Below are 72,089 nucleotides of genomic sequence, written 5' to 3'. Positions count from 1 at the left end.
TTTATAATCACATTCGTTTCCCGAATTTGACAAGCTCGAGACGAATAGAAATTTTGTCAAATAACAGCTGTTGGTAGATCACCCTCTATCGAACGATAATTAGTATAAAATTGATATTATGGAGATTAACGCTATCATCTGATTGTGTTTCATGGAAGTGAAATTACAAGGTGGTCCGTCGTCATTTGATGTATCATCATATAAAAGCAGCGTGAAGGTAAGGAACCATTCGAGCCAGGTTGTAACTTTCATCCACTCGCTTGTAAAAGTCAAACATTTCTCGGAAGCGAGGGCTTTTTTAAAGATGTCAAGCTTGAGAGAAAGGTGATCACAAAGTGAAAAATATTTACCGAGAAAGTTTACATTACGCTCCACCTGACAGTGCAATCAATGCACGAAACAAGCAAGGGAAGAGGGAAATAATTAAATTTAATATACCTTATTTTTATCTTTAATATATCTTATTGTTTTAATCTTCCTCGGTGATAATGAACAGAATTTTTCTGAAAATTATACATAAAAAATATTTCTAACACATTACTTACAATATGTAATAGTAAAACAGTAAATCCAAATTCGAATAATTAAACAAGATATAAGTGAATATTCTGAAAATTTTTTTTTTAATGAAACAATGACAGCAAGGATACCACAATTAATTGTTTATCTTCTCTTATCCTTCTCATGATTGAATATATTTATTTATTGTTTATTTGCACAAAATTTTTTTGTAGATTATTAAGAAGATTGTTGCAAATAGGGACATAAACGTAAAAATAATTGATTCGTTCAAGTCTTGATTAACATTTCAAACGAAACAGTAATGCAAGGATTGCGCGGAATGCAACCAGATCCTCCTACCAATTGTGGCACCTTCAATTTGTCATGTCGCAATGTTTCGAAGCCTCTTCATCTAAGACAGTGTTCCTTAACCTTTTTAACCTTCTGGCATACCTTGAACAAAGATTCTTAATCTTTATTTGTCCATAAAACAATTTAGAGTGACGTAAACTTGCAATAATTTATTTTTATTCGATAACTTACATTATAATATAAAAGTATATAAAAGAAAACACATAACGTATGTGATATGTTGCCTATGAACCGATCAATGGACAAGATTCAAGATTCATCTTTGCACAATCTAAACTTGTATTTTTATCTCTGAATAATTACAATGATATGTGAATAAAACTATTATATGGGTTTTCGTTGTTTTGTGTCAAGATTGATATGATAAATATAGAAGATTTAAAATATTGAAAATCTGATTGATAGTAACCTTCAGTTTAAATGTAAATATATTTTAAACGTTTTAAATCTGAGTAAGTAATAAAATCATTTTTGGAAAAAAATACAACCGACTTCGAAAAAATATTAAAATTGCACTAAAAAGTATGAAATAATTTCTAGTTAATTGATTATGAATACTCACCAATTCTAGATATAATTACTTATTTTTTTAAAGTGTAAACCTTTGAAAACATACCTGTCAAAGGATTTTGTTGAATTCGAAAAGTTAACGACGTTAAGGACGTCTAAAGAAAATGGTAACCGCAACGAACGACCCATCGTTATATCGGTATCATAATACCAGGTATATTTTTGTAAAAGTTATGGTTTTATGGTTTTAGTTAAAAACAGGAAACCTTTCAGTCACTTTAGGTTATTCTAGGTATTATTTTCAAGTTTCAAGTTCAGTTTAGCTACATACGATCGCCAAGCAAATCAGATACGAGTTCCGAGTTGAAATATTCATTCGTTTTATACGATTTCTATATAAACATGGACAAAAAAGGAGCCAAAGGAAAGAATGTTCACGCTGTACGATCTAAAAAAAGAAAATTTCAAGGAAACCAGTACAGCGTTGAAACAGATTTTATCCCAGCACATCGTCTAGAAAATTTCAGAATAAAGAAAATCTTGACGATATTATCATCTCCAATTCATTTGGATACTGCATTTTAAAATTCTTCGCAGGTTTTACTACAATTTTTTCGTTGGTAATGTTTAAAAGTGACATTCATTTTCAACGAGTTAGTAAACGAGGATTGGATTTTAATCATAATCTTAAGTATACGTATGTAAACTTTAAACGCGATTTCCTTGTAAGCATATTTTTTGGAACGGCTGGCATGATATCTCGAGTTCCAGGTGACTGAATGACGTTGGAGTGAATCTTTGGCACATGTGTGTTATCACTCGGTTTTCAAAATCTGATTATTCTAAATATTTATTTTTAACATACTAAGGATAAAAGAAAATACAAAATATCGATAAATCAAACTTTAATGTGCTGCCATTTTTTGAATTCTCAATATTTAATAATTATTCTGATTCGGGTCATAGCGATGCTAATATTGATAAAAATGTTTCTCGATTTTTTCATTTCAGGTAAGCAGAACGGCCGGCATCGTGTCCACCACAAACATAGTTTTTTCAAGAGGGACTGTACCAGTTCACTTGTGATACGTTTAATTTTGATTATTTTTACCTGCACAAAGTTGTGTATGTTCTTAAAACGTGAATAAATATGTGGGCAAAACCCTTTATAAAAACTCCTTATAGATTAAAAAAAATCCTTAAAAAAAACTAAAAATTGACGCTTTAGGCCAGAACACACCTTTAAAGCCAGTATTCTACTTTTTTTACAATATCTTTTTAAATAGTAGGCTAACCGGAAACGTTTGCGCTCCTCTCGTAAGATAAAAGCAAAACGAACGAGAGGAGTATTGACGATTAAACATTGAATACTCTCCAATTACCGTTTTAACATTCGTTCTGTGCTTGATATTTGACTTAGCCGCCATATTTGGCGCCAGGACGCCGTTCGTTTTTAACGCGACAAAGCAATCGACTCGAGCACGATTGTAAATTAATTACAATTAAGAGCTCGTAGCACTGTCTGGCCTAACGCCCATGTCGCCAAATTTCTCCCGTAAATACGATAACCTCGTCTCAGCGGTGCAACGCAGCTGCACAAAAGTGCAACATCTTGGCACTTTTGTCGCGGAGAAAGGGAACATCCTGGAAAGATTGGTTAGGGAGAGAATGCGGTGAGAGGGAAAGAGGATTCGGCGTGCTACGAAATCACATTTTTAATGGCTTGCTTTCTTTAAATTGTTTTTACATAATTAAGGACGACATGGCACCGCTCTGAACACGAGTGACGTCAGTTACTAGTGATAGTAACGGTAATGTAATGTGTCTATTGTTTCCATTTTGATGAAAGAGTCGAGTAAACAAAATTGTACCTTTATCCGTTATTTTAATAACGAATAACTATATTTATTCAAACTAAATTTATTGGACGCCATAATGAGTATAAACATTTATTTGCAGATCTATTCAATGAATAATGAATAACGATTTTTATCCAATATAAATTTATTGGACGTATGATGGATGAAAAATATTTATTTACTGAGTATCGGATAAATGTATTCATTCGAAGGAAATTTGTTCAACAATTATTGCAACAAGTGTGAAATTTCAACTGAAAAAGATTTAAACGCTGTTTAAGATTTAGACGAAAAAGCTGTGTTTAGAATAAAGTGACTAGAAAATATGAGATAAAATTCGTTGAGTTAATGTTTTGTTCCGAATATGCATACTAAATAAAATTTGACTAACATGTCAAAATGAAATCGTAGGTTATGTCTTTCATTCTCATGCCTAATAATGAATATTCATAAATACATTAAAACTATTCGACGTGTCAAGTTTGGCACGTGCGCAATGAAATTGTGATGGCTGATGTATACTATTTGTTATCCGGTTATTTCACCATTAAATTATGTTTATATTAACAGTCAACGAATGGAACTTGTATGTCTATATATTTTTATCTCAACTTCCTAAAACAGGCAATGTGATTTGCGTTTTTGTACATTTTTAACGCGCACGATTGTATTTTATCGTTTTTATGCGCATATTAAAGTTGAGCTACCATGACTCTACGTGGAATATCTATGTGTCACATCGAGTGAATCAAATTATGTTTAAGGTTATGTTTTTTAGTAATTTTATAATCATGAAAATGGCGTAAAAAATATTCGGCTGGAAATTATGAAATTCGTGAGGAGAAATACATAGAAGTATTTGACGTAGATACTGATGCTGATGGTGTAACCAACGTAAAGATTGGCATTGGTAATGAAACTAATATTTTAAATGATAAGCGTGAAGTTGTTGCGTTACAAAAAAGAATTGGACACAGATTAGAATCAGAAATTGAAGATTCAAATTAAGATCTGTGGAGTCGCCAAAATAAATAAATGACCTTAGAAAATTTTATTAGTACTCTAGATACACATGTATAATACTTGTTAATAATGTTAAGAGTGTTACCGAGCGTGTAGCATAAATTACACCATACATGCCAAACCTCCTAGAAATCTATAAAAAACGACGGATATTTCAAACGATGAACTGAAACAGTATCTGAGTATATGAGTGGTATTAAGAAATCTGATCAGTATTTCACATATTGTGGTAGTATGAGACAAAAAACGACGGAAAGGATGATACTGTATTTAATTAATTGCGTTTTTTTGATTTATTAGAAATCTATTAAAAGTTAAATTCAAAAGATAAATTGGTGTATTTCTTGGTACACAATGTTCCTCGTCTGAAACATTATTCTGTAAAATTTCAGAGCGCTACCCCTTCGTTTAAGGGTAATATGGGGGTAAACACCCTTAAGTTTATCATTTTATTTCTCGGTTACTACTTAAGATATTTAAATTTCATAACCGTGAAAAAATAGCTACTTATAACCTTTATTTCATATATTTTTCTCAAAAATATAAATCAACTCCAGAGCACTCCAGAAAAAGATTCATCGAATAGCTTGTCTGGAAATACGAAGGCGCAAATTCTTTCGCAAATTGTTGGAGAAGAGACGAAAAAATATCCTTAAAAACCTTATAAAGTATATAGCTCAATGAAAAAGAGAAATGAATCTAAAAATAGCTGCAAATTGTTTCAGATTCTGTTGTCTCAATATTGGATACGAAAGTGAACAGTCTTTAAAAAACCGCTGATATACCTTTCATCATTCCCTCAAAAATACCCAGAACTTGAAAAAAGGTACAGTATGAACAACCCGTCCGTTGAGTGTTAATCAATTAAGGAGAAATTGAGGAGATACGATTGTGGCAATTGCCTCGAGAGTGGTCTGACACGCTCGCAGCGCGTTTCATGATGCAAATCCGCGACGACTCCAGGAAGTCTGAACTCGATTTCGCATGCCACGCGTGTTACGATATTCTCGCAGAAAGCCTCGGTAAACAAGAACGTCGATCTGCTTCGTAGTAGCGTTCGATTCCATTGAAAGAAATTCTCGCGTCGGTTTTTTCGTACGAGGTACATCGTTTATTTTTTTTTTCCGGACCGCGGCAGTTCTACTTTCCTGCGACGTTGCTGCATTTCTCGCGCGTTATCAGAAAAACGAGCAAATCAGCAACTGGGAGACTGGCCGCGAAGTGTTCAGTTATTATCACGGGACATTCGTTCTGGACGAGAGGCCCTGACTCTCTTTTTCTCGTTCCCCTTCAACCGGAACAGAGCGACAGATAGCGGCCGTCCGAGTGCGCGGGGCACTCGACCGCTGCTGATACGACACTGGGCCCGTCCGGTGCTCTACGTTTCATCCTGGTTAATCTTGAATTGTGACGTGTTCACCGGCTCTCGCGAAATTTACCGTCCCGATGCGTTTTCTTGCGCGAGAGCGACGACGGGCTGATATGCTGAATCTTAAAGAGACGGCGCGTACGAGCATATACAGGGTGTATCTTAACACGTGGGATCCGCTTTAGTGCATCAGGGACACGAAGCCAATGAAAACTGTTGACGTTAACATGTGTTTTCTGTGCTCTATTTAATCATACTCCTGAAATGTGGCCACTTTTCTACCTACTCGTTTAACGTGTAGATTCATTTTATAGTCCAACGGTAATGCATAGTAGTAATGATGTATGTATAGCACATCAGAATCATTTGAAAGCCGCATTCTATATCAGAACGGTATTATTAAGAGTGAAGTATAGTATTATGGTAGATTTCACTCTTAGATTAGGAACGCGTATGTACTAATGAAAGAAATATTATCTAAAAAAATATACTCTTGAGAAAATAGATTTATTGTAAATTAATTTCTTTTCATTTTATTATATATAAATATGTGTCAATTAATGAAAAGTTCGTAGGTTTATAATTGGAAACTATTTAAAATTGGTTTCACATTTGGTAAACGCTATCCAATATTAGTTCCTTTTTAGGTACGAATTGAAATACATATGTAAAAGGGCAAAGAATGCTCGTGTCAAATTGAACATTTGTTGTTCTTTGGTAAAGAAATGGTTTATGATTATATTTAAATATTGGGTTGTCCAGAAAGTTCGTGCCGATTTTTAAAAAAATTCAGGGGCACGTTTGAATTTTGATATATATTTATTGAATTATATAGGCACCATTTTGTCCCATAACCCTTCCACTTTTCAAGGGGTGTGTACACGTTATTTATTGTCAACCATTTCGATATATTCAGACCTGTACCATAGTTTACTACTATAGTTTAATACATATATAACGATTATTTTATGAAGTAGAAGAAAAACTGAACACACAAATGGAAGTGTTCTTGCTATAACGCGTATAGAAAATTTTTCCTTGAAATTGAAAAAAAAGCTGTATTTGCATTGTAGTTAAAAGTGTAGATAAAATTAGTGAAGATAGAGTTATGAATATAAAAATATATAACATTTAAAATAGGTATATCTAGTAAGTACATCTAATATTTATTATGTGATTCCGGTATTTGTGTGATTGTGCATACCTAGAACTTAGAAAACATTCATGACGGAATTCTAAGCATTTTCTTTAGGTCTTGTTTATTTGTTTGTATGCGACATTTCAATTTAATAACTGAAAGGAATTTGCTCCACATTTGAATGGCGCACGCGATGTGCAAATAGGGATTGGTTGATGATCATTATTACATGGATGTTGTATATGTATGGTTGTATGTGCGATGTTCTTTTTATGCAAGGAAAAGTATGTGGAGCAGAAAGCTTATATCTTTATTTTGAAATATGAAATTGTACGGTTTCATTGACAGATCAAAACTTAATATAATCCGTATGTACATCACGCTACATAATGAAATCAACAAATTCACATGAATATTACGTATGTGTATATAATATGTGTCAAATTTCCAAATGTAATAATATGTACAGAACTGCACAAGTATGCTGGAACAATAGTAAGAGACTAAATGAGCCTCGTGCAGCTCATCAGTCACAGTTCAATCACCATTGTTATAAGATGAGCGTTGAGTAACTACTTGAGTAGAGCGTTAACTACCTTTTAACTAAATACAAGTCTGTGGATATTCATCTAATCCGAAATGGTGAACTTTTGTTAATAAATGCATAGATCTCCTTGTTCCGTTTGAAAGTTCCAAAAATCCAAGTTAAAGCCTGGTTCCTGTTGGTTTCGGTCTACATATAACTTATTGACCTTCAGAAGTATGGATTAAATTGAGATTATAAATGAAATATACAAAAATCAGATAATACGGATAATTAAAGTTACATAATTATAGGAATCAGATGAAACAACAAATATAGAAAATTTATAATACTTATAAGGTGTTCATAGTATTATATAATATTAAAAGAAATATACTTACAAATTGGAACTACGTATTATTTAACACTTTCGCTGCTGACGAAAATAAGTAGCCGTTCGCTAGAAGCTACAATTATGATATTTTTTTTAATGAAAAATTTCTTACAAATGTTCTAATATGATTATTTTGGAAAACATATATTTGTGGTAACTTATTTTATATATAATATAATTGCCGAACAAAAAAAATGAAAACTGAAAAATAATAAAAACAACTATATATTTTCAGTTGGACGCACATGTGCGTTATCCGCAGCGAAAGTGTTAAACAAAAATAGAGAACAACTATAAACAAGAATGTAGATAATGGTACTTCCGACGAACCAAATAGTTTCAATTGGTGCTCTTTCTGTAACATGTGTCTCAAATGGGTTACATTTGTTCAGCGGAAATATTTTCCGTACAACTTTATAAATGCGCATGTTGATTGGCCAGAAATAATTGGTGATATGGGTACGCAGCTGCTCATTACTGGATTACAAAAATGGTTCTAATCCGAGGACAAGGCCAAATGGAGCATAGAAATGTTTATGTGAACTTTTTTTAATTGTTCTCGTGTCTTCGATCTACCATCGAAGTGGGTATCACTTGTTAGAATACACCCTGTATATGTATGTACATCTAACCGTTCCTTTTTACCTCTCTTTCTTCTTTTCTGGCGCTCCTCCCTTCGTCTCGCGGCCAAAAAGAACGAAAACGACATGGCGTTGAAAAATGTACACGGTAATGCGCCCCAGGTAGATTTATCGCCGGTCACTGCCACGAGAAAATTTATCGTGCGATTACAAGTACTTGTTATTCCGTGAATCGGGACCGAGATTATTGAATTCCTTTTAATACGCCGAAAAACCAAAGACACGCGCGAGTTAAAGGAATAAATACGTACATATGAGCAGAATGGTGTAATGTAGGTAGATCGAAGGGAATCTATACATCAGAATGGAACGGTGTTCTCTTTATTCAAATCGAACAACTTTCCACTATATTTATGCAAAATATGAAGAAAAATTGATATTTTAAACATTTCTTTAGGTGTTTGCTATTTAATTGTAGGCGATAATTAAATTTAGTAAATGAAAGAGATTTGTTCCACATTTGCATAATGTGCACGATACGCAAACAGTAATTGATGATCGTTCTATGTTTTTATTGTTAAACCTTTCTGTACTTTCATTACTATCATTAATAATTAAGAATAGGATACAGAAATAATAGTTCAAGTAATAGATCAAACAATAAAATGTATAATTGAATCATATCGATTTTAAATATAGGTACGAATAAATGTCTAGTCTCGAAAATTGAGATATAATGTCGTAGGTGAAAAACGGCTTCTTTCATGAAGTATCTACCCCTACGTCAATTTAGCACCACGACTGAGAGTTATTATTATTAGTATTATTAAACATTTCTATTACGCATATATAAAAATGTATAAATAAATAATACCGTAGTTGTTAAAAATGCATTATAACTCAGAGTTCCTGAAGATGGCCACGAAGAAGATTTATCTAAAGTAGATACATACTGCATATGTAGTACTCGCTACTTCAATTGAAAAAACTTTTCTGTTCCAAAACATCAAACGAATTTACGCAAATATACTTAAGTAATCTTTGCATTGCTGAATATCAGGTGTATACAGAGTAATAAATACTCATTTATACTTTCGAGGCAATCTTGAAGTTTTTAACTCCACTAAGGATCGCGTTCATCATCGTTAATGTTTTGAATGTAAACCTTTACGGTGATAATTATAGTGTGAAAAGAAGTTATCTGTAGTTGATACAAATATATAAATTGGCAAAAATATAAAACACGCTAATCCGTTGTTTCTCGATTAAAAATACGTTAATTTTCAATCACTCTATACTATGCTCTATTAGATCCCTTTTGTATCTTGTATTTATATCTTGTATTTAGTATAAATTATATCTTATTCTATGAAAAATCTGTACTTATAGTAAACTAAAACATCATGTTATTTTGTATATACACTGACAATTTTTTTATATTAACCTGCAATAAGTATGAACTTAATTTTCAAAAATTATTGATACTCTAATATTCATTATATTAATTATTCTATAAAATTCTTGCGTTAAATTAGCCAAAACGTAGACACACATTCCTTTTCTCATCCTCCTTAACTCTTCGTTCATACAATACTTTCAACTCAACTAATTATTTCTTAAATATTCTCAACGTTAGTATTGAGGTTTAACTATGCATATATCAAAGAAATCTCAAATACGTTTAACGATTGCATGCACTCTTACTGATATTCTATTCGTTATCCGACATTTCTATCCGACAGATCTACGATCAGACGTTCCGTAAGATTTGCAATTAAAATCCCACTTGGGACAATTGAAGTCCGACGCTGGTCCATTCCAGTTTAACTTGAATTTTGATCAACTTTGCAATGACTATGGTCTTAATTGATCAATTATGGAAATGTGAGCGAGAGTACCTTTAACTGTGCAATCTTTCGTCTGATTCCATCGATCGACGATTCTGCCAATACTCCACTAATCAACAAAAATAATAATAAATCAAGGAATCAATTCGTGCTTGTTTGTTAGATAAAAAGAACGTATGGAGAGTCTCACCAAACATCGATATATTCTATAGATTTTATATGAACATCTAGCACTGCTTTTGTTTGTTTTTTAATCAAGTTTGGTATTTAGATAGTTTTCTTTTTTTCAGAAGTAATGACATGAATGTTCTCTTAATATCAATGAATTTGATATTTCAACTTGTACATATATTTCCTGTATATTTACATCTCGACTCTTGTAGTGGTTCCTATTCAAAGAACAAGATTTTAAGCTTCTGCAGTCAATAAGAATAAATTGGCGATTAGACGAAACATGTTGGTATGTAACAAAATTGATATAAGAATATATAATATATTGATGAATAATAATTTATAGAGTTTCGTCATTATGTAAGTCAAAAAAGAAGTAATGTAATATTTGTAGAATCTATTATTTTACCTTTTTATCAAGTAATAAAATAGTTTTCGCAGTCGATAGTATAACAAATAATACCAAAATATAAATAATAATCAAGAACTATTTCCTTCAGCTGGTTCAGTGCCACAAAACTTGAAAATCATAAAACCATTTCTTCTTTTAGAAGATTAATATTTTTTCCATGTTAGTATTTTTTTTTAACTCAACGAAGAATGACTTATTAATATACTTATAGATTAGAATAAGAAACAATTCATCAAACTCAAAGATAAATTACATACATGACATACAGTGGGTGTAAAATATATTCGTACACTGATCAATTTCCCAAAAATTTTTTTGTGTGAAATTGTAGCTTCTTAAATTCTTTTTTTATAATCAATGGTATTCTACATATTCTTAGAAATCTTTAGAATACGTATAGTATATCCAAATAACAATTACTGCTTTATATAATTTGCGAAATTAACAAGAATATACGAAAAATTGGTAGAAATATAGAAACAATAAGTATTTGTACGATTCTTCCGAGGAACCATTTGCAATAGAGTTTGTAACATAAACACCTCAGGTTATTGCTTCGTACGAATTAGAAAGTGTCCAATTTCCAGTAAAGTAGTTTTAAAAATGACTCTAACAGAGAAGTGCAAGAAGACATCAACATTTAGGTAATGTAATGCCTAAAGAGTAGCAGTAATTATAAAATCAAAAGGAAATCCCACGAAGTATGAATTATTCACAAATTAATGTAAATTTTTTATTTTGTGAAGTTTTAAAAATTAATGTTTGTAATGAAGTCGCACAAATACGTGTTGCTTCTATATTTCTACCCGCTTTTCACATTTTTTTGTTAATTTCATTAAAGGAAGGATCATTAAAAAACACATTTTTGCATACATTTCCACGCCCCCCCCCCCCCTCTCTCTCTCGATCATCCATCTTTGAATCCATTAGAGAAGCAGCCCGTCGCACGGTATCGGTCGCATCAGAAAGTTCTTACACGTGTGTATCAGTACCTTGGCGTCTCAGCCTTCCTTCATGTCGTAGACCGATCGTTTTGTACCACTAGGATCCTCGCGTTCAGATCGAGCGTGACAGTTACCTTGACTTTGATTCGCGAGTCATTGCATTGAAAATTCTTGTTTTGCTTGTTGCATTAGGTCTACAAGTACATTTTCTATCTATTTTGAAAACTTCAACGTTTCTATTTATTTTACTGTTTCAAACCATACATGGCTTATACGGCATATAATAGTTGTGATACATACAATTTAGTTACATCAAATTCTTATATTACAGTCTTTGAGAAAACTATAAATAATTTTTAACCCTTTAATATCCGGTTCACTCAAAAATGTGCTGATACAATACGGAGGACGACATTCGTTACTGAGGAGCATATGGAACAAAACTTCACGCTGATCATTTTTTTTGGGCACTGCCAAACAGTATGGTTCGAATCTTGAAACTCTGCTCCGCAATCACATTCGCCGTTTGAGATAAACTTAACTCTAGCTACAGAACTTCAACGTTTATTTACATTTAAACAAATTATAATTTAATCATCATAGTAATTACCATTAGAATCTGTGTACTTTTGACCTTTTTCAAATAGTTGCCTAATCCCTTGTTTGAAAAACGATGATGGTTATGTGTTAAAGTCGATAATTTTAACGACTGCTTTGGTAGTTCGGAAGTGTGAATCCGCCAGGTGGTATTTTTACGATTGGAACAGATAAAAATCTGAAGAGGCAAAGTACGGGGAGTAAATCCGATGAATGATTTCTTAAGGCAACAAACAAATACCGTCTTTTATGATTTTGCTGTGTAAATAGTAGTTTATATGTTGTACAGTAATAGTATAAAAATAATCATAACTGTGTTTACAGAGAACCAATTCTTGTTAATATAACCAATCTCCATCCTGATACGAAGATTCACATTACATATATATCGCTTATTATTTATGATAGAAAATAATGTCAGGAGGAGAAAATATTCTGTTCGAAGGCGCCAATACTGTGATGGGCCGAATTTTGTTCTCAAGGTCATTTTTTTCGAGATTTCAAGGTCAAGGTATTTTTAAAATGGGACTGCATATTTTCACTACAACAGTCTTATAGATTATAAAAAAAAACGAAACCAACGAGGTCTAACATGTTGACCTTCACGTAACCTTTAGCGAGGAAATTATGAAATGTTCATGAGTAACTTCAGTACGCGTTCGGGGACGGTAAACGAAGAAATTTCAATTTCATTGAAACAGTCTTAAATAAAATCTTTATTTTAGGAGGTTTTCAAAATGTGAACCATGAACAACTCTATTTAAACGGAGATGTCGTTTTAACAAAGTGACTGGCAGCATTGTTAGGTACGTGTCTATTTTTCGATATAACTCCATGTTGCATCGAGGCAAGAGAAACCAAGATCTCTAACAAAGATATCACATACAATGTTACGCATTGATTTTAATAAAATTTTGTAGATGCATAAAGAGTCGAAAGACTCTTGTCGGAAAAATTTATGATATGTATTATATCAATAAATATCTTGTTCCACTGGGTGATCCGACAAGAATCTATGGCAACATTATTATTTGTGTATCGTCACATTTGAACCTCCATTTCTTTATAATTAGCTAGGATATCGAAACTGGAAGTAACGATGCATTGATTAACAAAAAAGCAGCGTCTGAATTTAAAAATGAATTGAAGTAGACTTAAGTGCTGAAAAAACTCAATGACTGTTAAGGATTTAGAAAGTTTAGAAGATTCAATGCCTGTGTGAATTGTCTTGGTCACAACAGAGCAGACAGCTTTCAACAAGCTGTTAAAACACTTTATCGTGAACAGAGGTATCGTGATAGACTACTCTACGACTGTGAGACTAAGTGTGTGTGCAGATCGTAGACTCTCCGTAGCTAATAGCAGAATCGGGTGTACCACATTGCATCCCTGCTACTTCCCTACTACTGCTGTTGTTCTCCATTCGCCGTGTCTCGCTGTGATGTCACATGCTTGTGGTGTTTGCTCTCGACTGTATACGAGCAACAGTGAATGCTCTTGCCCATCCCCGATCAATTAGACATGCCTGCTTTATGACTCTTGGATACCAGCAACTCAACACAACAGCTCTGTTAGATCAAGATTTCTCGTCAACGCTAAGAAGTTCAGTCCCAGAACGATGGGTCAAGTATATTTGCTAACATACAGGTGTCTTTGCAAGTTATGAAGGAAATTTAATCGATAATTATTCCAACAATTGTGAAATTTCAACTGAAAAAGATTTAAACACTGCAATCATTACCATTCAAAACCTTAAAGCATCTTTTGGAAAAAGCTGTGTCTGGAATAAAGTGAATAGAAAATATGAGATAAAATGTGTTGAGTTAATGTTTTGTCTCAAATATGCATACTAAATAGAATTTGACTAACATAGACTGGACTATCAGCCTTGAATATGTATCTGTACATACTTCATACTAAAATTTTTGTTATATGTATATTAGTTCGATAACAGAGCATTATTCTTGATTTGTTTGGTGGTGGTAACTTTTGAATATTTTCTAAAGAAAGAAATGAGACAAACACATCGGCAAACTTCACATTTTATTCGAACGCTAGGGTTTTGCCCATCTCTGTTGGTATGTTAGAGAGGCACACTACGAGTAGAACGCTAATCTTTTCAATGCCTGCGACATGTACCTCGAGTGTAAAGGGTTAAAATCGATATACGGCGCTATGTATGCTCTCTTTATAAAATACTGGGGAAGAATACAGTATTCTCTCGAAATAAGCAACTCGGTCGGGACCGGCGAGTTGCTTATTCCGAGGAAGGTATGCTATTCGGCTTGACTTTGTTCTCGAGCGAGACGAGGGGGACCCGGTAGAAAAAAACAGGGGGTTCGGTGTATCGGCAAACTACATACAACTAAGGCCGATCACACACTGCGCAACCGATCAGTTTCAAACCACTCTAAAACTAGTTGCATGCGACCGTGGATCTAGGTAAAACAAAGAGCGCAAACGGTTTGCAACACTAATTTCAAATCGGTTGCGCCGTGTGCGATCGGCCTAACAGTATTGTTTCGGGGGATACACACGTCAGAGAAAGAGACAACATTAAACACGTTCTGTGCTTTTTCCACTAATCTGTTCGATTTCTCGCTTTCACGGACCTCTCACTTCATTTCGGATCTCTCTCACTCGACGGGCGACTTCAAACAAAAATGTGAAGGTAGCGACTTGCTTATTTCAAGGCGGAAAACAGTTGCTTATTTCGAGACATGTTGCATGCCAACATAATCTTTGTATTAGCTTTAGTTAAGATAACTCTGTCTTCTTCTCATCCTCCGTCAAACTCCAGCAGCAAACATTCCAAATTTCTTCCTTCGATAACTGATGATTTCATCCTGACTAGTCATCCCGGACCTCGATCTCGCTACCACTCCTTTGCCGACCACTAAACTTAAGATAATTCCTATCCTTCCATTTTCTATCTTTCCTGAACCTATAAAGCCCACTACTTTTCCCTTTGAACCAGAGAATTGTCCGAACCGTCTCGATACGAGGATCTATAGCCAGTACCACGCGTATACCTTTGTTAACTTCGTTCAATTTCGCTCGACGTTGTACTTGTTAAATAATAATAAAGTAACGAATCAAGCGGAATACAACAGACAATACTGTAGTGGCGGAATCGATACGCATGGGAGTTTAACTCCGTCGAAACGAACAAAATACGGAGTGGAATTAAAGTGAACCGTGGAAGCAACACGATTCCCGTGCACGTAGAGGTTTTAGCGATAGGTCTGATCGGACGGCCGCGAGATTGAGTTATCTATCTGCCGGCTAATCTTAACAACGTTGACACTCCAGCGTGGCGACCGAATGCCACACACCTCGTGACGGTTCACGTTAACAACCCAGCGATTGTCCGCCGCGATACCGTGCGATCCAGAAAAGGGCAATTATCGAACGAAAGAAAGAGGGAGGGAGGGTGTGTGTGTGTGAGAGAGAGAGAGAGAGAGAGAGAGAGAGAGAGAGAGAGAGAGAGAGAAGTAGAGTCGGGAAGGGCGAGGCGAGGCGCCAAGTCGTGAGCTAGTTGTTAAGTGATTCCGATAACCTCTCAATCGTCCGGCAAACGGGGTAGAGGAGCGACTCTTTCGTAGGAAAGAAGAAAAATCCTTGTAGGCAACAGCCCCATCGCCGCCTTCGTCGCGGTGCCGTGGAATAATTAACGGTGAACCCGGAGAGCGACCTGGATCGCGAGAACGTATCGCTTCCTCGTCCACGGTCCCAGGTTCCTCTTCCCGGGCTCTTCGTCCAGTAACACCACGAACACGACGCTAACGGTCGTCGACACGGTAGGCATCGGCCAGAAACCTTCAATACAAAATCAGCACGAGCAGCTAAACGTGGCGATTGTATTACCATTCGGCGGGAACAGAAGTCGTCTAATTAATTCGCGACCTTGACTTCACCCGCAACTAGCAACCGACCTCAACACTACAATATCAAGCCGGTTCATTTGAGTTTTAAATTTACTGTTGGTATATGGCAACACGCACACTGTTTCAAACATTACACAAGGAATACAGAAAAGGTGTTATAATCTTACCTCGCTTCGTGTGCAAGGAATACAAACAAACTAAACATAGAGAATCCTTGTTTTTACTGTTTATTAAGGGAAAAAAAAGAAAGAATAGTGCAGTTTATAAAAGAAAATTGAACAGAACAGAATAATACAGACCACACAATATACAATACAGAACAAAGAGGAAGAACAAAAAAAAATGCACATGGCACACACCAAACTCGCGCATCCATCTCCGCATAAGCGCGATTTTTAATACATTCAAAAACAAAACACAATAAAATAATTACATCTCAACAAAAGGTTTGGGCCTGTTTAACCTACATTTTTATGACACTTTCCCAAACTACTCGAAGGTCTTGTATGACCAACTGATAACCAACGGATAACCAACGCAGACATCACGTTAGAATCATACTCACAAAAACAGCTTTCGAACTCTAGCCGTTCTAGCCGTTCTAGCCTCCTGTACCGTTTACAAAATAATTAAAAAATGTACATTCAATGCCACAATTTATTTCTTATGTATTTTGGCCTACTAAACTCGAAAATCGCAAGCAAAATTTTTTCTATGGATAGGTTTTTTTTATATGAACTTTTGATTTTTTTTCGATTTTTTTCTGACATACCTTCACATTTTAGGCCATATTTCGAGTTAGTAACGTCCGATTGGGTCGCACAAGACGCCATTTTAAAGATAATCGAATTTCCAACCATTACATTTTACATTATTTTCCAATCGGTTCAATAGTTTAAGTGTTACGAGCCAATATATATGAGAACCTTTGATTTTTTCGGCTAAAATAGAACACGAATATTGTGTCAGATTATGTCTAATTTCGATTAGAAATAATTTCATGCGATCTATACGTAGACAATAAGAAATTGGACATAATTTGACAATATCTATTTTTAATATCGTTACTAGACCTGTTATTTGATATTAGTGTTTGTACATATGAATGCGAGGAGATGTATGGATCAAGCAGAGATGGCTAAACTCTTATTTGAATGAAAACAATAAACAATGAATAAAAGATAACTAATTAACCATAAGTTTCCGAACTAGGCTTGTTGGTTATTTGACATTAGTGTTTGTACATTTTTTAGAAAGTATATTGATGTTATTCATTTAATACACTAAATGTAGTGGTGGATCACACGTGTGCAATGATACTAGATAGATAAAAATATTATATAAAGTAAGCATTGGTGTGTAGCAGTCTTCATATCGACGAAGAAAACTTTTAATTGGTTTGGTGAAAGGGCAACTTCGTGAGAGGCGTGTGGGCTTTTCGTAGATGCGCGTTTCAGACTAGCTCGGTGAGATCCTTCTTTCTGCTTCCTACTGGATGCCTTTTAAGTACGTTGGAAAGTGTCATAAAAATGTAGGATCAAATATTTTTCGCTTTTCTTACATACTGTTTGAATCAGTGTGTATGTTGCCATATGTGTAGCCAGTGTGTATGTTGTCAAAAAGTTCCAGGACTTTTCGAATTGCGCGCCTACACGTTAACGTACAAGGTTGAATTCGCGCTCATTTTTTAGCGGGAACCTTCCTGAGTAACCTCCTTTTTTTTATTGCTCTAGCCTTTTCCAAACCGATGTTACAGCTGTTTTAGTAAAACCTCTTATTCGTGTACAAATTGGAATAATTTTAATAAAAAATTAATAAAGAGTTATTGAGAAAGTCCTGGAATTTTTTGATCAAACCTCGTATGCAAACAAATACATATTAACAGGCTTTTTCTACTAATTTGAAATATAATTACTAGACTGCGGATCTTTATGCATGTATAGGAAATTTGAATGTGCAAGAACCTACAAAGTGCAAACAATATGCAAGAATATAAGAAAGATTGAAAGTAACGTTCATGTTACAATATTTGCAGTATAAAATAAATTCCTATTTAGGTTCAATTTTTTTAGACACGTTCGCGAAGATTTTATTTTGCATAAAGATCCACAGTCTAATAATTACATTTAAAATGTGTCTATGTAACAGTGACTTTTTCCAACTGCGATTCGCTGTCCCAGTTATTTTATCTTATGCAAAACACCTTCAGCCTGCTTCCATTTCGTTTCTCGATTCAAGACTATTCGAATTTCGTAACTACTCGTAACTATTATCCAACCTTCAACTCTCTCGATGTGTATATGGAAAATCGTGATCGTTCAAGGAAGATCAAAAAATGTTGGTTTGTCCCGAGCAAAGAGTATCCAAAAACACACCTAACGACTAGGTATTATCGCGGATATAGGCACCTAGCGCTAGATTTTACGAGGTAATATATTTTTCGTTTTGAGATTCATCGTGTACGGAACTGGGAAAGGGGAAATAGAAGAAGATATCGGCGCGATGTGTCATCGTGTCGGTTCGTTTTCGTGGCGTGCGTGAGAAGCTCTGCGCGGCGGTAGTCGGCTCCCTGCAGATTTGTGGCCGTCTGATTGAAACGAACAGCCCTCCTCGATGCCTTTCGCTTGCGATCATCTGCCTTGGATCGGTCGATGGCTGTGGAGACTTCCTTATGGCTGAATACAAGCTATTCTGTCCTTGGGGAATGCGAGGAGATGTATGGACCAAGCAGAGATGGCTAAACTCTTGTTTGAATGAAAACAATAAATAATGAATAAAAGATAACTAATTATTAGCCAACAATGCTATTCCAAGCATTCCATCATTAGACTTTCGAAATTTTCTAGTCTTCCTCAGCATTGTGGAAATTTTATGATACTTCGAACCGTGAAATATTTTGAGTAATATAATATGTCTTGTATTTTTTTTTTTTTTTGCTAAGATGTAAGCATTCTATTATACAGGGTGTCCCAGCGACGGTGGTACAACCGAAGTGGGGGTGATTCTATATAAAAAAACAAATCGAAAATAAAGAATAAAATTTGTTCATTTGAAGTTTCGTTCTTGAGAAAATCGGTTTTGAATATTCAGCGAGTACGCGTACACGTGACTATGGTTTAGATGGATGGATCCCGATACAAGTCATATGCATGTTTATACATATGATACTTATAAGAAGTACTCATATACATGACACTTATAAGTAGTACTCGTATCATTAGTATCGAGATGATGTGCTGTATTACTCATTTCTGTCTATGGATTTAAAGTGAATTAAAGTGTGTATCGAAACCACCTATCTAAGCCATAATTAAGTGTACCCGTACTCGCTTAATATTCAAAATCGATTTTCTCGAGAACTAAATCTCAAATGAAAGAATTTTTATTCCTTATTTTCGATTTGATTTTTCATGTAGAATCATCTCGGTTGTATCACCGATACTGGGACATCCTGTATAATACGACTCGGCGATTCTCGCTCGAAGCATTTTCACAGTTTATGTATAATAAGATCACACATCCCTGATGTACATACGTATATCCGTGAAGACAGCCGTATATACAGTTGGTGTAGAAAATATTCGTGCACCGATCATTTTCCAAAAAAACTACGTGAAATTGTAATTTATCAACTTACTTTTTATTATCAATGACATTCTACATACTCTTGGAAATCTCTAGAATAAACAGTACAAAAAAATTAGTTCTTTATTTAAAGTAACGAAATTTAAATTAACTAAATGTTGACGTTATTCGGGATGGGATTTTCTTCCATTTCCCTATTTACTGTAAATTTGATGCTTTCTAATTTGTACGAAACAATAGACTGATGGGTTTATGTTACAAACTCAACTGTAAACAGTTCGTCATAAGAACAGTACGAATACTTATTGCTTCTATATTTCTACCAATTTTTCGTATTTTCTTGTTAATTTCGCAAACTACATAAATTAATAATTCTTGTTTGAACTATATCTATTCTAGATTTCCGAGAATATGTAGAAAATCATTGATTATAAAAAAAGAAATTAAGAAACTACAATTTCACACAAAACTTGTTGAGAAATTGATCGGTGTACGAATACAATCTACACCCACTGTAGTTAGTTGAGACCTCGAGAAGTAAAGATATACATTTTTCCGTATTGCTTTTTCATCAACAATTACATCTTTTATTATTTATCATCTTGAGCACAAAAATTACACTATCTTTGATAAAAGTTACAAGTGGTAGGCAGGTCTAAGATTAACGGAAGATTAAAACGTCGTATAATAAAATGTATTGGATACTCAATCGGTGGTAACTGAAAGCGGATACATCGATTCGTTGGACACTGGGGGACAATACACTCGCGTGCGCATAGAAACGACTCCACCTACGATTTGTACGCCTACGCAAGCGCGGTGCGGTTAGCGTGAACGGAAAGACTTTTTTCGACAGGGGGTGTCAGCCATTGACACCGAAAGACAAGCTAAGATCTACGAACGGTTTGACGAATTTAAATAATTGTTACGTTAAACTTTAGAACTGAATCAGTCATGCAAAGTTGCCTGTAAAGTTTTACTATTATTACGATTCATAACAAATGAAAATAAACATTGATAATTTCGTTTCATCAAAGAATATAAAAGAAATCTTTATTTTTTTTGACCCAAATAAAAATAGTACCTCCTTGACACTTTGGGTTCGAGTGTCATGATTTCATTTTAATCGTGATATGTTAAAAAAGACTTATACATTTTTCAATAATTAATATTTTTCAACGAGGTCTCCACATCACAGATTAAATTTTTAAAACAAAGGTTCTCAACGTTGTTATTAGAAAGTACAAATTTGGTATTTTTTTTATAGTAACATATTATCATAGTTATAATTTTTCCTTGTATATTATGAAAACAATTGTCAAGGTGTAAAGACACTTTATAATATTCTTCGACTACACTCCGAAAAATAACTAAAGAATCGAAACTATACTTTATCGCTCTAATATAGATAAAGATATTAACAATAGATTAAGTGTCGATAATGACGAAATAAAAGACGATTTACAATGTATTATCAATTTAGTTTTAAACACGTGTATATGAATATCTCAATGACGTATATTTGTCTCATCTGGAGTCGAAATCTTATATCAAAATTTTTGCTGTCCTCCTCTTGAAGTTATTACATTTTTACAATATTTTTTACTTAATCATATAATTTTAAAGTGGCTTACAGTAGACATTTTAGCTATTTTAAGCGTTTTTCTGATATAATGTATGAAACCAGCTTCATTTTAAATAATATTTCATGTAATGTTTTACAGATAAAATAATACTTTTTCATTGTTATGAGTTTCTTTAATAAAAGAAGTGTTTGAGTGATTGGTTCAGTATTACCCCTTGCTGTAGCATAGGTTAGTATATTTCAAAAGAAATATTGCGTTACGGTACAACGTTGTTTCTAAACATTTTTCATACGAAATGAAAAAGGTTTTAAAAGATCACTTCTAAATTATTTATTCTTCATCAGAAATTTGTACTATTTTACCACTTTATGAGTTCATGCTTAAAATATGCATTGTGGATTTATAAATATCGTGAAGTACAAAAATAGCATAAAATCCATTATTATCCCAACTGAGACTTACAAAACAAACTCATACATTATTTATTTTATTAATAGGTATGTACTGAATGTTTCATGGTACCATTAACATGAATACATGATATTCAATCGTTATTTATTTATCATTTAGTTTTCAAAAAAATAAGTATTGATAAAATAGTAACATTCTTTTAAATATATTTTAGATTGTTATTGTTTTTGTAGGTTTAATTTACACTAGTATTTCTCAAACTTCTTTAGCTCGTGATCAGCGAAAAATTGTAATTTGTACATCTTTCTGTAACAATGCAACTCTTAGACAATTACATTCTTTTTTTAAATCCGTAAGCGCAATAATATCTTCAAATATGTTACATTCCGATCATTAAAACCAGAGAAATCAATCTCATCTCTTATATTTTCTATACTGATTAACATTCCCTTATGCAAATAGGCATAATCATTGTTTAAAGTGTGTACCTTTAATATATGTTAATAAATATTCATATTAGCCATTCAGTATCATCAAAATAAATGTGCAAACATAAGCAGTTTCTTCGACCCGAAAACTGGTGTTCCCCCTTAAAGGTTAAAAGTCGTGAACGACATTAAATGTCCACATTTAATAAACAGTGCTTCCAAATATGTCGAAGCTTTTCTAGCTTATCAGTTTTAAAGTCTGAGTACACAGTTTAAAGTACACTCACCGTATGCCACTGTCAACATTTCAAGTATTTTGAAGTACTTAATTCCATTTATTACACACAATTTGATGCAAATTCTTTAATGTATTTTTTTTTCGATAGCAGAAAATCCCCGAACACGCAAAACACTTCTAACATTTATGATTCACAAAAACAAACGACAAATGATTTATAACTGCAACTGTGAACATATTTGTTCGGGACGAATGCAGCAACATAAGAAAAAAAGGAAAACGAAAATCGATTGTAGGTATCTCGCAAAATTCAAAAAGTCACCTTACTTTTTGATCACACCTCGTATGTTCCTGAACACAATCAGTCAAGGGCCCGACGATTGTAATAACTAGCCTTCTCTCCGTTATATAGTTCATCAAGGATGGGTACTTGACGCCCCGTTGACTCTAGTCTCCAGCAGTGTAAAGGATGTTTTCTCTTAGGTTATTTCTTACTGCTAGAGTTTAATGCAATACCATCAGGGTTATATAACCCTCGGTCATGAGCGACATGAATCCTTTTATTTATACCGAAGGTTAGTACCTGTGTTTGAGAGCCGCAACCTGACCCCACCCGAAGGTGCTTTTTTCGTAAAACGACGAACGGGCCCCGAATAACTTGATTATTTGTACCAGCACCACTGGTGGGGACTCTTATTCTAACGAATCCACCAAAAGTCGAGCAAGAAAGAAACTGGAAGACGAGCCCTCTCCATTTTTATATTTCATCGAGGCAGGTACTTGAAGTCACCGTAAAACTCTAGTCACGAACAATTCCAAGGAAGGTTACTCTTGGGTTCTATATTACTGGCGAAGTCTACGCCAACAACACCAGGGGACGAATCCCAGATCGTGAGCGACAATGCGGAATTCGACGACGAAATGAGGAAGAAAACGGTGGTGAAGGGAAGATGATACGACACTCGAGTAGGTCCACCGAAATCCTCGCAGCAAGGCTATTCTCTCGGGAAGCGTATCAGTTACCTGGGGCATGGAATTTCGCGATGCTTCTTCACCGAGCATCCCCGCGAGGAAGTTTGACTGTCAACGGCTGCTGGCTGGAAAGAAAACGAGAAGAACGAAAGAGAAAAAAAGGCAGAGACGGGAAGCGAGGATGCTGTTGCGGATGCTGCGTGCCATAAAAAATCACCCGCAGCTCATAAAGTAACGCTAGATTTTATCTGGCGCATGCCGAACGTTTCGCGTCCGCTTCGCAGATTCCAAGCGTATTTCTTCGGCGTCCAAGCTCGAATCTACATATGCATGACGCTCGGCTTTATCTGATTTAATGTTAATCAAATCGTGGACTCGAGGTAACGAAGCATCGTCTTAGCGCCGCGTTTCTAAAAACGGAATACCTCGATGCCACGCATAATGTCCCGGAAGACAGGAAAATCAATGCTCGGGTTCAATCCATCCAAGAAGATTGTTCTTACATTGATAAAAATAGTGAAACTTTAAATGAATAGTAATTGATTGAAGTTGTTACAAGCTACTACGCGACGGAGAGAAACAAAGTTTATTGCTCTAGTAATTCTTCTTGGCTGGACACTTTTTGCATCGAAGATGACATGCGGTAGACAGAATCGGTGGAACAATAATAAATACTGAGAGGAAGGCATAGATAATCATTGAGGTAGTTTCAGGAAGTGATGGCAACAACTTCGTTGTAACTTACGTGGGTGAAACTGTCGCAATCTACGAAGGATTACTCTGAATACAAAGAACTCTGTGGTCTAATAATACCCAAGAAACATGCTATGTGTAGTTAATTTTCTCCCTAATGTATTAAAATCTATTGTGTCTATTTTGGTTTATTAGTGTCAGAAAATTGCTTTGTTACTGATAGTCTATTTAAAAAAAAAATGTAATTTTATTCATGTATTTAATATTTAAATAAAAAATATATACATGTCGTATTGAGTAACCTCCTTCTTTTCGAAGTTGATTAAAAATAATGCATGAAAAGTATAGAGGAACATGTGTATATGTTACATTATATATGAGAAATGAAGAAGCTCTAGTATTCAGTTATTACTAAAGATATGATACTAACGAATAACGTGAAGATAGCAAAGGACACACATTTTTTCAAAATATAGTAAAGATTCCCATATCCACTCTAATTGGGAGACAAAAGTACCCAGATATGAGATTTTTCGGATAGTAGAAAAATCACTATTTTTATATGAAATTTTAATGTATTTAAATAGAAACTAACAAAATTGATCATTTTTTTCAATTTATTATGATCTCATTACATTATAATATTACATATTGCTGTCAGGCAAGTTTTCGCGATGATCACATTTGCAAAAATTTATGAATTTTATTATTGTTCCTAACAATTGTTACTGAAAAATTCTTATTATTATTCTTATCGAAATGGAAACTAAGATTTATGAAATTGTGTTTATTTTTATATAAAAATATCGCTAATATCGAAAAAATTAATTTTCAATTCAGCTCGGTATAAGAATATAAAGGTCATTCAAAATTATTAGCAGAAAGACGTGAATTAGCAGAAATCCCATTATTCAGCTAAAATTTATTCTAATAGTAGAAAATCACAAATTATTAATATTATAAAATAAATAATAATATTATCAGTGATGAGTTCAACCAAATGACCATTATGATATGATAGAATATTTCTCCAATAATCTAATCCTGTCAAATTCCTGAATGTGAAAGGTTTCTTATTCTTTTTGCGATAAAAGGTGGTATAAAGTGGTAACAAATAAACAAGGTCAAATGTTTTTTTATGGAACCAAGTGGCAACGATGCCTTACTAAATGCAAGAAGTTTCAATCCGATTGATCTATCCGTCTTCGAGTAAGAGGCGGTATACAATTTTTTAGTTTTTTGTGAAAAAAGGGATACAAAATGACAATGAGACATGCTCCACAAGATGCAAGAGGTTTCATTCCGATTGGTCAAGTCACCTCGCCGTAATCAGTGAATATACCTTTAACAAAAAAAAAATGCTTCCCGAATTGAGTAACTTCCTCATTTTCGAAGTTCTGCATTTTCGAACTGAAGCAAAAATCTGTATCTCTAGAAGTCTCTCGCGTACTTTTCATTTGGTGTATCTCAATAAATCTCTTATGCACTTCCGGTTGTACTACATTAATCAATTATGTTTCCATTTAAATAGATTTCCATAAAGATTTATCCAAAGTTATTGATTGCCTAAAAATTAGAAATCAAGCGTAATCAATGTGAGAAAACAATTATACATTGATTTATATTCGAATAGATTTGTTGAAATAGTACTAGGTACTAGATATACAACTACGTCTTTTCTACCGAGAATTACGATTTCAAATTTATAAATAAGTTTAACCTGTAAGTTTACGAAGATGACTCGATCGTAAGGGTAGAAACATTTCGTTTCATAGTGGTCATACAAGAAAACCAATGAATTGGATAATTCGGATAGTATCCAACTCTGAACGAGTCATTCACATTGTACAGTGTATACGTACATATTACTTACACACCGTGGCGCAGAACTTTGCGAACGCGGCGGTTAGAGGGGCCCAAGCTGCGCGCAGGTGCGTAATTCGAAAGACGCGTAAGCTCGAGTCGGGTCCGCGCCGCCAATAAACACAACCTCGAAGCGTGCACCAGCGGTGTCGTCGCAATAAAGCGCGCGAGCTTAGTGATAAAAAAGCGAATAAGCCGCGAGCGAACGAGCGCAGCGGGACGGTGAGCGTCTCGCGGAGGCCCCTCGTGGGGGACTACTGGGACCACGGGACCGTGCACGACTGCGTAATGAATTTCGGAACGAAATTTCCGCCGAGGCCCGTTTTAATGCGGGAATAAAGTAGCGTCCGGGTCGATGGGGTCGCGGGCCGCGGCGCAGCGACTACGCTTGTCGAAGACAATGGGGCCCCGAGTACGCGTACGGCCCATATGGGAGGCCTGGCCTCTCGCCAACAGAAACGGCCGGCGAGAACATTGTCTCGAAAAACCATAAAATAAAGCAGCGGGCCGGTTTCGGCTCCGGCACTTGGGTAACCCGCCGTGGATGCTGTTCCTGATGTCTTCGGGATACAACTACGAAGGCCGACCGGTGAACGCTTTTGCGGGAAATCCTCGCTCGGGTATGTCGCGGCTCGGTCAATTTACCCCCTATGGCAGGTTCCCCCGGTGCCTGTTGTATTGCGGAATCGTGTCATGTAGAACGTTGGTGGTCTTTTTCGTGTCGCTATCGCGTGGTGCATTTGTACACGCGTCCGGGTAAAATCGTGGAGATTACAAACGCCAATAATAATAAACCAGGATGCGAATTTCTTTTTAATAGTTTTATTTCATGTTATATCTACTGTCGACTGTCTGGTCATTAGCGAAGAGTTTCACTAAATTTTTAGTTAGTAAAACCAAATACTATCTCAAAAGTTTCTGTCGTTAAATAGTTCGTGTTGTTTTGTACATGTTTCTCGATTCAAGTTGCACTTTAGACGCTGTTACTCAAATCTTTCACATTCATATAGCAAGTGGTCAATTGGTTGTAATTTCCTTATCGTAGAAGTCGCAGTGAGGTGAATTCGTTTTGTCTAACAGATGGTACTTGTTCGATTAGTTTTTCTAAATCTTGAAATTTAAGTGATAGGCTGTTCGATATATATATATATATACAGGGTGAGTCTTCTAACATGTCGACCTCAATTAACTCGTGAGATATTGAGATATAAATGATCGTAATTCTTAGATCTCTTCGCAAACTTTTTATTCGTCCTTTGTCCATTTTCGACTGACTCCCATCTGCAATTCTGATGCAAGTTCGAAGGAAGCGGGCAGCAACGTATCAGTATGTAATTCGACTTCTAAAGAAGCTAGCTGCAATACTGACGAAATGTCGATGTATTTTATCCAAAGAGTACGATTTACGCTGAGAAGCCTCGGTTAGTATTAAGAATTAATATTTTTCTTACTAAACCATATATGTCGTTTATGTTTCTAGTATCTCTGTTGTAATTATAAATTTATCGCGATGGGAATAGAAAACTCTTTCCAGATTACATACGTTACAAATTGACTTTATTTCCTTTTGATTTATATTCTTAGCCTTATTCTGCCTTATTTGGCATTTCGCTTGTTTATATATACTTTCTCCCTCTCTCTCGTCCGCACTCGTCTCATTCGCTCAACTTCACATTCATACAATACGCGTCTAATTTAAACAGTCTACATCTCAAGTCAATATTTTGATAATGTCATATTATAATCGGCAAACATAACTAAAAATTACGGTTTTTGGTTAAAAAAACGGGTAAAAAATGACAAATCGAAAAATTTGTTGACGGCTGTACCACCGAGGGGACATGCTTTACAACGTGTAACAGCTTTCATTCTGATTGGTCAAGCCATCTCGGCGTAATCGGCGAACACACATAATCAAAATTACGGTTTTTTGCACAAAAAAAAACGGGTAAAAAATGACATATCGCAAAAAATCTTGAGAATGGAACCACCGTTGAGACATGCACTATAAGATGCAACAGGTTTCATTCCGATTGGTCTAGCCATCTCGGCGTAATCGGTGAACTGACATTACCAAACCTCCTCCTTTTCGAAGTCGATTAAAAAATGATCGTAATTCTTAGGTCTCTTCGCAAGCTTTTTATTCATGCTTCGTCCATTTTCGACCGAATCCCATCTGCAATTCCGATGCAAGTTCGAAGGAAGCGGGCAGCAACGGACCGTGCATGGCCACCCAGGACCCAGCAGCCTCTGTCGCGCAATTCCCCGCGAGTCGTCGCGCCGTAAATTCTTTCTTTGTAATCATAATAAATCCTGCCGCCTCCGATCGGTCTCCCGTCGCCATTTTTCCCCTGCCCATTTGCAACCGATCATCCGGGCGTCGTTTCAATTGCCACGGGAATACGGTACGAACTGCTCCGCGTCCGCACATAAAGCGATCAACAGTCGGCAGCGCCGCGTGCACACGCACGTCGTCGCGGGGTACACGCGCGAGTAATATTACGCCTCGGTCCGCTCAGTCGCTGATATCCATCTCGTGGGCGCCCGCGCGAACTTGATTTATCGGGTTCTCGCGATAACCCAAGCGAGCCACGGTGAGCAGAAGTACCGTGAGGGCCGCCGCGACGCGGCTGAAAAAAAGGAACCCGCCGAAGAACACAGAGCGAAAGAAGTACATCCCAGGGTTCGCCTCTCTGTTGCTTTCGGGGGCCCCGATTCCAGGAATCGACATAAATCCCAGCGGTTTATAATCTGCGCCAGGGAAGGCACGCCGAAGATACGATCGGGTGGAGGGCTTTCGCTGCAACAGGAGTATCAGCTAGGAACGTGTAAGAGGAACGAGGGAGCGAATGAGCGTCCAGCAGGTGCTGGCAGGGGCGGATTTACGCGTTGCCGGATGCGCACGGACGATTCGATTCGCGATTTTCACCTCGCATCGTCTAACTAAATGCGTGGGTGATAAGATCGATAAGAGAAGACAGGGAACTTAATAAATATGTACAAAAATGTACATCAAAGAATAGAAATTTTGCAGTAACAATTGTTATAAATATTAAAAAATTCATAAATTTTTCCAAATGGGAACATCATGAAATCAGCTGTCATTAAATGTGGAAGATTCCATCGGTTAATTCCTTGCCAAATTACATCAAAGAACAAGAATTTTGCGATAACACTAGTTATAAACAATAAGAAAAATCATTTTTGCAAAGTGATCAACTCGAAAACCTGTCCGGCAGCAAAATGTAAAGGGTTTCATCGATTTCATCGATTTCAGGTCGAAGATACGTGAAATAGTACAATTTTGCGATAAAAAATGGAAGTAGGTCAACTGTCTTTTTAAGCTACGTAGCCCTACCAGATGCAAGAAGATTCAATCCGATTGATCAATTCGTTTCGGAATAAGAAGCAATACAATATTTTTCGGTTTTTTGCAAAAAAAAAACGTGTAAAAAGTGAGAAATCCCAAAATTTGTTGATAATGGGACCATCCCGGAGACATGCTCTACAAGATGCAACAGGTTTCATTCCGATTGGTCAAGTCATCTCGGCATAATCGGTGAACATACCTTTAAAAAAAAAAAAAAAAAACGTGTCGAATTGAGTAACTTCCTCCTTTTCGTTGTTGGTTAAAAAAGGCATATTTGTGGAATATTCCATACGAGTGGAGTAGCTTATCTGTAACACAAAATCATTTTTTGTGAAGGTTGTGTCATAGATCAGTGGATAACTGTCCTGTGTCATAACTAGACTGCCGCTCTTTATGCAAATGCATATTTTTATAGAAAATAGGTAAACGAATGGAACCTGGGGAGAAATTTACGTCATGATTGGATGATCCCAAAAATATATTTTTTATTTTGCATATAGCATATGTTGCATATTTTTTGCATATTGTGCATATCCGATTATTTAATACTCCGCCAGAATAAAAAAAATAGATGTGCCTAAAAGATTGATCAACTACGATCGGCAACGTGTTCTAATTTCGATTTGGTATGTACTGTATTGATATACAGTGAGTGGCGAAACAAAGTCGATGATATGACGTGTAAACAGATAGAGTCACGCTGCAGTTAATCTCCATTTTCCTAGTTAAAGTCAGTAGCTATTAAGAAATTGGAAACAATAGGATTACCTCTAACAGAATCTATAGATTTGGTAACTACAGTTATAGAAAATTTAAAAATTATACCCGGCGATTATGGAGAAAAAGTTATAGATAAAATGGAATCAGTATTAAAACGAAAAGTACACTTTCATATATTACTCATAATAAGCAAAATTTTAAAGGGTGAACACGTTGAAGAACCATAAGAGGCTCTGGCACATCCTTGGAGTAAATTTAAATATGCTTCTATGACATCATGTGATGTAGAACGCTCTTTTTCGGCGTATAAATTAATTTTAACAGATAAGAGGCATCAATTTACAATCGAAAATATTGACAAAACTATTATTGTATATTGCAATTTAAATTATAATAAATAAAACAATAAAAAATAGTTATTAAATAATTATGTAGTAATAATAAGTAGTTGTTATAAAATTATTTTATACATCTATACATATATTCCCTATACTTATATTTAGCATATACCTTGCATACATCTTCCATATATTTTACATATATTTTGCATATTTCGACATATTATAAATCCATAAAGATCCACAGTCTAGTCATAACTGACTTATAAACCAAATATTTCAATCATCAAAACAGAGTAGAGCAAGGAAAGACATATTTCTGTTATATTTAATTGAGGAATTAATATTTGTTAAATATTTATTTTTGTACTAATTATTGTACGACGTTTTCAACATACCTACTCTCGTACGTATTATAATAATCTTAATTTTAACACTTTCATAAGCGAGTTCATGCGTGATATTCCAACTCTCATAAGTAATTTCAACATTTTTACCTTTATAAGTGATCTCAGCATCGATATCTTTATTTTCATGTATTAGCTTCAATATTTCTACTATTACAAGTAATACAAAACTCAAAATCAAAAGCTTTTGTTCTTTAAAATGTAATAGTACATAGCATATTAAAATATAATATGTTACAATGTTTTATAATATATTTAGAATACACAATAATTTCTGTTTATAATCATGTTATCCTAGCTACAAGAAATTCGTCAAATACTTGCAAAATCGTCTGCGATCACTACTTTTTTAATCTCTTACTAGTGAATGTCCTTGTTATATACATACTTATGTTTTAGTGTACAGTTTTGAATCGGTGAATGCACGTTCGCTTCACAAGTGACGATATTTTTAGAACTTCTACTTTCTTGATAATCTTCATCTTGGTACTTCGACCTGTCTGCTGCAACAAGTGGCGCTCAGTCTTTGTATTGATCCATCCGTGACATTTACACGCCAGGAACTTGGCGCTTCGGAGCGTCAAGTCTATAATTTTACGTTACTCCCGCATTAACTCGTCCGATCATCTGCTTTGAGTTGTTCACCTGCGTAACGCATTCTCTGGAATAGTAAATCTGCCACACATTTTCAAGACAAGATCCAAGATTTGAATTCGTCGTGTTATTACGTTAATTGCCATACACGATCGTGCATGTCGCTTTCCATTCGTATTTTTGTTTGGAAAATTAATGGTTGTTAGTTATAATAGGCCAACGATGAACATTTTGACGCTTAAATTTGGATTCCTCTTAAAATTTCGTAGAAGTTATTTACACTATCAATCCAGTTTTCAGTAAAATTTAAGTAAGAATGCAATTAATATTACATTTTTACTGTATAAAAGAAAGAAGAATTGTAAAAAATTTATTTGCATATTCATGACTTAAATTTTTCTTACAATAAATGTAATTATTATTTTCTTCGATATTAGCACTCGCCCGATCGAACAACTTCTGTGGTGTTGTTATTTGGTTTTCTAATGGTTGTTACGTACCGACATTTTCATTTTTTACTTTTTTTTATTTCGTCGGCAGGAATGTGTTCGAGATGGTTTACCATCCCGAATTCGTTCTAATCGAACACAAACTTAGCCTTTGACGCTAGTTTATTAAATTCATTTTTGAACAAGATACACATTCCTTCCTTGAAATCAACGTCGTCACGCCACTTTCACCCTGCTGGCAGCGCTGCGCCGCGGAAAAACGTTGTAAATATGTTTAATATGTTTAATATTTTTAATATGTTTAGTATTGTAAATATGTTAAGTGCGTTGCTTGTTACGAATGAAAGGCGTTAAATCATGTAATGTAACAGCGGCGTATATGTATATATGTATAATTGTTGGAAAGATAAGCACATCGGAAATTACCATCGCGTTCGAATTTACAGTTACGGTTATCATTGGAAGAAGGACACGTAAATATTGCGTATTAAAATTAAACGTTATTCTGCTTCGTATATTGAAACCGTAGCATGAAATTGCCGTGTACTTCGTCCTCGCGCAACGTTGTCGCTACGCGAGCCGAGCCACTTGGTGGGCGCGAGACGCGAGACGAGGTACAACTCGTAAATACCAAATTCTCGCGTGTACCGAGTCGCGAAATTTCGAAGACTTTTTTTATGAACTGGCGACGATCACGTGGTTCTAAGATCCTTTGTCTCCAAAGCTTCTAGAACGTTCCACCGAGTTTACGTGGTCGAGCAAGGCACGAGCCGAAATCACTTCTTCTCGTACAGTCGTGGTGAGCGCGAGAGTAGCCCAAGCGAACCGTCTAAGAGTTAGAGTGCGTATCCATTACTATTGTAATACGAAGTAAGCCGTAGGCAAAACTCGGGTCGTTCGTTAAAATCGGTTTTATATATTAACTTTATATTTAATTTATTTATTTAGTTTTATTTCGTTTGTTTATTTCTGTTATTAGAGTTTCGCTTTTGTTTAATTGATAATCAGCTTAAAATCATCTACGCGTGTGGTGTGCTTCTCTTTTCAACAGGTATTCCGAGCGAAATCGTATATATCGTAAGAAGGAAGGAAGGCGAACATTCGAACCATTCGAATTACATTTAGAAAAATAAAATAAAATTATTGGTGAGTTGTTTCCCTCTAACACAATATATATATTCTGAATGAACACTCTGATTGTGATCACTGGGATATCAATAAATGAGATATTTCAATTCCGGGGTAACCCTAAATTGATATCCTAGGTACTTATATTAATTTTGTTGTGCACTGAATATCTACATCTCTATTTTTCTTCCCGACAATTTTATATGTTCATAAATGTACAAATGAAGAGAGAGAGAGTGAAAGCGCGTATATAATGTTTCAATGATCAACGATATATTTCAGTTACGATCTTAATGCGTTTAAAATTATAAATTCAAATTGATTATTGTATTTAAATTGTTCAAATCATATTACACCCTTATTAATAACACCCAAATAATCTATCGAATAAATTCTGTAGTGGTGTTTTCAGTAGAAATCAATATTGTATTTACTTTAAAAATTTCCTGCCGTTCGAATCCTGATATTCCAAAGTTGAGATAGAAATTCACATACGAGCCAGGGCCCGTACGGGACTGCTGCGACAAAGACCTGACCTTGCCGATAGACAAGTGAAATATATATAAAATTAATGATTTAAGCTGTGACGCAGGAATCTCATCACACGTCACATGGTCATTTTTACCATTTGAAGTTGCGAAAACGTGCCACCTTACATTAATTCCAAAATCTTCGAAATGGAAACGAAGATTTATTAAATTGTACTTTTTTTAATATAAAAATACCGCTAACATCGAAAAAATTAATTATCAATTCAGCTCGGTACAAAAATATAAAGATCATTCAAAATTATTAGCAGAAAGACGTGAACTAGCCATTCGTGGAACGAGAAATTGTCATTCATTTGTAACGACAGACATAATATCCCATTTATAAGATAAAATTTATTTGAATAGTAAGAAATCACATATTGTTAAAATCATAAAATAAATAATAATATTATCAGTGATGAGCTTAATCAAACGAAGTAGTTAATGTTAAATTTTAGAATGTTTTAGTTTCTGTTTGTTCTTATTTACGCAAATACAATTCCCTAAATTATCTTAGTGTTGTCTTCTTTATCTTTATCTTCTTTGTTTTCTGCAAAATACTAAAAATAAAAAAGTAGCCAAGGCTACCCCTATTTCCATTATATTCAATTACAAATGTACTAAATGTTTTCAAAAATAACTTTTTGAGCAATGGTATAGGAAATGCCAACAATAGGTCATGAAATGGTGTATGGATCCAATGTGCAACTTTAATTAATACAAATTATCAAAAAATAAAAATGATGGAAAAATAATATTTTCAATAATAGCAATGTAGATTATAAAAGTACTTTGTTTTTTTTAATTTCGTGTAATTTAAAATTTTGATTTTACTAATAGCCTAAATGGAGGGACTCCAGATAATTGTTTATAATTGTACAAAAATTATTATCCACATATTTCAATAAGTTTATATTCTAATATCCTTTACTTCAGAATATGTAATAAATAAAATTGATGTTATTTGTGTGTAACGAATCACTTTCTATTTAACTCTGCATTTTTAAGTAAAATTATTGACAATTTATTTAAATTATAAATAATGAATGTCTCTTCAATAAAAAGAACTTTAGTCGTTGACAAAAGTTCTTTATTTTTAAATTCTATATTACTAAATAAATATAAAAGTACCAGCATGGGTATCTTCGTAAGAATTACCTTATATGCGAAATCGACGAATAGCTTGGCACCATTGTTAGTTCAAGGATAGATTAATGTATTGGAAGATATACGAGTGCTTCGAATGATTTTCGAATAGACGAATAACTATCTAAAAATAGATCGATTTTCTTTGAAACTCGATACACGAGAGGATTCCACCTTCGCCGGAAACTGAGTGAATCCTTCCACATATTATTTCGTAGACTCTCACGAGTTCGAGCGCTGAAAGATCGGCGACCGAGGAAATCTTCCCACAAAAAGTAACAGGTAGGTATATCCTGTTTCCATTGAGCGACAGGTAGAGTTCTGTGATGGTGTTCCGACCGTCAATACCCATCTCGAAGAGGTCCCGTGAAAGGGACTCCTTCGGCATGGAAGGAAAGGATGGTTCCCTGAAACAGATTAATATATGCAAAAGTCCCATCGGCAAGCGATTTTTCCCACCGGAACAAGTGAACCTGGACCCAGAGAAGTCTGCTTCACCTGTATCTTCTCAGCTTCCGTCCTCTCGCGATTGCTCTCATCAATCCTGGGAGATTCAACCGTAACAAAGACTTTCCCAGGTTGAGCCTATGAGAAATCCGTAGTTTCCGACGAAATTGTATTTCCCTATTCTGTGATCTTTCGTTTTTGAACGCGGTCGCATTTACATCCTGTTGGTTTCGTTTCAAAGTAAACTTCCTACTTTACGTCACGCGTTATAGTATTCATTCTAAGGTGAGGCAAGGGAGGTAAGGAAAATTGAAAACTAGAGAAGCAGACTCTGAAATATTAGGTCAGTCGACACGTATCTTTGTAAATTTTTAAAACAAGGAATATAACACAGAGTGTATTCTGGTAATTGATTATACAGGGTGGGCCAAGTAAGTGTAACAAACTCTAATTTCATGACTAGTACATCTAGAGAAGAAAGTCAAAGGAAAAAGATGAATGGTTCAAAGTGTACTGTATTTATAAGACCATGTTTTTTTTTATAAGTGGAATAGTGCATGTGCATTCGATAATTGTATTGTTTATTTAAATGAAAATGTAAAAAATGTATTAAAGTACATTGGTAAAGAAATGATTAATTTACGAGATGTCTTTAACAGTTATATAACATATTTTGAACGATTCATCTTTTTCCTTTGACTTTTTTCTCTAAATGTACTAAGAACGAAGTCATAGCTTGTTACATTTACTTGGCTCATCCTATACATTTTAAGGAGCTGAAAATTGCTGTATCGTCATCATCCGGATTGTTTAACTTCTTTTTGAATATTTAATATTTTTAATTTAAGAACTGATCCACCTTAGGATCTCACAGGTTTAATTTCAGAACTCAAGTTACTTTATTCAACAGACTACACAAATTACGTTAGTAGTTTCTCATATTTTCCGAAACTTCTTTTGGAGATAGTTCTACATTTTGATCTCTATTCTATTCGATTTTGTTAATTCTGCCAGATGTATTGTAGAAACCGTATATATGGTCTTTTGTTTTTATGCTTATGTTCAATATTTCAATATTTCAATATTTCAATATTCAATATTTCACCTAAATGCTAATTCTACAGTTCTCATTCGTAAATCCATCGAGCTGTCGAAAAGCTCGATATTTGCTTTAATTGTACCGCAACCTCGCGTACCATTTTTTATAAGAAATTCTGCATTGTTAATTCTATTATATTAATTGTCCATATACACGTGATATCCTAAACATACATATATCCAGTAATGATATGATCTGCTCTATGTTACTGCTTTTCGTAAAATATATTTCTAAATCGCAAATCTGTTCACTTTTAGCTTTATATAATATACGTTGTATGTAAATGTAAATATAAATGTACGAATTGTACATTTTTATGAATAATTTTCAGGGCATGAAATAATGCTTTCATTAAATGAAAGTTCTTTCTTAAGTATATATTGATTTATTCAATACATAGTTAAAGATAGACTGAATCTTTTCGAGTTTTTTAGAGCCAATTAATGTTTGAATATTTGCAACGTGCCATGTGTTCCAAATCTGGCGAAATCTATCACGTGATGTCATATTTGAAAACGATGGTCTATTAGTGTAATATTGCGCCGATTAATAATCTTTTTCTTGTATCTCTATTTAAATACTTGACTTTTCATTATAATTATGCCAAGAAATATTTTCATTTCGACTACTGTAAGATTTTCTTCTTGTTAAAATTTTGTGTTTATTTTGTTCATAACAGATGTTTCATTCATTAACCATAAGTTCGAGTAAGTCATCGTCAATGAATCGGTAACTTTGCAAATGCTCTTCCGATTAGTAGGTACAATCTTTAGATCTGTTCCAATAGCGTGTAATATGAGACAATTCATCATTATCCGGTTATATTTCATTATGAATGTACGATTTTATGAACATATTATAATTAAATATTAGAATCGTCAGTATCACTCGAATATTACAACGGAATAGCTGTTGATAATTTTCTTCTTAAGCAGACATCACTGGCACTTTGACTTCTAAATGAGAATCTTTCGAATTTATCGAATAATTCTAAACTAAAATTTATGATAATTTTCAATCGAAACCGTAAAAACGCCAAACATTTTACGTCTGAAGATGCTTTTGCAAAACAACTATTGTTCTGATAGCTTATAAACCATCGTGTGTATTTTGTTTCCTTATAGAAACAAATGCAGAAAGAAATAAACGATGGTTCAAACACGTAAGCTAACGAATTCTCTACTTAGTATGAGCCTTCAACTACCTCACTCATAGCGAAGCCTAATGTTAAAGCTTGTATAAGTATCAATTCCATTTAAAAGATTGTAACTTACACACTTAGTGTTGACGGACCTTGTTATTTTACTTACTTGTATTATATTGTATCGTTATGATATTACTAACGTATTATATACTATGGTATTCAATTGTATTATTCTTGTAAAGCAAAATAAACCCAGAAGGGTTTAAATGCTTAGAATAAATAAAATAAATAAAAAAAAAAATAAACGATGGTTAATACATTTATATCAACACAAAACATGCATACATAACACAAAAAGAAAACCACAGCATCGCAAGACCCGCGATTAAGCGGTAGGCTAAGAATCTCGCATTTTCGCGTAATCGGGCGTACAATGTGTTTGCAGTATTTAAGTCTCATAAAACATTAAAAATAGTTCGAGTGGTCCAGATTAGGAAACTCTCCCTTTACATATTATTTCCTGAGGCTAATAGAAACTCGATCGAAACTCTCTCGACCATTATTTGAATTCGTTCTTGATCTTGGGACAGGTATCGTTAACGTTGAAAGTTCACGGGCTGGATACATCTAGCTGATTCTGCAGCAATAGGGCAGACAAAGACGAATCGGGCGGAGCAAAGAAGCCAAGCATAGCTATAGAGGAAGCGAGAAGGGACTCGCTTTCTCGTGAACCCCGTGAGAACTTAGAGACAGCGGCGGCATGGCCTCTAGTTGCCATTGCCGCTGTTCTGTCGTGTCGTGACCCTGTCGAATGGCCCTCTAGTCGCTACAACTCTAAAACTCGATTCACTCGATATGATCCAATTTACCAATCCGCCTACTGCGATGCAATTGAATTTTATTCGAGAAGATAGAGATCTAAACTACACCTTTATTTCTCACACGAAGCAAAGACTAATATTTCAAACATATTTTTAACAATTTATGATGTTTAGTATAAATTATCAGTACATACATCAAAGGTACACATTTTTCAACAATTTTCGTTTAAAAAATGTTAATTTATGTAGAGAATATGAGCGTTTTCTTATGACATTACCGATTTTATTTTGTCATAGGAAAGACTTGAGTTTCGATGGATTAATGTAAATCAAATTACAGTTTACATAATTATAATTTCTAGAAATTAGACGAAGGTTATTATAGTTGTATAGCGGAAAGGGGATAGCCCTGGCTACTCTATTCTTCTCGATATTTCGCATATATCAAGTTACATAAAGAAAAATAAAACAACGCTAAGATAATTAAGAGATGTGTATTTACGTAATTGAGGACAAACAAGAACAAAAACATTTTTAAACTTATCATAAAATTATTTTAAAACGAGATTAAATAGTCTCTCTGGAAAAGCGGTGGCTAGCTCCAGCCACCATAAAAAATCCAATCGTTTTTTTGCAATACTATGATCACAATTGTAATACACATATGATAAATTATATATCCACACATGCCTCGTGAGCCCAGCTTTCACATATACACTATTACACTAGATTCACTGGATTTGCTACAAATAATATATTCAATTTTGTTTCGAGATTAAGGTGTAGAAAGTTTTTTCTTCCCTCAAATTTTCAAATTTTCTATTGACTTTGGTATCTTCTTGATACATTTGCACTTTTAAACTAAATTCTTTCTATGCGGCGATGATGTCAAAATTTCACTTTTTTGGATTCTTCTTTTACGTACAATCAATTATCTTATTGAAGCAGTTGCGAGAGACGACACAATTTTAATCTCGTCGCTAAATGTTCTAGCATTCGGTATTTTTAGGTATCGAGTACGCTACATCTACGATAAAGGAAAGGTATTGTAAAATGAGCGGACGGCTAACAAGTCTTGTGCGTGCATGCATTGTTAACGAGTCGTTGTACTCGCCGCGTGCCTTTTGTTTTGATTTAAAGGCTAATCCTTTAAATAACCCTTATAACTAACAATAACAATTAATAATAAGGTACTGTAGTTAGGTATTACCACATTCGCAAGCACTGTCTAAAATAAATCTAACTCTGGCTAACGAACTGTTTGAATTCTCTGATTTTTAAATAAAATTATAACTATAAGAAATCGAAATGAAACAATTCTAAGCAATATTTGAGTTACAAAATGATTGGCACAAGTAATGAAAGTTAATTTTATTAGTATTAATATTAGGTAGAATAATGTGTATCTCTTATCACTTTAGAAAGTTCCTTTAGCATTAATTTTGTTAGCTTCTTTAAATAATCTTCTTCAATATTATGGCCTTTCGTCATCAATTTACTTTGATATTGTTGTTTTATTGGGAATTGAATGTTTATTTATATATTTCTATTTATCTTCTATCTTCTATCTTCTATCTTCTTCTTCTTCTTCTTATATTATATAAATAATTATATAAATAAAATTCGAATGTCTGTCTGTTTGTTTCGACTAATCTCCGGAACTACTAAACCGATTTTAAAAATGCTTTCAATAATAGAAAGCTACACTATCCCTGAGCAACATAGACTATGTTTTATTTTGATAAAAATTCAGTAAATAAAGTTGTGGCATCGTTAGACTCACAATGAGAAATATCGATTGAAACATTTGAGTTACGGAAAACAAAAGACATGCGGTTGAACAAACAGTCGAACGCGAACGACATAAAATAAATAGTATTCCACGCGGGTGAAATCTATTATTTCAAATCTTTTAATAATATTTCAGACAGTTGGTTAACGTTTATTTATAATATTTTCAATTTTTCTATACGGTTTTCCACTTTTAATGACAAATTTACTAAGTTCTTATTTTATTTAGACCTTATATCTGAACTAGTTCCTCTTTCTCATGGCTTAAATAGAAAGCATTGTAAAATCTTTCATTATTTTTGTTATTTTTCATAACATCATTACTCCGTACGTGTTCCAATAGTTTCATGACCTATAGTTAGACTGCAGATCTTTATGCATTTATAATATATCGAAATATGCAAAATATATGTAAAATATATGGAAGATGTATGCAAGGTATATGCTAAATATAAGTATAGGGAATATATGTATGGATGTATAAAATAATTTTATAACAACTACTTATTATTACTACATAATTATTTAATAACTATTTTTTATTGTTTTATTTATTATAATTTAAATTGCAATATACAATAATAGTTTTGTCAATATTTTCGATTGTAAATTGATGCCTCTTATCTGTTAAAATTAATTTATACGCCGAAAAAGAGCGTTCTACATCACATGATGTCATAGAAGCATATTTAAATTTACTCCAAGGATGTGCCAGAGCCTCTTATGGTTCTTCAACGTGTTCACCCTTTAAAATTTTGCTTATTATGAGTAATATATGAAAGTGTACTTTTCGTTTTAATACTGATTCCATTTTATCTATAACTTTTTCTCCATAATCGCCGGGTATAATTTTTAAATTTTCTATAACTGTAGTTACCAAATCTATAGATTCTATTAGAGGTAATCCTATTGTTTCCAATTTCTTAATAGCTACTGACTTTAACTAGGAAAATGGAGATTAACTGCAGTGTGACTCTATCTGTTTACACGTCATATCATCGACTTTGTTTCGCCTCTCACTGTATATCAATACAGTACTTACCAAATTGAAATTAGAACACGTTGTCGATCGTAGCTGATCAATCTTTTAGGCATATCTATCTTATTTATTCTGGCGGACCATTAAATAATCGGATATGCATTTATGCAAAAAATATGCACAATATTAAAAAAATATGCAACATATGCTATATGCAAAATATCCAAAATAACAAATATATTTTTGGAATCATTTAATCATGACATATATTTATCCCCAGGTTCCATTCGTTTACCTATGTTCTATAAATATATGCGTTTGCATAAAGATCCGCAGTCTACCTATAGTAGACTATAGGTAGACTGCGATAGGTAGACTGCGTAGTATGCTTTAAACACTTGATGAATTTACTCATCCGCGAGCATGGAAAGCATACAACGAACCTGTCTTCATTGATCGATATCATCAAAACCATGGAAAACGTAGCATCTCGAAAGTAAGAAAAATGGACTTACACCACTTTCGTAATGAAACTCAATTATGATTCTCGTGGATGCGACGGTTCTCGAATTCCCGCTCAGCAGTAATGATAGAGTTTCACATGAGCCCGAACCTAGGGCTCACGGGCGCAATGAAATTTACTGCGTCGGTGACACGTGAGAAAGGAGATCGAGACGTCGCCGTATCTCTGGGGCAATTACAGGCGGAACAGATGAACGTTTCAGAGTCTATTGGATCAACGGTAGCAGCAATCACTGAGGGCGACCCGATAGAAGGTGCCCACTACTGCCTACTGGCTGAACGCTTTACGTGGGAAAGTGGAAAAGTATCGATCAACGGATAGCCCATCCAATTATCGTAGGAGGAACACGAATTAATTAGCTGGCTGTTATCGATCGGAGCACGGGCTGCTGGTGAAACCTCTCTGTCTTTTTTTTTTACCGGCTGCATTCTCGTTCGTTCGACGTTCAACACCGCGGTAGCAGGCGACGCGAAGTCGTTTAGTGGAAGGAGAAGCTTTCAGTAGGGCGGTGACCGTGGGCAGGTGCTGGTTGTGCTCACGGGACCCCATGGGAGCCTAGTTTCGTCGGAGGTCCCGACGAAGGGGGCCTGAGAAACCCGATGGACCACCTTGCGGTCACTCCATGGGAAATCCAACCCCATGGATCCATTATAGAGACGATGCTGTTTCGAATATCAAATCTACTTCCTATGGACCCACTGTGACTTCTTTATACGTGACTTCTTGCTGGGCGTCCTTCCCGTTAGTCCCTTAACGATTCATCTCAACGATTTCGTTTCTAATTGCAAAGCGGGCTGGACCAGGTACCCGTTTTGGAGGTTGCGCTAAATGGTTTCAATTGTCTAAACTTTCATGGCCTGAGATTACGTGTCGGACATGGATAGCGTCGTTTTCTGAGTATTAATTGTGTTCGTGAATCTCATTGAGTTAAGGGTATCGTTTGTTATATATTAGGGGGACCAGAAAGTAATGTCGTTTCTGCAAATGCAAATACTTGTTTATTATTTACCAGCTATTGAAAATTTGCACACTAGATGATAGAACGTTATTGATAACGAGGACAATTACATAATTGATTAAAAATAAAAACATATAAATTTATTTGTTTGAATTTTATGTAAAAGAAACGATATTACTTTCTGGTCCCCCTAATACATTTCTGTTACCTTTTCATGCCTAAACCGCTGGACAGATTTCAATAAAAGGCAAGGGGATAGATTGCATTCTGACGAAGGATATAGGCTATATTTTATTTTGATAAAGGTAAGGTTTCAGTTCGAAATCTCAATATTTGTAAATAAAGAATCAAAAATATCGATTGAAATATCTGTGTTACGAAAAACAAAAAGAAAGTCACTGACTGGTTCACAAAGGTGCTCATGTGGTTGAACTGTCAGTTGAAAGCAAACGACATAAAGTAGATTCGCGTGGTTGAACTGTCAGTCGAACGCAAACGACGGAAAATAAATAGTAAACCGGGGGGCGCAGCTAGTAAGACATACACAAAGAAATTTGAAAGCAGCAAAAGTGAAATAAAATTTATTTCTTTTAATTTTAACTTAAACTACAAAAAATAAAATACATGAATATAAAATATTAACTATAATATAATATAGGTTCCCTATTGTTACTAGACTTTTATGCAAAATAAAATCTTGGCTAACGTACCTACAAAAATTGGACCTAAATAGGAATTTATTTTACTCTGCAAATATTATAGTATGAACTTTACACTCAATATTTTTTATAATCTTGCGTACTGTGTGCATTTTGTAGTTTCTTGCACATTCAAATTCCCTATAAATGCATAAAAATCCGCAGTCTAATTATTACATTTTGTAATTGAAATCCTTTAAATTAAAATAAAAATACAGTCATAAAAATACAGTGTGTCCTAATGAACATGGTACATATACAGGGTGTTCCACCTAACTCTTGCAGCTTAAATATTTCGAGTGCTTTTGGTGATAAGGAAACATTTTTTGGTTTGTCGACAGACATGGTATAATAGAAAAAAAATGATCTCAAGGTCATATATTCTACGATTTCAAGGTCATGTATTTAAGTGTGGTAAGATATTTTCATTACTGTAGTCTTGTAGCTAATAAAAAACAAATTCAAACGTATTTATAATATATTGACCTTCAGATGACTATGTACGTTAGAATACAATTTTAATTTCTCACTACGATGTTATAACTAGATTGTGGATATTTATGGAAATGCATATTTTTATAGAAAATAGGTAGACGAATGGGACCTGGACAGAAATTTATGTCATGATTAGATGATTCCAAAAATATATTTTTTATTTTGCATATTTTGCATATAGCATATGCTGCATATATTTTGCATATTTCGACATATTATGAATAGATAAAGATCCGCAATCTAGTTATAACATGTTAAAAATCATTAAATTTTATGTTTAAAGTTCTTTCAATATCGCTCATGGTTTCAGAGATATTAGCAAAACAGATCATTTCAAAACTGGATTATTTTGAAGGAGTGTTTTTACCTTTAGTACCTATTTTAGGCCAAAAAGGAAAAGGCCACACTGTGATTAGGTCGCGATGAATTTTATTTCTCTAAAAATTCCAATTTTTCAACGTCTGTTAATTGCCGAACTTCCCTTGCAAGTCAAACGCGAACGACGTAGAATAAAAATACTATTCCTTAAGAATGAAACCGCGGGATGTTTTAGTTTTAGAGTATCAGCTAGTATTAGATATGCCAAGAACCACTGAGGCAAATAATACTGCTTAATGAACGCGTTAACGAAATATATTGGAAACATAGCGATGTTGCTGCCGTTACAGGAACTAGAGATAGTCTATCAATGAGAACTGGTGGTTCAATGATAATGATAGAGGTTTTAGAAGGTTTCAGCTTTAGTCTTTGGAAGCATCTAAACGTTAGCTGAATTTCTATGATTTGTATATCAAAATACAATAGAAATGCCTAATAGGTTCTGCAATTACAAAGAAGAATTATATGTTTTGGTACAAGTGTTCGTTGAATTGACAACTTGGATGGATAAAGTAATGGAATTGAAAGTGCATCAGGCAAGTGTATCTATAAAAAACTTTTACTCAAGTTATGCTACTTTTAAACATTTTTAATGGCATCACCTTCTGATTTCTCTCCGTGAAATTTTAATGACTCGCTGGAATCCTTTCACGTCTCGTATGATCAGTATTTTCAATTCAATGTTTACTGACTTTCGAGTACTATACCTCCACTCTACCAAGGTCATCCGAAATTTACATTCCTTTAGAATTTTGAATTATAAGAAGAGAACACCAACAACACCGACGTCTCAAAAAACAATGACGATGTGGAGCCAGAAGGAGGAAGTACAATTGTATTACAGTGTTATAAAAGACCATAAGCATTCGTTGAAATACAAACAAATATCTGAAACGGAATGTGTATTGCTAAAAATATAAAATCTTAATTGAATAATTAGAATTTTCGATTACTTGGTATTATTGCGAAAATCAAATTAGGAAAAGTAAATATGTTTAAAATAAAAGATAGATAGAATATATAAATCAAAGAAAATTACAAACTAATTACATACAGATGTAACTGATTATATTGTTTATTTTTTATTATAACGATTATTATGGAACAATGCAATGACGTATGTGAATATTGCACTCCAAGCATAGTGAATTCTTGATCTCGTCTTATGGTACATTACATCTTTTATATTTTTACCACCGAAAAAAAGAGTACAAATTTCGATTTAGATTGCATATTTTATAATGTAACTAACACTATTGTACAGTGCACAGTATACTTTCCGAAATTAGATAAAAGTAGTACAAATTCAAAGGGGAATTTAATATAAATATTAAATATAATATAAGTATTTAATATAAGTATTAAAATACTCCGCTTACCTTCGTGATAGCGTCAACCCTTCTTAAACAACTTTCATATAATTTTGTAAATATTTTGCCATTCGGTTTATAATACTTCAAACAGATCATCTGCATTGTTTGACTCTCATTTTCTTCTCATTTTGTCCGAATGATCCCAGTCATGTTCAATAATATTAAAATTAGAACTTTCAAATAGCCGACTCATAACCTTTAATGCTTCATTCTCTTCTAAATCTTTTAAATAATTTTTGTCAATGTTATTATATGTATTGTACATACAGTATACTAGTGTATATAAAGCACAATAACGAACACACAAACATTTATTTTATTAACATAGATGTATTAAAGTGAAATGTAAGCTTTTCATGATGGCCTAAGATTTTTGCACAGTACTGTACACATCTGTACGAACATCATCCATATCTGATACAATTTTTTGCAACAGCATAATATTCTCCGCATCGATAGTTGCAACATTTGCATGTGGATATATAAACGATTCGGACACTTCAATTTACACAGTATATCAATCGTATAAACCCTAAAATTGTGGTCAATACATCATAACATTCTAAAATAAAACTACTGGTCACAGAATATTGTGAAGTATTTACTTGTAATCACTGAATATTCGAATGGATGCAACAACTACAGGAAATCGTAATGAAACATTAAAAGAATATGGTGGAATTGTATAATAGAGGTTGAGAAAAACGGGGCACAAAATAACGAGACACAAAATACTTGATTAAGTATATTTATTATAAACAGTTAAATTACGTGTTGATGTGAAGAGGTGGATTTTGCACACGTTCACTAGATAATGGGCACAGAACTAAACGCAATAGTCGAAGAAACAAAGCGGACCAAGCAGCGAAACTATGCCTAGAACTTCACACAAAAGTTATTTCAAAGACCACTCAAGATAAATGGAACACTGTATGGAAAAACTCCCGTCAAACTCTAATACACAGAATCAGGAACGACATCTACGAAACTAGTCCGGCAAAAACACTCAAAAGAAAAGAACAAGTAGTAATCAACCGAGTGAGAATTGGACACACAAATCTCACTGATATCCATCTAATCAAAAATCAAGAAAAACCTACCTGTACCAGTTGCAATACACCAAACACAATAGAACACATCATCACCTCCTGCGTCAAGTACCAACGAGAAAGAAGAAAATTCAAAATCCATGAAAAAATCGAAAACGCCAGCAATACAATTGAAAATTGTAATAACATAATCATGTTCCTTAAACAAACAAAACTATTCACCCAAATTTAGACTTACCAGAAATTCATGTAATTGCTAATGAGGTGGATGTAACTATAAAAACACAATAAAAAAAAACAATTCATATCAACGTACGTGTCGTCTAACATGTTATACAGTTACATAAATGTATGCATATCGATTGTTATGGATGGTTTGTTAATAAAATATAACCCTGATCACTCGGGAATAAACAAACATCCGATTACTTAGCGTTTTATGTATTAATGTTTGGTAGGATTCTAACTCGGCGCCAAGTACATAAAAAATTATCCGTCATCGCGTATATATGGCGTTGGAGCTACCACGTATCTTTTACAGGAGAGATGGTCCATTCCAAACTAACCTGACATTTCTTTCATGAATATCTCAATATGCCTGCAATATTTTCTAAATTTAAAGGCATTTTTCTCATGTAAACCGCATATAAGCTTTCGAATAAAACCAAAATCAATAAAACCGGTCCACGTACAACTGAGATATCGTAATATCATGTTATGAATCTGTCAGAAACGGTATTTTTCGAATGATTTTCCCGTTGTCAACCCTTAGCCAATAGGAGCTAAGCAAAAGCCGAGTGTCGTTCGCCGACTCTCGAAATCATTCGGTTCGACATGGCTCGTCGGCCATCGAGCGTCGAGAGTCGAAACAGATGTCATCATTCATAACCTACCAAGTGTCAAAACTTTTTACACTATTGCATTATTATTTATATTTATACCAGCAAAATGTTTTCAATTTAGACTTTTTATGTAGGGTTTAATAAGAAATTGCAGCCAGTGTTATAAAGTGTTGATCGATCTTGACTACAAGGTAAGTTGTCAAAATCTGAATTGCGAGATACCTTTATTCATACAGAAAACTGTTTTTAATATACAGATCCATACCACCAAAGTGTTTTGAATTGAAGCTTTATATGTAGAGCTTGTGGAAATGAAGAGGGCCCACAGGATTGGAGATTAACAAATTGCTGCCAGTAGAGTAAAATGTAGATCAATTTTGATTACAAGGTAAGTTGTCAAAATCTGAATTGTCAGGTACCTTCATTCATACAGAATAGATCCATACCACTAGTGTTTTTAATTTAAACTTTTTATGTAGAGCTTATAGAAATGGAGTCATTTTCTCATTGCATCATTAACATTAAAATTTCTTGCAGCAAGGAAAAAAATTGCAGGTATATATAATTATTTATAAATTGAACGAATAAGTGTTTATAATTAATAAATTATATATATTCGCTTTTGTTATCCCCTCTCCCTTTATTTTACTCTATTCAATTAAAGAAACAAATAATAATTTAGACTTCTTATGTAGAGTTTACAGAAATATCAATTTTATTTTTATAAATTTAAAATAGATTCTATATAATAAATGATTTGTAAAAAGAAGTGAGATCCGATAAAAAGACCTCAAAAAAGTAAAAAAATTACGCCAAGTACATGAAAAAATGGAGGACTCAAGGAGTTATCATTGAAAAATAGAAGATCCCCATAAAAAACTACAAGAAAGTAGAAAAATATGTGAAATCGAAATGAGCTGCCAGACGATTCGCCTAGACTTCCGTGGCCTGGAAGTCAAATGCTTGGCGTGACCAGGCAAGGCATTCTTAGATCATTATAACCCATACTTTCTCTTTCACAGACTTTCAGATAATTTGTCAATTTAAAACTCTGACAATATCATAAGTACACTTTCATTGTTTTGCGTTTTAAAATAATTCTTATTCATCGACACCTTGATCTTGCCTGGCCACGCCAAGCATTTGACTTCCAGGCCGCGGAAATCTAGGCAAACCATCCTGGGAGCTTATTTCGATTTCACATCTTTTTCTATTTTCATGTAGTTTTTTATGGGGATCTTCTATTTTTCAATGATAACTTCTCGAGTCCTCCACTTCTTCATGTACTTGGCGTAATTTTTTTACATTTTTGAAGTCTTTAATCAATTTCACAGCCGCTTAATGACGACACACCCGCAGGGGAACAGCGATGAGCGACGTTACGACCGGGTCGAAATCACTTTCGCACGACCCACAGGAATAATCGGTGTTCACCTGTACACGGGAACGAAGGTACCTTCAACGAACGGGCTGTGTTACGAAAGGTGAAATGTTGTAAAGGGAACCTTGGCCCAGGTCGTGTAAAACCTGTCGCCCGGCAAATATGCATCTACTCGACCCTGCTTGGGTCCTTTCGTCCCTTCCTCCACGGGGAAGAGCAACCTGCACTTCCCACGGAAGCGAAGAGCCGAGGAAGAAGCAGCCTGTTAAAATTGACATGTGCGCGATTCTTAATCTCCCGTGCGGAACCCCATCCGAGTTCCAGGACCGTTCATCTCGTTGCATTCTCTCGCTTGACTTTTCTTTGTTCGAGGAGTGTCTTACTAGCGGACAGATGTTCCTCGAGCATGTGAAATTTTCTGGAAAGAGCTTTTCACGATTAGTTCTCGCATTGTTACGTCACTAAAATTCGACTACGTTGACAATTTATCGATATGTTCACTGACAGCTCCGGACCCAAATGGCGTACTATTATACTTTTCTTTGCTCCTTTATTTAGTATTACCTTAAATCTTTAGTACGCACCTATTGATTTGGAAGTAAAACAAGACAATTCATATCACTGACGGCTCTGGACCTATATGGCATACTATTATACTTCTCTTTGCTCCTTTATTTAGTATTATCTTAAATCTTTGGTACGCACCTATTGATTTGGAAGTAAAACAAGAAAACAAAATACAATTAATTGTCAATTTGTACTAAAGACATATTAAAGGTACTTTAGTATTTACATTATTATGGGTGAGCAAAATTTCGATAAATTCCATTATAGATATTTGATGCTTTATGAGTTTCGACATCATAACCTTGTCACAAATGACATTAGTAATGTCACATTACATAATGTTGACTATCCTGGATTCTTAAATGGCAAAATACGTCAGCATTGAATTCAATAATTTAAGAACGGTGAATTTAATATTCTCGATGGCATGAAATCTGGAAGACTCATCGAGATGGATAAAGATCTGCTTTTAGTTGAAATTGAACCGTTTAAAAATTAATAATTATTCAGAATGTAATTGTAAATCCTACTCAAATCCTAAATGCAGAATTTAGGCACATTATTGTGCTCAGCTTAAAAAACTAGTCATGATTTAGATTGAAAACCGTCGCAGATTGATTAATCGAAAAGATGTTATTTTGCAGCATGATAATGCAAGATTTCATATTATAAGGACCACTCAAGAAATAATAAAAAGGTTGAATTAAGAAGTATGTACATATTTCCTCAAACATTGCATTCACTTGATACTACTTCGGTGGATTACTATCTTTTAAGATCTATCGATCATTTTCTTCGAAGAAAATTTAAGGACACTTTAAAAAATTTTTAATTAAAAACATTGTTTAAATATCACTAAAGACTACAACATACTCAAATTTTGTCAAAGAGTGTCTTATTTCGCAAGGAATGGTGTACTTATTTATATAAAGAGATTATTCTGAATGCTATGGTACAGAAAGTAACAGCTGTTGCACACGTAATGACTTTTTTATACAGTCAGTTATGTAAGTAAAGAAATTAAAGAATTAAATAGAATGAAGTAATCATAAAGTCGTACAAAAATCGTAGGAATAAATTTATGTATTCATATGTTAATGTCAATCAACGCGATTTAGTTAAAATTAGATATGGAGTCTCTAGTTAAAGTTAGAGACTCTATAGAGACTAGTTAAAATGTACCTGTAGCGCAACGTATCGAATGCGAATCACACTAACCAATTGCTTAGCGACTAACAAAAGTTTCTTGCAAGTATAAGTAAAATCGGTCTATTAGTGTAGAAGTTATATTTTGGCGGCACCTATCGTAATGAAACATATCTAAAACAAACCTTACTCGTCAGTAACACATGGTTTGAAGATCTCACGATCAGTAGTTCGTTCACGATCATGCGTTTTACTCGCGCACAATGGATTTTGTATACAGAAAAAAGAAAAGATTATACTGATAATACTGAATATTTTAGGAGATATTTCATTTTATTTTTAATATTTCAACACAACTTAATTGCTAATTAGTTCACAGAAGGAAATTTAAAGATTTGACAAATTTCTAATATCGTAGCTGCCATATAATATATTGATATTTTATTATTATTATATTTGATATTTGACATTGATATTTCCTGTAAAAAAAAAATGAACAGATAATTCCATCGACACAATTACAAAGAGCATCATATAAAATAAACAGATAATTCCATCGACACAATTACAAAGAGCATCATATAAAATTTTCTTCTACGATTTCATTTATCTTCACTCGAAAAACAGATATAACCTGATCCTGTTATTAAGTATACTCTGTATAATAAGTGCGTGAAATAATAGGCTGCCTTAAAAATGCGCGAGTAACGAGATGAAATAGTTTGGTACGGATAACACAGTGTGCGAGGGTATAAGTAGTAGCCAGTCGAATAAATAAGACGACGCGCTTCCGTCTACCTACGGCGGCAACTTGCTGGGTCGTTTCAGAGTTCCATATCGCCTATCGTAATGGGCTTTCTCACGAATCTCGGTCCATTAAAAGAATTCGTTTACGACTTGTTGCGCGCCGATATGGCCGAGCTAACACAGCTAACCGGTACGCGGGACACCGACCGCCGGAGTACTATCAATTAGAATGAAATTGCGCGGGTCCTCGTCGCGAACGCCATGGCGTAGGTGGGGTGAGACGAGGCGAGCTTGTCCTTAGAGATGCGAGAATGGAAAGGAATCGAGGAATCTATTATTCACCTCAGCGGTAATCATCCACGATTGTCTTCGTGTCAAACGCTATCAAGTGGAAGCCAGTACGAGTACTCAGATTTTATTAGGAGGACTCCAAATACAAGCAGCTCGCTGTGTCTCCTCTTCGATGTCTTTAACGATTTTCGCCACAATGACGCTATTATTTCACTTGAAATGCGCCTGACGACAGTTGAAAGTTATAAGCGTTGTCTCGTCTGAATACGTCTTAATCCTTTTGGTATTTATTCATTTTTTCCTCTTTTTCTTTTATTTTCCAGCGAAGAATGTGAGGAATGTCGTCGATGAACGAAGATTTTCTAAGACCGCTGCCGAGACAATCGGGGTAACATTATTTCAAGTTATTACAAAGTTTAACAGATCTTCCGCGTTCGGACACTACGTCCATTTCTTAATAGACGGCATTCGCTGACTAAACCGATAGAAATGATATCCACTTTTGATAAATATTGTATTAGGTTGTCCCAAAAGTTTCTTCCATTTCATTAATAAGTAATATATACATAATATTTTATGTCTATGTTACATTATTAAATTGCATATGATTCATTTTGCTCCATTGCTGTTACAACATTAACATCTAAGAAATTAGGTTGTTTATTTATATAAACACTGCCACACAAAACAACTGAGTGCAAGTCACAAAAGAAACTTTCGGGACAACCTAATAGTATGTGTATGGGCCATTCCATCCCAAATCGACCACTTTTGAACCCGATCATTTTTTATTTGGCTGAAATTTTTATGTATTATACCTACCCAACTAAATAACTTTTTATGATTTTTTCAGATTTTTTTACTCTACCAAAAAGAAAGTATGGACGTAAACAAAATCGGCGTTATTTTTTCAATGGCTGGAAGAAAATGTTTTTATCTCAATTACGGACTCGGCTAATCGAAAAATGAGATTTTCATTTAAATACGCGAGAAAATTCTTTTACCCTTTCAAGAATATTTTTCATTAACCACAAAATTTTGTAGAAAGAAAATGAATTACACAGTTTTGCTAAAGAATTACAAAATTAGCTACAAAAAAGATTCATGAGTAAAGTTTGTATGGCTAATACTTCTCGAATTATATAGTTGGATACACAATTTTTAATTAAAACTGGTGGAAAATCATATAGAGAACCAGTCATTCGGAAATAATTCGTAAAATATTGGTTTCCTGAAAATTCTACAAGGGAACTTTTTCCTAGAAAATTAAATTGTCTATAAAAAACATTCTATATAAAGTCATAAAATCGATCTTTTTGGAGATTTTTGGTGATTGATGTTTTTTAACATATTAAAAATGTTAGAAAATTAATTTTTCGCAGGTAACTTACGAAATATCAATTTGGAATTCAAAATAACTACTCAATATATGTAAGATAATTTATGCAAATACATTACGAATCTTTCTTCTTTATCTTCTAAAATGCATTGTTGATATCCGAGTCATTTTAAAAAGAACTTCGAGATACATTAAAGAATAGAAATAAAAATAACTGGAACAAAATATATTGAACAAATACAACACCCAGAAAATACTTACAATAAGCAATAAATCAATACAAATTTAATTAGAATCACGAGTAAAAAGTGTATGGTTAAAAAAGTACGTGCACTATGTACATGTGTGTTACAACAAATATATCCATACATGTTATTTAAAAATTGACAGTTATTGCTGGTTTCATCTGCTCTGATCACTAGCGAATTGGTTAATGGATAGGAAGTATTATTTTCGTTTCGGAATGCCAATTCGTTCTTATTTGGAATTACAAGATCACACTGTATTTGCACTTCGCGTGTCGCGTAATATTTTATGCCTGTTCTATACAAAACATTATTTTGTCGCGACGACATCTGCAGCTTAAAAGTCACATTATCGTGGCGAAGCCAATTAAGCGAAACTTCGGTGCAAATACCAAGGAAATCTGATCAGCCACCTTAGCCGACACCTGTTTTGATCTCCCTGCAAACAAGACAGGTGCCACCAGAAACTAAAAACTACACATTAACTTGTCCAACGGAGAAAAGTATCCTTTAGTAAAAATTGATGCATACATAAAGAAAGAGAATCAGAAAATACACAGGGTGGTCCATCAAATAATTCCACCTCGGTTTACGACAATATGTATAGCGAAAAATAATTCATATAGAGCTGAATGGTTTCGAGTGGGGCACATGGTATTATAATAGAGTAGAGATCGCATGAAGGCCATTAAGAATTTTTAAAATGGGATGATATACTTTTTAATACGCCAATCGATGCAACTTGATAGTTTCTACAAAAATGTATTAAGTTATCTATGTCCATAAATAATTAGCTTAAAAGATATTTCAATTTTAGTATCGTTATGAAATCATAATTATCGCGATGTCTGAGCATTCATGTACGGAAGAAATGAATCAAACGGCGTTATATCGAGATTCTACTGCACCAGCTAGATTCTAATAAGCGAAATGTATTTATATTTATTACATATGAGAAATATTTTACGCGAATATAACTCTTATGTAACTAATACTAAATGATTTCTAGTAGACAAATCTGTCGTCATTGTTAAATATCTTTGTGGATAGGGTAAATGAACGACTTCTCATATTGGCTTCTATAGAGCGAGTGTTTATTACGTGCTTGCACATACAGAAAAAGAAGAAAAGTGTCTCCTTCGCACGCTTAACGTATGTGCCTATAGTGACGTTTTTGCTTATATTTAAATTTACTTATATTCTAACAGTCACATTTTAAGATATTTATAAATAAAACGCAGTTAATCTAATAAGTTGAAGGATAAATCCTGAGTAATTTATCTGTTGCGCCGAATTAGTAAAGTTAGAGCGCGAGAGGAGCACAAAAAGAAGGTTACCGACCCTCGCTCGATATTCATCCTGAAGGCTTCCGCCAAGCGGCCACTTTTTATCCTGTTTCCGGCTCGGGATCCCTCAGTGGTTCGGCGTTTGTCCACCGGAAGCATTTAGGCCTCGTCACGCTTCTTTTAATTACGCGACTTGGCCACCGCAATCCTTCTTTCTCGTCCGTACCACGCATGCACCCACACACGGGCGTACGCTCGTGCAAGGTAAGCGTATCCTTAGCAGGAGCTCGACACCTGGCACTGCCGAGGGGAATTAATTTTTTGGATTAGCTTATCGCCTCTAGGCGACCTGCTACTTATTTTGCTCGTGAACGAGGTTAAGACCGGCTAAGCAGCTTTGCGTTAATGAGGTTTCGGGAGGAGATGCAACGTTTGCTCTTCCTTTAAATATTGTTTCATGCCTAGGGGAAACTTCGAGTGATAGACCCGTATACTAGTGCCTTCCGTCGCTTTTATAATGAATAGGTCTAAAGAAGAAGTCGATAACCCTATCGTTAAAAGTGAAGTTCGTGTCTTTGCAATGAATATTGCCATTTGATAATCCTTGTTATCGTACTTTTATGAATAGTTTGAACCGTTCGATGGAATTAGTTTTTGGTTGCTTTTCCTTAATAGTTTAAGTTTTCGATTAATAGTTTTCCTTTTCACGTACTGTTCATTGTATTTAATGTACCAATCCATCGCAGAACATTACAATAAATTTGACTTTAATGAAATATTTTAAGAAACACATTGTACTATTGAACAATGCTTTGGAGTCTGTAAGACTTTCATACTTCATTATATTTCATTATATTTCATACTTTATTTGTTTCATTTATATTTATGTATATAATTATATAATTTTTTTTATTAAAATTGAAATTTTTAAGAACCGATCAATAATTTTTAGATTATTAGTTAGAATTATCTTCATAATTATTTGTATAGAATAAATTCATGTAAAGATATTTATTGCTTATTCATCGGTTGTTCGTAATAATATTCTTTTCGTCATGTTAGAATTAATTTCATATAGAACATTTTATTCTAAATAATCTTAATATTAATGTTTATGTTAGAATGTTTATTGCAATCACAAAAGTATATTTCGATGAGAACATGGTTAAAAATAAATCCTATCTATCAAAACAACTATCACAGAATGTCACAAAATTTTCCTACCGTATACCAATCTTTTTAATATTACTTTAGTAACAAATTTTACATCGTTTCTTTTTTTAAATTAAAGTTCTCATTGCAGATCATTTCCTAAATTTGTTAGTATCCTTTTTTGTTTAAGACTATTATTATTATATGCAATCATACATTTACAATAGCTGCATTCATCTGCAAATCTATAACAGCCAAATGAGTGTGTATTTTATTTTTCTTTATAAACACACTATATGTATAAATTTAATTGGACAAATGGGAGCTATAATTGACCGAGAATATAATTGTTGGAACAACGATGTACATCTAAATGTCTTACCGAATTTCGTGGTTAATGAAGTAACTTTCACTTTGCAAAATGCGTAACAAAAACGTCGCGTGTAAATTTTTATTTTAAATTATTGTTATCAGTGTCGGAATCTTCTCTATTTAAATTTGAATGTTGTAGTCCTTAGTAATATTTGAACGTATCTCAAAGTATTTTGAAAAATTCTGAAAAATTTTGAAAATGATCGGTCTTACAGCTGTTCAAAGTTTTGTGCTACCTTTTTGTAAAAAAAATATGGCTATTGAACTAGGCAACGGATGAAAATGACCTTTTACGTGCTTATAGTGAAGACGTCGAAGTATCAAATAAAAATTATTTCAGAACAAAAAAGAGTTTTTTGAACCATTTTTTTTTTTTCGTAACACAGATGGTTCAATGGATATTTCTGATTCTCTATTTACAAATATTGAGATTTCGAACTGGAACCTTATTTTTATCAAAATAAAATGTAGCCTACGTCGTTCCTCAGGATGCAATCTATCTCCTTCCCAAATTTTATCGAAATCTGATCAGCGGTTTAGGCGTGAAAAGGTAACAAACAGGCAGACAGAGTTACTTTCGCATTTATAATATTTGTATGGATTGATTTTCAAACGGCAAGGCGATTGGCCGAAATAATTGTCTTCGGTGTAGAAAATAAATTTTTTCTTTCCGTTGTTTTCCATTGTGCCCTGACTTTTGATTGTGGTAGCTTATTCTGGAATGCCTTTGAAACTAAAAAATTAATTTCTTCAAATTCAGTAAAAAATGTATTTTAATCATTCAAATTAGACGAAAGCAAAAAATACATGCACGTGTTTTAAACATTCACTTTAATTTATGTTGGGAAGGAAAGTATTCTAAGTCTAATGTTAGCCTGGGGCTCTCTGATTTAGTATATGTTATACACAACTCTACTAACTAGTAGAACTATCTACAGTTACAACAGTTAGGACGAATACCTAAATTAGACGAATTTATACAAAAGGTGAAAAACGTATTGAGGTCTAAATTCATTCCAAACACCTTAAGACATGACTGGATATTTTAGCTGAGGAGATCAGTAAAGTAACTATAATTGCGCAATATATCCTTGGACACCCTAATACTTACTCGTGTTGCTCTGTTAGCAGAGTTGACCGATGGCCTGGTTTCTTACACTCCCGTCGCGGTCGAACGATGCGTTCCAGGTATAATTAAAGGAGAGTTTAAAGGCTTATATAGTTCGAGTGTTTATTCGGTCGATAAACCGGTTGACAAACAGGCGTCGAAAAAAAATGTTAATTGTAATGTCCACGGTAATGTGAGTTAAACGCATATACTGGCTTGGGCCCGAGAGATGACGAAAACGACACGGAGAGTCGCAGCTCGGCTACCCTGCAGAGGTACTGCTCGTTCACTCGAGTGGATTCGTGACTCCCCGAAGGTTCTAAACGCCTCGCGAGAGAAATAAATTGCAACCAATCGCATGCTGAGATGCCATGCCCTTGCGATATACGTATACGACGTCCTTTTTACAAAGTATGAACTTCTGTCAGACGTTAACAAGTCCGTCTTTGTGGCTCTCGTACTCGGATAATGTTGCCGAAGGACTTCCATCATATGACGAGGATGAACATAATAAAACGTTGATAGTCTAACATTACAATTACCTCGTCTTTTTCTGTGGATGTTAATACGAAGTTGATGTTGGAGATTGTAGAGTACGAGGAAAATATGAACGGTGGGAGGCTTGTTGATTTGTAATTTCATCGTTTTGATGCAGGTGTACACACTGTCGAGTAGCGCTTGACAGTCTTAACAATTTTCTTAATCGCTCTAACCGATGATAATCATTTATATAAATGAAAAACAGATTATAGACGCTAAAAAACAATCCTGGATTTCACTTTTCGTTAATTATTTCTATTATCTCGAGCGTTCAATATACAACAAAATCAATATCACTCGATTTCTTAAAGCTTTAGATACATAAAGAAGAAAAACTTTTGGAAAGATGTTTAACCCTTTGTACTCGAGGCCTTTTTTCTGGTATCTACCAGCATCTCGAGATGTTTCTTAGCATTCTATTGCCATGAATTCGAAGCTATCTAGATTTGAGAATAAGTTCACCTTTACCTCACCGACAATCATTTTATTGACACTTCGAGCTTCAAAGAAATTAAAACTAAAGAAACATTAGGTATTGTAGATTTGCTGCGTGAAACCTAATGGTGACTGAGAGTCACCTCTCGAGTGCAAAGGGTTAATATTAAAAAAGTTATAAAATGACAAGTACAGAAATGAATGTTCCAACTTATACTAGAAGAAGAAGAAGTATTTCTTGATGCGTGATAGACTTGGCCCACTACTGACCGAAACGATCTTCCACAAATCACGTGATACAGGAAAAAAAGTCCATCTTCAAGACGATAATATAATTCCTTGAAAAGCGTACGACTCTAGGGCCCACGGCTGGTTTTCCTGAAAAGCGAGTGAAAACACGCGAAAAACCGAAATCGTAGGATCGTCTGGATCATGTCGGTCGAATGAAACCAAGCGCGAATAAGGGGAGAAGCTTCTAAACGCGGTGGTTCAGGTTCGTCTTTCTTCTACCAGACTCCGGGTCGATCCTTTGCGGTACTATCCGTTTCAGCATCCCATTGTCTTCCCGTTCCTCCTTGTCTATTTACACGTGGACCCTTTGAAGAAGCCGCTGTCAGTTTTTCATTGCTACCGCTGTTAAACTAAGCGAAAGGCATTCTTACCGCAGTGTGCAACTAGGTTGGGTTCCCGTGGTAGGTACACGCTGGTACACTAGACATACCCAAGACCCTGTTTTAGGTCGGGTATACGAGGTCAGCACGCGCTTTGTACTATGCGGGTTAAGTTACTCGAGCACCAAATCGAGCCTTTGTACCTTGTTAAGTTAAAACCTCGGCCAGGATTACTTGTCTTCCGAACATGGTGCTCGAAGGGGCCCCCGAGCGATCTTATAGGAAATGCACGATAACTAAACACCGAGACGTTGACTAATCTTCGCGTTCAGCCGTGTTTCGTTTCTCCTGGTGTTCGGTACGACGGTTTTCGCGCCAAACCCTTGTGAGCGTATCGATGAAATACCGCCGACAATTTGTAGACGATCATTCCACGGCGCGCCGTGGTCGGATCTATATGGAAACGCGGAAAAAACCTCGTAACTTCTACGTTTTTTAATATTTTTGAATAATTCTTTTTTTATATTAATTCTTAAGTGGAACTTTATATGATAACAATATTAGGAAGAACGGCATATGGTTAATGTGCACATAAAGTATTGAATTGTCCATTTATGACAAAGTAGAAGCACATTGGAATCTTAATCTGAGTTTATTGTTGTAATTATCACAGTTGTTACAAAAATAAAACATTTAACAATTATTTGTTGAAATAAAAATAAATATAAAATAAAATTTATTGAACTTGACAACTACTGCACAATGTGGATAAAAATGTACGTTGACCTAGGAGTAAGAATCAGCATAATTACCAAAAAACAGATCGTTAAAAAACACCTCCCGAAATTTATGTCAATATATACAACAGAAGCATAAACATTAGATACTAGATGGTTTGAAACGTATTCACGCGCGTAACATTCAAAACTTGATCTCAAATCTCTAAATTTTAAATATATATTCTAGATAAAATCTCTAAATATAAGAAAACTTCACGAAACTGACTAATAATGAGTATATAAAATTCATATGAATCTTATTCCACCAAAGCATACCAGTCAACGAACAAACAAACACCACTGCTAAAGCAGTCACTAAACCCACACCTTCACCAATGTATTAAGCCTCCATTTGTTTCACTATGATAACAAAGAAATTGATTTCTTCACCCATAAAATGTGTTCTCATATAGTAATGCTATCGTATTGTAGTAATTCATCTAACATAGAATTTTGTTTCATAGGTAAATTGTTAAGATATGCGTAATTTTTGTATGCATTTTGTATGCCTTTCATGAGCATGCGTGCGCATTTCCAGATGCGTAAATGAGAGTGTTGCATTAAACAAAAGAGAGCGCAGAGAACGGAGCAGAAGCGTGTGTGGTCGCGAAGACTGAAAGGTCTTCTGTGTATTGTAGAATATCAATGTGATCCAATATTATCTAATTACTTTATTACAAATATACTAATATTAATAGTATCTAAATGATACAAGTGTCAAAGTTCTTTATTTCCTCGAGCCGCAAACACATATTTTAGCAGAAATAACTTTTTCAATAAAATCTAATCGCTTCATTTGAATTCTATTACTCTATCTAAGTCTCTAGTATAGTATTGCATTATCCGAAGATGCGTAAGGGTGCAACGGTGGAAAATTGCAGCCTTGGATGGTTGATCAATGGGATACCAGTATGTACTTGTCGGTAAGGCTCATTGAGAAGATCCTGCATCAGACGTGACGCTATTAACCAGTAAAATAGTCTCTGTTTAATCGGTAGCTTCTTAATAGATAATTAGTTTGGACAGATTGTTTTAAACGATTTATAGCATAGCCTCTAAGGCAGATCCAGCTTCTGACGTAACGCTATTAACCAGTAGAATAGTTCCTATTCAATTGGCAGTTTCTTAATAGATAATTAGTTTGAAAAGATTATTCAAATGATTTATAATACATATAGCGTTCAAGACAGGATCCGCTGGATGAGACCAAGTGTACTACCTAACATAACATAATGTACATAATATTTAACACACCCTATAGTTACAGTAGTCATGTCCTAAAATAAGCATATCAAAACTTGAGATTGTACGATATACCACATAACAAATGAATTAGAGGATAAAATTGAAACATGAGCTGATTTTAGTCAGATAAAGTTGTAGAACGTTACTGAGAAAATTATTGACAATTATTTGAGCAAAATATTTTATTAGATACGATATTAATATTTAATAAAACCACCGTTTTGTTGTACAGTGTTTAATAAACGTTTTGGAATTATTTCGGGTAATATTTTTACACGTTTGTGTTTTAATGGACTCGAATTTTTAATAATATTATTTTTCAATTCGTTAACATCACTATATTGTCATCCATGATAAATCAACCCAAACGTTTTCGACAATATTGATGTCGTGATTCCAGGCGTGCCAATTCAAAATTGTTTTATTTTTAGAAATAATAAATTGTTTAACCGAATTTGCAATGTATATTGCAGCATTATCCTGCTGGAAAGTGTAATTATTGCCTACAATGTGTATCGCGTGTTTGAATTGTAGTAGTTTCATACATTTTTCTCTATTTTTACGGCCTGATTAAAAACTGTATATCTATCATGATATTCAATACTGGCCCACACCGTCACATCGACAGGCCATTTATCGACGACTCAAAGATTTCTCCTCTTTCCTCGAATCATGAAAATAATAATTACACTCGTTAGATTCACACAAAATAAATTTTGTATCCTCGATACAAATTACACACCTCCACTTTTTTTTTATAGAACGCGATATTGAGCAAATTGTATGCGGGCTTTCCTATGTCTGTGGTTTAAAAGAAGTCTTTGTTTCAATTTTTTACGTTTAATGCGTTTGCTATCATTTATTTCGTTTGCGTTTCGTTATTTCATATACGTTTCCTGTCATTAATTTTACTGAACATATTAGTCGTTACGTAACGAATATTCTTTTTAATGTATTCAAGAATCCTAGAAAAGTATATGCAGACCTCTAAAAAGGAAATGAACCTGATCCTTTTCAATCTGTCTATGAACATGTCCATTTCCTATGACATTTTGACATTTAGACAACAAATTTTAAACAAATACTATCATAATATAGATAAAAATATTTAAAGTTCTGTTTAAAAAATTAATTTGTTCGTTAATTCTCCACCAGAATTTCACTTACAGCAAAATTATTTACTCCATATAATTTATTCCTTTAAATCACATAACTTTCGTAATAACATTTTTTTGATAGCTTGATTTCTTTATGAGAAATTTAACCATTCCGATTTAAACAAAACACTTTGTATATTGAATACATACTAGTTATTTTCTGATTGCTTACGGTGTGCAGATATAGGCAAACGTTTTCCTTTTCCACGGAGTATCAAAAATGGCCATTTTCTAACATTGCTCTTTATTTTTGGTGTGATTGATATTATTATCACTTACATTCTCTTCATCTGCGTTTATTACACATTTTATATGGGTTTCAACACGAATACAGTATTGAAAGAACAGAGTTGATTATTAAATATTTTAGCGTCTGTTAATTGCGCTACAATTCGCAACAAGGCATCTATTAGATTTGGAAAAAAGTGTTAACCGATTTCTCCCGAAATTTCTTTACTTGTGGAAATCTATATCGGCCTTCTTGGAAGAGCTTGTACCATTTATAAACATTTTTTTTACTCAGAGTACACTCACCGTATGCCACTATCAACATTTCAAGTGTTTTGGAGCACTTAATTCCATTTTTCACACAAAATTTGATGCAAATTCGTTGATCCATTTTTTGCGATAGCAGAAAATCGCCGAACAAGCAAAACACTTCTACGCTTTATGATTCTCAAAAGCAAACGAAAAATGATATACAGCTGTAACTGTGGACATATTTGTTCGGGACGAATGCATCTACATAAGAAAAAAAAAGAAAACGAAAATCGACTGTAAGTATCCCACAAAATTCAAAAAGTCACCTTACTTTTTGATTACACCTCGTACTCCATCGATTGGATAAATTATAAAATCCATTGCTCAAAATATGACGTTGGTTTTGAGTGAATAACATTATCAATGAATTTTTTGTACATCAGCGAAAGTGCGAATGTGATAATCTGTCAAGGAGTGGTGCATCGATTTAAACAAATGATAATCCAAAGTTCCGATGTCTATTAAATAAGACTGATGTAGCAAAGATTCCTAATGCAACAGGTTGCTCGTTTCCTTGATTGATACAGTCACGTGGAGCCGAGCGTTGTCACGCAGTAGAATGATCGATCTTCGTCCATGTCCACGGTATGGTCTTTTTTCCTGAATAACATCGTTCAAGCGAGTCAGTTGCCGTTTGTCGCGACCAGCTATTAATTAATTAACTGTTTCAGTTTTTTTTTGGATTGCACTGCAAGCTCTTTCGTGTTCCACGGAGACTTGATCAAGCAATGCTTGCAAGTCTTCGACGTCCATCTACCGAGGGCTTTCAAAACGATCACGGTCACTGGCATACATATCGACAAACTTCAGATTTATTCGAAGCCTAGGGTTTGCCCATCTCTGTCGTCAGTTCGAAAACAGTTCAAATCACTTCCAGTACTACTTTTCAGTTATTGTATCTTCCCTAACGCAAAAGCAAATCATTCCATTGGTTTCCATGATACTCTTTCGTAGTTCTAATACGAAAAGAATGCAAGATCGAGAATGATCGAGAATTTGGTTGATGCTATCGTACTTACTAATTAACCTTTAGGGTTATAACTAGACTGCGGATCTTTATGCATTTATAAGAAATTTGAATGTGCAAGAACCTACAAAATGCAAACAATTTGCAAGAATATAAAAAAGATTGAAAGTAAGATTCATGTTATAATATTTTTAGAATAAAATAAATTCCTATTTAGGTTCAATTTTTGTAGGGACAATCAAACAATCAAACAATCAAACAATTACAACAAATACAATTCTGGACACATTAATACCAACACCTTGAAAATACAAAAGACTTGTAATATTGAAATCCTGCAGACTGAAATGAATTCATTGTTAGTTAAAATCGCAGACATAACTTTGTCCTACATCTAATATTTAATATCAGACAAGTTAACAGCTGGCGACATAGTTTGTGAATGGTTCGTCAAAAGCTTACATATTTCCTGAATGACTTTAAAAGTTAGCTGCGCAAGAACGACGAAATTGGAACAATGTTTGACTTCGAAGATCACTCTATCGAACGGGTTCCAACTTCACAATACAAATATTTCCCAAGTTACCGACAATTGTATCTTCATCTATTGAGCAACCCTGATTGCATCCCTATCCGCTCGTTAAGTTTCTGTTGTATCGAAGGCCTCCTTCCTTCTTCACGTGTCCTCTCCGCGGCTTTCTCGATCTTTTTCTTCGGGGCGAGAGGACGCAAACACGAACGACATACAAAAATGATCCCACGGCCCTTTGAGATCGCAGCATCCTTTATTACGAGACGTTTGATTCAGTATCACGCCTCGCTCGCGAGAGTCTTCTCGGTCCCCTTTCACGGGGCACAAGACATTTAACATATGAAAAAGTCTGCCGAGGAGATGAATAAAGGAGCGCCGCTTTTGTCAGAATTTATTTCTTCCTTTTTGCTTGGTTTCCACCGCTGAGACGACAGGTTCGCGTTATCATGTGGGTGAGGGTGAGGTCAAGCCCGGATACATCTTGGCATACATGAATGCTTATTGGGCTTCTCTTCGTGTTCTGCTTTGTACCTAAGACATCCCAACTCTTGGCTGGGTTGCTCGTCAAATTCATGATACGCCGATACAGGTTACCAGGAGCCGATTAAGATTAATCACCGCTAGAGCTCAAGGGGCGAAGCGCTCAATATGCTCGAGGAAGAGTTATTTTGCGAGAAAATAACAAAAGTTCAAACCAATATTGACATGCGACATTTATCGATCTTATGAGGATGTTGATATTGTTACGCCGGGGGGTTGAAGGACGGGAATTCATTTTAATTAAATATAAAGTTTATTAACAAACTATAACTTTTAAACAATATAACGATAATACAACGATCATTTTGGAGACTTGTAACGAAACGTCTTCTCTCTTTGAGTTCTCAAATCGCTCTCTTCTATTTTAAAAGTTTGCCGCTTCTTGGCAACCGGAAGCCCGGGAACTCGTTTCCGCAACTTCACAACGTCTCAACATCTTCACACCGTCGCGACGATGTAACTCGGAACTGTAGTGCGGCATCTTCATACCGTCGCAACAATATATTATGTCAGCGGTGAATTTGATTATGAATATTTTTTCGCAATTTTAGTGGTTACTTGTATGTTACAATATTGGAAGTATTAACAAGAACTGTGAAGAATGTCTCTAAGAGATTCACTCGATTTCGATAAAGGTATACAACCAACCTTTTAGAAGCATTTGTAGCGACTGCCAATGATCAGGAACAGGAAAGTGACCAAAGTCAGATCCTTCCCCATAAAAATTTATACATAATCTTGCATACTTTATGAGAAAAAAAATGATAAAGAAGCCACATTTTTAGCGCAAAAGAAGGAATTCCCCATTTAATATAATTATTGTTATATGGTAAAAATCAAAATTTCCAAAAACATGTATCCTTAATTTTAACCTGTAGTTTACACATATAAATTTTCATGAATAAGAAACAATATATAGTAACATAAATTAACAAAAAAAAAATTTTTTTTTAAATAAATTATTTAAATAAATAAATAAACAATTTCTTCTAGCATAAATAAATTACCCATTCAAGAACGCATATTTAAAGAAAAAAATTTTGTCCTAGCTCCTCTAGTTTTCTAGATATTTAAAAAAACGTGGTTTTCACCTCCAACTTTGGGGGCTGTTTTCACCCCTTTTTAGAGACCTCCACTAATTAATTCTGGCGTAACTGACCCACTGGACTATATATCTCATTGTGTTATAAATCAAGAATAATATCGACAATTCCGCGATATTCCATGTTTTTTGTAGGTGGTCAGGCTAACACATTTCATGACAAAATTAATATGCTTTTATGAGAGAAGTATATATTTACTTTAAGTATGTATAAGATCTTTATTTTATTAGGATATTTACATTATTTACAATATTTACAACCTACCTGAAAAGTAGAAAAACGACAATTAAAGTTTTTATATTGCCTGATGTAAATTCCTTTCCTTTCCTTACTTTTAACGAAATTTATTTCTCGTTAACTTCACCTCACTAAAACACGTGTCTTTCTATCTCTAACCTCGTTCAATCGCGCACCGCAGAGCGCGGCAAAATTCAAGTTTTGGAAAATATATTTTCCTTACATATGTATAAACAAAAGTTCAACGGTACGGTAAAGTGCTAAAGTAAGAGAATTCACCAAGGACCACGTCCTTTTAACATTCTAGAGTAAGAGACCTTTTCGAACAGTGTTGAAATATGTTTCGGATAGAAAGATCCCTTAACATTTCTGAATGTCTTCGCGATCTTCGGCGCTGCAACGAGCTTTCCCGCCATTCTTTTCTTCCGTTTCGCTACACATGGAATCAGCAGAAATCCGGTTCGACATTTTGAGATGTTCGTTGGTGTTTGAAAAAAATGCGTGTGGTTTCCTTTTGAGCCGCGCCACTTGACTCCCCGCGCACAATGCTCGTCGACGGCGCAGCGCCTGCGTCTTCGCTCCACCGTTCAATTTCCCCCGACCGGAATCAATTCTTTTATACGCCGATCCGTAAGCTACGCTGCTCGCAGCCCCTAATGCGGGTTCATTATTTTCTGGTTCCGGACGTGCGCCCAAAGATCGCGATCGGCTCGAGGACTTTTGGGGTGGTCGTGTACGGGGCGGTGTTTCAGCACCGCATTACGCGGCAACATGCACCGAGGATCAAAGGGACAAAGGGAGCGGGAACATTGCCGGACAAGTGGCTTGCATCCCCTACCGCGTGCTGGCTTGTCAAGCCCACAGGACGAAACGTCAACGGCCATCTAATTGGCACTCGGGGACGCATCTTGATTCAGCTCCGCCGCGACTCCAACCACCTGGCAAAATCGACTACGATACGCGACAGCGTTTGCCGCGCCATGGAATTCTACAGGATGTTTCATGATCGATGGCACTGTCAACTAATAACTCTCGTAATAACAAGCCTTTTTTTGCTGCACGATTTGCTGAGGGGTGCAGGTTACTTTATTTCCACCTAATTGATACGTACGATACAGTAATCCATCAAATTCAACAAGTGGTAACATTTGAAATTTTTTAGAACAGTTAACAATTGGTTAAAGGTGCATATTACATTTGTCCTTGATGTTAACATATATAGATAGTTGGTCATGAAGTTTAAATTAAATTAATAGCAATCGAATTATTGTGGAGAGAATTAAATCAATCTTGTGGATCCAAAGCTGTATATTATCAAAAATTGTTTGTAGTAGTTAAGCATTAACTATTTCTTCAATTATTCGATATTAAAATATTCAATCATTATCAACAAGTATTACACACGCACATACTGAAAATTAGTAATATATTATTTTTTTACTATATATAAACTTTGACACATCTTATACAGTGAAACCAATCGATCAAAGTATAATTAAAGAAATCATTAAAGAACTTGACACAGCTATTTCCCTTTCCCATGGAATATTCGCTAACTGGAATATCCAACCAATGATCGATAAGAATAACTAAAAATATTAGTAGGCAGTATGAGTATGCAAAGAATGCCGAAAAAAATTTAAGCTGTTCGAAAAGTAACATTCTTGGGTACAATTAAGTGTGCTGAGTCGTCGTAATGTTCATAATGCCGTATGTAAAAAAGAAATTAAATGCATTTAATAATATTGATATCCCAAATAGGTTGGGGAAGTAATCGGGAAGTGAAGTTTTAAAAATTAAACAGTTATACGAATACTTATTGCTTCTATATTTCTATAGATTTATGTTTTTTCTTGTTAATTTCGCAACTTATATAAATAACTGTTTTTTTTTGTACTCATTTTTTTGTATCCATTCTAGAGATTTCCAAAAATATATCAAATATCATTGTTTATAAAAAAGAAGTTTATAAACTACAATTTCACATAGTTTTTTTTTAGAAATTGATCGGTGTACGAATACTTTCTACACCCACTGTATATCCTTATCGTCTAACGAAAAAGAAAATCGAAAGGACTTTCTTCTAGAAATGGCAGTGGGTCAGGCTCAAATATTCAAATTTCCAGGAAAAATGTTACAAAATTTTCAACAATAAAAAACAAAGTATATAACATATCATCTCACCTCTTCGTTAGACGATAGAGGGATCTTAGCCATTGGTGAGTATGAATGTGGTCCTCTTCCGTCAGATAGAAACTCTTCAAAAGTAATACATACGAATTATGTACACAACTTTTAAATAAACGAAAGTAAGTAAAAGGAAGGAGAATTACAAGATAAGAATTATTACATGAAATAATGTAAATCGTAAAGTATACTCACACTTCTGCATTGGAAAATTGTATATTGCAATAACAATTAGGTATGGAAGTCCAATATGTTTAATACCCTACAATCTGAACCTTTTGTCAAGGTAAAATCTACAAAGTACCACAAAGAAGGGGATTCTATGGTAAAAATTGTAAACAGGTACGAACATCGGTGAACAATACCACGAACAAAAACTGACCAAACTGTAATTTGTCAACGAACAAGACCTTAGAGCTAAACACCAAGGCGGAAGATAAATGGGTGAAGATAAATAAGAGAGGCGAGTACATTCCCCGCGAATCTGAATACGATGAAATATTCAATGGGAGACAAGTTCGTTGTCGTGAGTACGCTCCGATCTTGCAATAAAGACATCCGTTGAACGACAGAAACGTGTATTTCATGCAAGTGGTCGTGTGACACGGGCCATAATAATGCCGCCGATTAAATCATTGCTGGGATTCGAGTCGGTAGCCGAACGAACAAGCGTAATTAGTCTATTCCGAGGCAACCCCTAAACGTATACCAGGTACAACGGAACCTTACCCCTGCCGCGCATAATGTCACTCGGAATTGTACAAGACACGATAACATCTCGACAGACGCAGGCATGCGTGTGCATAGAAGGTACTTCTCCTGTAGAATGGTTAAAGCAGAAAAAAGCAACGGTAGTAAAAAGGAGCGCCAACAATAGTCAAGTGTCGTGATTTTTGCATGACGAGCGGCGGGAGGGGAGAGGGCATGCCTTCTATCCAGTCTTAATTAACCCTCGTTCCCACGTGACTTCTTACCCCCATGTACAAGGGGTAGTTTCACATCCCAACGTACTTTTTCATGCTCCGTTAAGCCTGGTCAAAGGAATAACATCCCTATCGAATCACTTGCTATCGCGTCACCTGCATCTCCCTCTCGATCAGGGTCCTCGAAATCCGCGTTCGGTTATAAAGTCAACGTAATGGGAGATTCGTTAATGCGATTACCCATTGGTAGAGATTAGATCGACAGGAATCATTCTATAAGTGCCTCGTCGCTAGACTCGTCACTCCCTTACTAAACAAATTCATCGTGAAATTCTATTATACCTGTTAACAGTTTATTTAATTCTGCAAATATCCTCGCTTTTCTTAAACCTGTGAAAATTTCTATTGATCCGAAGAAGAATATGTCGATCAGTTTGTCTATAGTGGTATTGATTTACTGATTTATATTGATTTAATTTTGCGACACCCATTATTTATGTACCTGGAAACGATCGTGAAGCTCAATCTTGGCAAAATGACAGCTAGCTTTATGTACTTCCAAGACAGAGGTCATAATGCTCACCAGAAAAATACAAGCCAGAAATATATATAGCTAAAACAAGAAAAATAGAATCACATACCTAAAAGATTGAATTGTTCAACGGCGTAAAATATCTTTGCACCAGTTTAGGTAATAAATTTTCACAGAAATAACAGATTGAGAACATGATAAGAAAATGTGTGGGTGTACTAGAGTTTTCTGTCCATTTATAAAAGTCAATCTCTAAGTGATATTCTATGAAACTTAAACAAGAACAGTTTCAGTGCATGTGTTTAAGTATACAACACTGAACTCTCATCTTTCAAATGTCTAACGATTACAGAACAAATTCTTAAAAAATTGTATATATTCTACAATTTATTAATATACTTAGATGTCTAAATGCTTTAAATAGACGCACAATCGCACGCATACGCATTCACAACCAAATATTTTCTGCCAAAAAAAATCGTAGAGACTTCGCTTTTTTTTTAATTTGTGCAGAAAAGTTTATACTCTGCGGCAATTTTTGCGAAGTTTGCGAGAAAAATCCATCGTTGTTTATTTACTTTACAATTTTTTTTATTCGTTTCAAGACTCTTTTTTCTTGACTTAACAATTAATTCAGAAATTGCGGCCGATATTTTCATAGTACTTTATATTTACAAAGTCTATCTTTTATATTTGATAGCGTAGAGCTATCATATGAAATCCACTCTAAATGTGTACTAACTTTGTTTGTTTACAATACTTTGAAATTTTCAACAAAGTACGGAAATGTATTTGTTCCTGACATTGACAAAATAAATTTCATTTTAATAGGAAACTAATAAGAAGATCATCATCCTTCCTGTTAATTATTATCACATACAAGTAATTAAAAATATACGAATGTTCTGTTATTCGTATTATTGTCCGAATGATGCAGTATAAAATAATCATAAATGCGTTGCACGGAAACTTTTTGAAACCACTGTACAAAACTCATATTACCAATAATATGCAACATGCACGTAAATGACCGTCTAACTGTCCATGATGTTATCTATTTATTACCCCAATGGCATTATCGCGCGTGTACATGTCTTGATGGCTCAATACTCTATCGCGAGGGTTCACGTCATAGATCACAGTTAACGCAGCACTAGGAATGAACATCACCTTGCGTTCGTGTAATACCAATATTGTTTCCACGAATAGAGAGAAATGCCCGATGGCTTGATAACGCCTTCCAGCCTAACAGGGTTAGCCGTTCATCCATCGGCGTTAGAATAATGGCGACTATTAAGTAAGCACAGTCTCAGCCTCAAGGAACGCGCTCGAGGATTGCTCGGCTCTCCTTAAGTATGCTTGAGCTGCTCCTACTCGAGTTCTGTATGTCAAATGCATAGAGCGATAGAAGTGTGCCTTTATACATACGCGGATAATGTGCAATGATATCTTTCAAAAATGAATATCTTTTATGAAATCGTTTAAAATCAACAACTGCTGAAACATTACATTTTTGAATAAGGTCTGTAACTATTCGAATAATTTGAGGATTTTTATATCATTATTCAAAATTACTCTTCGAATATGGTTGAATACTCGTGAATTATTGAAAATTTAGAAAGGAAACAATTTTTACATATTCCTACTGAAATTGTATGAATACTGTTTAAATAAGTCAATATATTATTAAATCATACATGATGATTTATTCGAATAATATTTGACAGTAAATTTACCAACTAAATAAAATTTATTATTCAAAATCTTCAATAATCTATTGAACTCTAAATAATAATATATTCAAATAATATTTTATAATAAGTTTGTCTCTTAAGGTAAGATTTACTATACAAATGTTTAGTATGAAATTTAATTCTTGTGTTTATACATAACTTGTAGAGGACTAGGACCATCGATAATTTACTACAAAGGTATATGTACCGCGTGGAACAGCTAAACAGTTACAGAGCGATAGTGCCTAAACTATTGTCGATACAAACAAATCTTATAGGAGAAAAGTAGAAAATTTAAGAGGCCAGATGCTGCAATTGTGTCAAGGTCACCGCCATTTTTTTAAGTGAAACCTTTCAAGTCAATGAAATGTAATTATTCGAAATAAAGTTGAAGAATGGAACCTGGATACACGGATACACATTTGTGTTTAGTACCTTTCATTTTACTATTCCTTGAAAAATGGTTGCAGAATTTTATGTATGTAAAGAAAATATATTCTCTTTATTTTAAATTTGCCGCGCTCCGCGTGGCCTTCGAATTCCTCTCATTAGAGGGCATAATTAAAAGTAATTAACAGGTAAAAGAAAGGTTATGTAATCGACACGTGCGAATAGATAAACAGATTAAATAATATAGATTGTTCAAGTCGAGAAAGTCGGTGAACAAAAGAAACGATATTATATAAACTTTAATTGTTGTTTTTTTGTTCACAGGTAAAATGTAAATAATGTAAATAATGTAAATAACGTAATTAACTATAATAAAACTCCAAATTTTTGTTCGCAAAAAAACAAATTCTGATTTATTATTCCATACATTTAATCACCCCTTATATGTATAAAATCTTAATTGTTTCTACAACAGTTCCCGTTGGATCAAATATTTTGCACAATGTCGCCATTCGAACCTAGGCTCGTCCCTCCAAATATCATAAAAATTTTCAAGGGAACAGATGGAAAGTCCCCCAGTGTTAGGTAACTCGTTATCCAAATCTAGATGCGTAATAGTTGTGACTGTTATCCGACGGCAACAAAGGAACAGCATCACAGGTATTAACGAGACGACGAATCCAGCTATTCTTCCCGGCAGACGTTCGTAATCCCCTTTGCCTGTTGCTTCATTTATTCTGGCTGGTAACGGTACGGTGGTTATTACGTTGTGTGATTTCGTAGATGTCTGGCCCTAGTACGATAACTAGTTCGTAAGCTAA

General features: G+C 34.5%; 1 long non-coding RNA gene across 1 annotated transcript; it reads left to right on the top strand.

Annotated features, from left to right (window-relative positions):
* The first annotated feature begins 32,567 nt into the window (after positions 1-32,567).
* On the top strand, positions 32,568-59,779 carry LOC128876692 (uncharacterized). The gene is made up of 4 exons (XR_008457085.1): positions 32,568-32,623; positions 32,834-32,928; positions 47,441-51,703; positions 52,169-59,779. It is a non-coding gene; the product is annotated as an uncharacterized LOC128876692 (long non-coding RNA).
* The last annotated feature ends 12,310 nt before the right edge of the window (positions 59,780-72,089 follow it).

The sequence above is a fragment of the Hylaeus volcanicus genome, chromosome 5 (genome assembly GCF_026283585.1).
Source record: "Hylaeus volcanicus isolate JK05 chromosome 5, UHH_iyHylVolc1.0_haploid, whole genome shotgun sequence".
NCBI lineage: Eukaryota > Metazoa > Arthropoda > Insecta > Hymenoptera > Colletidae > Hylaeus > Hylaeus volcanicus.
This window is presented reverse-complemented; position numbering and strand designations above follow the sequence as displayed.